This window comes from Eublepharis macularius, chromosome 5 (genome assembly GCF_028583425.1).
Source record: "Eublepharis macularius isolate TG4126 chromosome 5, MPM_Emac_v1.0, whole genome shotgun sequence".
Lineage (NCBI taxonomy): Eukaryota > Metazoa > Chordata > Lepidosauria > Squamata > Eublepharidae > Eublepharis > Eublepharis macularius.
The window spans coordinates 130,420,542-130,492,630 of NC_072794.1; the positions used below are offsets into that span (position 1 = coordinate 130,420,542).

A 72,089-nucleotide genomic window follows, 5' to 3' on the forward strand; every position below is an offset into this window, starting at 1 on the left:
TCCAGATCTGTTGGGGTGAGCAGTCCCGAAGGCCCACTCACCCTGTTGGGATCCAGCCCAACACCTCAAAACCATCAACCCATAAAGTTGTGACAGTACCTCCCAATAGTCCTTAATGGGCAGAGGGTGGGAGGGTGATAAGCTGCTCCTGCGGATGCTTGGGTGTAATGGCACCAGGGCCGGATCTACGGTTGCCAGCGCCCAGGGCAACTGAAGTCCGGCCCCTTGCATGCGCACTGTGCAAGCACACTCCTGGCACTGCGTGATGACGTCATTCCATGACGTCATCACACAGGTGGTGTGTGCTGCCCCTCAGCAAGCCAGCTGTCCTGGCGCACCATGGAGCTGGCACGCCCCTTGTCCTGCGGGGCAGGCGAATGGTGCGAGCAGCCTCCCAGCCACCCGCGCTGCCTTTTGCCTGCCCCGCAGGACAAGGGGTGTGCGGCAAGCCAGCCGCCCCTTGTCCTGCGGGGCAAGCGAATGGCATGGGCAGCCTCCCAGCCACCCGTGCTGCTGCCGCCAGCCCCGCAGGGCAGGGGGCACACGACAAGTGCATCCCTGCCCCCCCCATCAATCCGGGCCTGAATGGCACTGACCATGCTGCTGGACCAGCGCAGGATGGACACTCCTCCTCCTTCAGGTAACCCCACCTCCACTGCGTCCTGCACCCAGTGCCAACCCCAGCTAGCTGGTAAGTCGTCAGCTTCCTTTTAAAAACAAAACACTACAAAAGTCAAGGAACTTTGACTCTCAAAAGCTTATACCCTGGACTCTTGTTGGTCTTTAAGGTGCTATTGGACTCTAATCTTGTAAGAACTTTGTTACTAGATATTATTGTGATATAAATCCCTCCTATCTAACAGGGGGAGCTACAACAAAAACCTTACCTGGCTTGTATGAGGCATGTTTAAAAAGAAGTCCTTGGTCTTGCTTCTTCAGATCGTTTTGGTTGATACATTTCTATTTGGGGGTAGCAGGATTTGAATTCAGAAGCACAAGAGACCAAGAAGATTTCCAGGGTATAAGCTTTCAAGAGTTAAAGGTCCCTTTTTCAGATACCTTTAGCTCCCTTCTTCAGGTAGCTGAAAAGTATTTGTTGCTAGGAAAGGCCCCATGGTTCATCTTTTGCAAAATTCTTACCACCTTATTAGTAACTACCATGAGTGGAATACAGGGTTTTTTTAATATATTGAATACATAGGAGAGTTCTTTAAACAACAGGGTATGGCTCACCCATGACCCTGAGTCATTCACAGTCACAATTGGGTAGTGATTTGTGAATCTAGAGATCAGTTCTGTACATGCACCACAATGATATATGCTGCCCACAGCACATGCACAAAACCAGCATATACTCTGTAAGTCATTTAAACAGTGAATGAAAAACACAAAGATGCAATCTCTTTCTTAGTTTATGTAAAGACAGGTGAAGTAACCTTATGTGAATCAAGCTGTTTATGTTCATTCTTGAGCTCTTTATGGGAGTTGTAGTTCTTTTCTAAGGGAAGTCTTATTTTCTAGGCAACCTTGCAGCTCTTTTTAAAGCCCCAATGTTCAAATATTACAATGTGAACACCTGTGAGTTTGACTTTTAGGAAGCACCGGAAGTCTTACTCAGAAGCTTCCAAAAAGGAATTATTATTGCTGAAGTTTTAGGAAATGAATTAATTAGTGAAATTAACAAACTCCAAAAATAATGTTTAAATTACAACATGGGTATCTTGTTTAGAAACCAACAATTCAATTGTCCCAAGAAAGGGCGGACTGAGTGGTAATTTTTTGCAATGTGATATTCCTCTGATGCTTATTATGTTCTACTCACCAACTGCTGTGTGTATTTTTAAAATAAAATGATAACCTTTTGCTGTCATCTTTATTGCTGAGAGTAAATAGGATCACAGCTACATCACTCTGACATTATGTTGATGTTTGCACAAGCCAGCATAGAAGGGCTATTGAATTCCACTACTCATTCATGGTTGGAATGATATTACTTGCTTTGAAACTTTAAATCAAGGTTGCATATAAAAAAATTGTTTAAATCCAAGAGTTCTTTAAATCATTCAGAATTAGATAGAGGGCTATGGTCACCTCAGTGGCTTGGTAAGATAACAAGAAGTCATTCTATAATCTATATATTCTCAAGTAGCCTCAACTTTCTGATAATATTGAGATAAAGGTACAGGTAAAGGTAGTCCCCTGTGCAAGCACCGAGTCATTACTGACCCATGGGGGGATGTCGCATCATGACGTTTTCTTGGCAGACTTTTTGTTATGGGGTGGTTTGCCATTGCCTTCCCAGTTATCTACACTTTACCCTCAGGAAACTAGGTACTCATTTTACCAACCTCAGAAGGATGGAAGGACAAGAGGTCTAAAGCTCAGCTGCCTAATGGCCCCTCAGGAACAGGCATTCGTCATAACTTGACATATTGGCTGCATATCAGAGACTCAGTGGCAAATGCTGCTTCGGTTACACTGCCCTGTGTAACATCATCCAGGCCTCGTGGAAGCCAGAAACAGCAGAGTAAACACCAGCCAGCTACAAAATTGGGTAAAATCAAACAAAGTACAGCATTTACTCTTGTCTTTGTTTGGAAGCAAACAGACAAAAGAAGAAACTTTACAGGTCCCCATCTCTTAAGTCCTTTCCCCAAAACTTTTCTTCTTCGCTCACTCATACTAAAGTCTAGCATCTATCAAGAAGAGGCAGAATGCAGATCCTCCTTGTAGAACATTCTGGAATGCAATGTGGGAAGAAACACATAAACCTAGCAGGTTGATTATGTTCCCCTCCCGCTCTTGCTACATTACAGAGGCATCACAATTAATAAAAGAGCAAGTGGGGCTGACCCTAACCAGATGCTTCTGGCCCCATTACCTCAGTTGCCTTGTAGCAGAAATGAACTGAAGAGCACTGCAGCATGCCTCCCATTATTAGAGACTCAAATAGATACTCCATGAACTATGCCAGGATATTTATTTACTGCGAAGTTTGCACTCGTTGAAGTCAGTAGGCTTAGAAGGGTGTAACTCTGTTTAGGACTACACTGTAAAGAGCACCAGAGCACGGCAAGAAGAACAAACCAGAGGACAAAATACAGAGGAAGATAATTTTGTTGTTTGGTGAGAACTTCATTCATTCATTCATTCATTCATTCATTCATTCATTCATTCATTCATTCATTCATTCATTCATTCATTCATTCATTCATATATATCATTTACAGTCCGCCTTTCTCACTGAGACTCAAGGCGGATTATATAGTGTGAGATTAGTCCAATCAGTATCAAGGACATTTCCATAGTGTCAAGGACATTTCCATAAACAATGACATAGCATAAACAAATACAAGTTTACAAAGACAAAGCATTAGCAAGGATCCAATACAGAGTTGAAGAAATGCTGAAACAGAACATAATCCATTCTAGGACTGACATTAGACAATATGAAGAACAAGTAGTACATAGGAGTACATATTTAAAGCAACAGAAAATATGTAAGGCAACATAGTGGTGAAGTCTAAGGGCCCTAACTTGTTAGCAAAGCATCTGAGACCCCCTTCCTACAATACAGCCCTCTTATCCAAGTAAAAAGCCTTTTAAAATAATTCGGTTTTGCATTGTTTGCAGAAAGCTAGGAGAGTGGGGGCTCTCCTGGCCTCCTCAAGCAGGCCATTCCACAGGCTAGGGGCCACCACAGAGAAAGCCCATGTACAGGCTGCTGTTGATTTCATCCATGTGCAGGCTGGCACCTGTAGGAGACCCTGTTCAGATGAGAGAAGCTGCCGTGGAGGAACAGCAGTCCCATAGGTATGCCGGACCAAGGCCGCGAAGAGATTTGTACCCAGCACCGGTGCCAGGGTTTTTGGCGCTCGCAGCCAGCTGGTGGGCCGGGTGCCACCCCCGCACACACGCGCGCACACACACGCATCAGCCTGTGTGATGATGTCACGTGTGATGTCATCACGGGAGTGCGCACACCACTGGCCCAATCGCTGCGGCAGGTGGCTGGGATGGTGCGTGGGTGGCCTCCGAGCTCTCCCGCTCGATTGCCTGCGCCGCTGCAGACGCCTGCCCATGGCTGCTGTGCCCGGCCGGGGGCGTGTACTGGTGGTGGCGGCTGCACGGGGCGGAGGGGATAGGAGGCTGCAGCTCTGTGGCACACGCTCCCTCCGGCACCCCGCGACCTGAGGCCACCGCCTACCTGGCCTCAATGGGCTTGCCAGCCCTGTTTGTACCAATACCTTGAACTGAGCATGGTAACTGATAGGTAGCCAATGGAGTGACTTTAGGATGGGAGTGATGTTCATGCTCCTGCTCGCTCCTGATAATAGTCAAGCTGCAGCATTTTGTACCAACGGGAGTCTCCTAGTTAACTTAGAAAGGACACCTATGTATAGTGCATAGTCAAGTTTTGATGTTACCATAGCATGGATCCAGGTGGCCTGGTCGGCTATGTCGAGGTAAGAAGCCATCTTCCAGGCTTGAGTGAGGTTGTAGAAAGCATTTTTTGCAGCTGCCTTGTTTTTCCAGTAGTAGCGCTGGATCCAGTATAACCTCTAGACTCTTAACCAAGTCTGCAAGGGTCAGACAAACTCCATCGAAAGTGGGGAGTACAATGTCCTTCAAGATCTTTGCCTTCTCAACAAGCATCACTTCCGTCTTGTCTAGGTTCAATTTCAATTTGTTATTTTTCAGCCATTTTACCATGGCTGTCAGGCAGTGATCTAAAATCTCTACTACATCCTGCGGGGACCTGAATAGTGAGATATAGAGTTGGGTGTCATCTGCATATTGATGACATCCAACTCCATAGCTACAAATGAGTTCTCCTAAAGGTTTTACATAGAGGTTGAGTAACATGAGAGATAAGATTGCACCTTGCGGAACCCCGCAAGATAGTTCCCATTCCGGAAACAGCTGATCTCCGATGGCAACCCTTTGAATCTGTTCCATGAGAAACTATTTAAATCAGTCCAGGGCACATACTTTGATGCCCATTTCTGTTTCTAAATGCCTCAACAGGATGGCATGGTCTACTGTGTCAAAGGCTGCAGATAGATCCAGGAGGAGCAATAAGGAGGCATGGCCATTGTCTATATTCAAACAGAGATCATCCACTAATGCTACTAGTGCTGTATCTGTTCCATGCCCTGGTAAGAATCCAGGCTGGAAAGGATCCAGAGTGCTAGAGTTATCCAAGAAGATCTGGAGTTGGTCAGCTACTGCTCTCTCAATCACTTTGCCCAGCAAGGGGAGATTAGAGACTGGGTGATAATTGGCCACATCAGTTTTGTCTAGGGATGATTTTTTAATTAGCGGACAGATAACCACCTGTTTGAGTGGCTGGGGGAAGGTGCCCTGAATTAGCGATTGATTTACAATACACCTCAGTGGTTCACTTATGTGATCTTTACTTGATTTTAATAACCAAGATGGGCAAGGATTGGGTACACAAGTAGTGGCTTTCATAGAAGCCAGGATCCTATCCTGTTAAGATCTGTCATTGTAATTGGTTCAAGGCAGTCCAAATGGTGTATTAAGCATTTGTTCCAGCATTAGGCTAGATGGTGTATTAAGCATTTGTTCCTTCTCATTTGCATTGCAGCTAGCATCTAGATCAGAGCATATTCATGCTATTTTATCAGTGAAAAACTTAGCAAAGGCCTCACAGCTAATTGTCTGTTCTTGGGACTGTAAAGGTTCAGATTTAGGGGTTTGAAGGTGTCTGGATATCCAGAACAATAGGGACAGTCATGAACTAGCCAATACAATGGGTGGGGTGTTGGGGCTATATTCACTTTTGCTGAGGATTGCCAGGTCCCCCCACTCCCCAGGCGGGAGGCCTGGCACTCACCTTTTCTTGCACTGTTTGCAAATGTGCGTGCTCCTGGCCTGCACAATGACATCACTTCTAGGAGGTGATGTCATCGCGTGGGCAGCAGGCCACCCTTGTAGCACTTCCGTGCTCCGCAGGGGCACAATCTGGGCCGTTTTAACCCAGATTGGGCTGCTGCAGAGTGCAGGAGTGCTGCACTCCACAGGGGCCTGATCCAGGCTGAAATGGGCCTGATTTGGACCAGATTGGGCCTCTGCAGAGTGCAGTAGTGCTGCTGTTCTCTGCAGCGGCCCAATTTGGGTTGATTCAGGCCTGATTTCGCCCGGATCAGGCCGCTGCAGAGCACAGGAGTGCTGCTGCTCTCCACAGAGGCCCGATCAGGGCCAATTCCGGCCCAAGTTGGGCCCAGACTGGGCTGATTCGGGCCCAATTTGGGCCCAGATTGGGGCTGCCAGCACAACCCAGGAGCGCACTCCAGGAGGTGCATCCCCTCCCCCTGGCCAGGTAAGCAGGGGCGGAGGGTAGAGGGTGGGAGCAGGAACTAACAACTCTTTTGCCTTCCACAGATAATGGTCTGACCATGGTTCAGGCCGAATCTCCAATGCTGAAACAAGGTTTTCTCTCAAAGGCTCAGTGTAAAATAGTAACTCTAAGGTGTAGCTTCTTTCATGTATAGGGCCTGTCATTATTTGAGAGAGGCCCAGGGTTGCCAGGGAAGTTATAAATTCCTGAGCCGGGCCTGACTTTGAACACTCAGCATGGATGTTGAAGTCTCCCAGAACAATCAGTCTAGGTGTCTCCAGCACCATGTCTGCTTTCCTTTGCACTTATTTTGGCAAGGTTCCATTCTGAGTTGTTATATTTTGCACAGTGTATTCTGCTGTCGCAAGTCCCTGCTTTTGTGTTTCAAGATCTTGGCTTAGTGAAATTCCAGTTTTCTTCTGCACTTATTGCTTCCTTTGCGTGTTCCTCTGCAGGTTGTTCTTGACCAAGGGGTGGGGGGTGGGGGGAAGCCTCAGACCATGGAGGAAAAGGCACACAAAAGAGAAACTGTGTCTGATCAAAGGTTTCTGATAAGACGAAAACATTTTTGCTATGTCATTTACAATGCCATTCTAAGCAGTGTTGCACCCTTCTAAGTCCATTGAATTTAATGGGCTTAGAAAAGTGTAGCTCTGCTTAAGACTGCATTGTACTGTGGAGGGGGAGCATTAAGGTTGCAGTGCAACGCTGTGTAAGTTTAAGACCGCAGCCTTAATTCGAGAGACGATCAGCGAATAAAAACATTGGAGTGCTGAGGCAGGGACCTGTCATCTTATCACTACCTGAAGAGTGGAGCGCAAGTGGAGTGCAAGTGAACAGCGAGGAATACATGCCAGTCTGTTCACTTGCCATTCAAGTGTAATTCGTCACTTCTAGGTTGGCCCTTGACAACTAGCGTTAAAAGAAAAAAGGAGGGGGAGGGGTAGCTTAGTCCTGAATCTGGACTGCTCTCTCTTCCAGAAACTCGACAGTCAAAAAGACTTCTGCCTGGAATCGGTGACTATAACAGCACTGCAAAAGGGAAGTATAATACGTCTGTCCTTTAACGTGCACTGTTTGGTACTCTCAGAACTTTTGGATACCCACAAGAAAAACGAGTCTCTTGGTTGCTAAGCAACCAACGTGAGCGGAATCTCTTCCTACCCGGAACCCCCATTTCAGCCCCACAACCCTTCTAGCTCGCCTTAAGACTTAAACGGGTTTTCAAGTGACGCAAGGGCCAGCGAGCTTTCAGCATTTAAAGGGGGGACGAGGGAAATGCCGCTTCGATCAGCCTTCAATGCATCCCAGCGGCCACGAGCGGCTTTCCATTGTTCCCGGAGGCCCTCCTTGCCTTGCCTTGCCGGGCGCCGCTCTAGCCTTTGCGCTTGGGATGAAAAGACATGGCTCCCGCAGTCTATGGTTTAGCGTCCATAGTGATGTCATCGGCGCGTGCCCGGCGCGGAGGAGGCCGGAGCCTTGAGGGCTGAGAAGCCGGGAATCTCTCCCCTCCCGGGGAGGGCGCGGCGGTGAGCTTCGGGCGGGGGCTGGCCGCAGTCAGGCGCACTGAGCTGTGGAGGGGGGGATGGAGTGGCCGTCCTGTCGCTTGTTCTCTACGTGCGCCTGAAGCGGCGCCGAGAACAGGAGCTGGGCGAGGGAGGCAAGATCAGTCCTCTTGCGGGTGCCCTGCCTCCCTCGCAGGGATCTGACTCCCCGTGTGATGAACTAAAGGTGTAGGCGCCCGTACTGGAGACTATCTTAGGCCACTGGATAATTCTGCTCCTCAGTACAGGTGGTTGTGCTAGCCTGGGGAGGCATCCGATGCCATCTGTGCTCTATAGGCAGCAGCTGAGGTGTGGGACATCTTGTCCCATGCCATGATACATCCATGGAATCTAGGTTCATAAGCAATACCGTTGCCCACTTGGGACTCAGGCAACAGCAGCATAAGCAATACCTTTGCCCACTTGGGACCCAGGCAGCAGCAACACAGTACTGCCCTGGACAGTGGTGGTGCATCCTGTGTCAACCTAGTGCCAGTTCCTAGCATAGCATAGGTGGGGGGGGCCTCCTGATCCCATAACCAAAATTTCTGCCATCTAATCACAGCTCACATATCTCTGTCCATAGATTTTATGCAAAATTCACAGATCCACTGCCTTGTGGCAATGATGTAGTATACAATTAGGAACTGCAGGCATAGATTCTCATGACGTGTGAAGGCATCTGAAAGTCATAATTTTATTACCAGACACATCTGTGCTAGATTGCATTGCAAAAATCTTACATCCAGTACATTAAGCAAGGGACTACTTTTGGAACCAGCCTACCATGCCTTCACATTTTATTTTATTTTATTTATTAACGCTGTTTATAGTCTGCCTTTCTCACTGAGATTCAAGACAGATTACACAGTGTAAGTCCATGTGATCATTTGCTGGGACATTCCATAAACAGTACATTTGAAAACAATACAATAGGAGTTTGAAATAAGCAGGAATCTGATACAGAGCTCAAACAGTGCTGAAACAAACCATAAGCAAATTAACATGACCTATTAAATTTTGTGGAGAAGCTATCCATTAAGAGCATAATTACATGCTTTGGGTTGAACTTCACAGATACCCATTTTATACCATTTCAGTTTTTAGAGCCACATGCTATTTTTGAGATGCTGCAGCCAAACATTAGAAGAAGCTGGTGTTTCTGTTGCAGTATTAAGAAACTAGAGAGGACTGGGCAATCCTGTTCAGAACAATAAATGAACTTCCTTTCCTACACCCCCTGGAAAATAGTTGGCTGGCAGGAACCCAGTTTCTTATACAAAGCTCCATGCACACAGCCCTGGTGCTTTGGAGGAAGCCCTGTCAAACTTAGGAAGACTTACTTCTGATTAAACATATTTAGGAGCTGGCTGTTAGCAATTGCTGTAGTAATGTTTTGGTGCATTAAAATCACATAGTTTATAAGAGTCTTCATTTTTACTGAGATTCATGGCTTTAGTTCTAGAAGCGCCCATTATTATGCCCATCCTGAAGAAAAGGTGAATCCATTTGTTTGGATGTCTACAGGTTTAGTTTTAATGTATCTCCTTGCTTTGTGTCATTCTTTTTTTAAAAAAAGATGTCTTGATATGAAATATTAGATGCGGTTACTTAGCTGTAAATATGAAGGGAGACTTGAAACTGAGAAATGTATTCTTTTCTACTGCTAAAATTTGATGGGCAGTAGTGTTGGGAAAATCACCATTGATGGCCTCAAGCACAAACTACTGTCTTTTAGTCTCAGCCCCCATCTGCAGAGCAGACTAATAATAATGGCTTATATTACAGAGTTGTTAGAACAGTTATTGAGATAATGTACAGGAAGCACTTTAATTCATTAAAAAATGTAGGTGATAATTTCATTCCATAGTTACCCAGTTATGGAGTCTAGACCTCTGCAGTGAGATGAGACCTACCTACCCCTCCTCCCCCCATCCCTGACAAACGGGCAGAACAAACGCTTCCATTTCCTGTGCTACCCAAAAAGCTGATCTGAAGGGTCAGGGGAGCCTTGGGAACAGTGTAGGCTACAGTGCAGGGGGCTGTTGCAACTCAAATGCTTGCAGAAGGCATTTTTCAATCCAGCCCACTATTGTAATTTTTAATTAAATTGAAATTATTGGAGATGGTAGTGCAGCTGTGTTTAACTGGCCAGGCTATCAGAGTATGAAGGTTCCCCACTGTGTTTCTCTGAAGCACTCTGTTAAAATATTAATATCCCACCTTTCCTCACAGAAGCAAGCCCAAAGTGGTTTTCACCCACACCCCGCATTTATCAAGCTTAGTCCTCCCACTTTGTTTCTATGTATTGTAAACTGCTCATGTTCTACATTTATTATGGTAGACATCCAGAAGGAGGTAAATGATTCAGTGGTGTGTTCTGATATTTTAGTCTGTTAAAGCATACAGTCTTATTGTATACTGAACAATCAGCCCTATTAGAACTTCATGCAACTAAATAGAATACCCTTTATAAGCCTGGCTAAGTCTGGAAGGAAAGGTGAGAGAACATCATCAGGAACCAAGCTCCTTGTTCTTTACTTTTGTCTTTGGCAGTCTCTGCCTCATGGCTCTTAGATACCTTCAGTGAAGCAGACTCTTCTCTTCACAGGCTACTGATAGTCTGACCCTGCCTTCTCAACACTCCTGCTGGCTGCAGTTAACTCACTATGGCTCCTAAAGATATAATGACTAATTCTCATGCCAAGTCCATTCTCAATGCAATGAATTCTCTACGAAAAAGTAACACCCTTTGTGATGTGACCTTACGTGTGGAACAGAAAGATTTTCCTGCCCATCGTATAGTATTAGCTGCTTGCAGTGACTACTTCTGTGCAATGTTCACCAGTGAGGTAGGAAAGATTCACCACACACAATAGTTTTTTTAATGCATGCTGTAAGAAAACTGTTTGTAACAGAGTTAACAATGCAAAAATAAAGTGGGACTTGTTTCTGAGTAAGCTTGCATAGGATTGCATTCTAAAAATGTAAATAACATATGCAAGAAGAGGCCAAATAATGAAGTCTGAAAATGGGAACCTGACACTCCTAAGCAGTCTGTAACCCCTTCAGTCAAATCCAGCGGGAATGCAAATAAGACAGGGTAGATAATGCTAACTTTTATAGCCTACTGTTTGATTTGTATCATTTTACTATCAGTTCAGCACAAAAGTCAGCTGTCATGGAACCATAGAACGTGTATTAAACCTTTGGTCAGCCACTGCATTTTGTACAGAGGCCAAGAGTTGAGGGCTAGCGCAACATTGGCTTTGCGCAGTGACTCATTCCTATGCCAGTTGATACAAAGGTCTCTAGCTTTCTTTCCTCCTATGCTGACTTTGATAGATGCTTTCCTGTCTCTCACTTCTTTTTCCATGTGTCCTGGCTTGCACATAAAACTTTGTTAGTTCTCTCCATTTATGCTTTTCTATTATGTTATGCAATACATTCTTTCGTGCATGTAGTACAGTCAGCCAGTCATAGATTTTGCATGTTTGTCCTTTAATTACGTAGTCACTTCTAACAATGTTTCATTACATTTGATTTCCTGATTATTTGGTGTTTAGTTCTTGCAGAATATTTATAAAGAATGATGTAATAATTATTGTTCTAATACAGAGGTCTGGTGCAGTTAGTAATGAAGTCATTTCTATCTGCTTATGAATGTTTTAACCATGGCTGATTTATTAAGGCCCACTGTTTAACCAACTTCTTCTAAATTTAGTTTTGTGTTTCCATTTATTACAAATGTGACAAATGTGGCCCAGGCAGCTTAATACATTGCACCTTGATCACCTAATTCTTACATCTAAGAGCTAGAAGGTGGGCAAAACACAGTACAACTGCTCTTCTGAGGCATGCTCTCTTGTTCTTCAGTTAGTGGTGGTAAGGTTCGAATGGGAGAAAAACCCCACAACCTCATATATAAGGTCTGTCTATGTAGGATTCTAAGTGAAACAAAAGCCAGGGAGATGACAGAGTGACTCCTTTAAAAAGATCACAACAGATAAGCAAACATAGAGCTGCCCACTTTGAGACTGACAGTCTTATTTGATTGGTATGACCTTCCATTCTGGCCTGAACAGTCAACATGCTGGTAAGTGTTAGGAAGAAGTCCTCTTGTTCTGTTCTTTTTTCTTGGTTGTACCAAGAAAGCTGCTTCTGTATATTCAATCCAGATTCTCAAGTCTAAGGTTTCTTGGTACACTCTAACAAAAGTGCTTATCGGTGTGTCAGAGCAGATACTAAAGAACCTTGGTTCTTAATCCAGTCCACAATAATAAAGACTCCAGCTCATCACTTAGGGTGCAATAACCAGGACTGAGCGCTAATAATAATAAGTACTGTCAACTTGCTGCTGACTTATGACCATACCTCATGGTGTTTTCAAGGTGAGAGGCTTGGCATTGTCTTCCTCTGCATAGCGACCTATATCTTTTTAGCAGTCCTCCATCCAAGTACTAACCATGGCTTATCTTGCTTAGCTTTCAAACAATTAGGAACTCAGGCTAGAGTGGGATATTCAGGTTGCTACAAGCGAACATGACTGAGTAAAGTAAGCTTGAATCATGCTGATCAGTAATTGTGTTAAGCAAGGGACTAATACCGACCCCCTCCCTCCCTCTCCTCAATAGGCAGTAATTGAGCTTAATATATTAAGCTCTGTTTAAGCTACCATGGTTACTAAATTGAACCCGGGGGAAGGGTCAGGCACACAACATCTATTTGTGCCTGGAATTCCCATCCAACAAGCAAGACAAACATGTAGGTCCCAGCTAGCTAGGAATGAATATATGTTGGTTGGTCCTTGTGATCTGAAGGTATAGAATGCCTGAGTCTACTGTTACTGGATTTTTCTGACCTTTTACCTATGTGAGCTCTTATTGAATCTGCCCTCTCACACAGGAGGCAGTTTCTGCCTCAGTGGGTAAAAACCTTTCTCTCAGATAAAGCTGTGGGTTGTGGTGAACCTACAGTAAGGATAGAATGTCAACATTTCTTTTGTTTTCATTTTCTTTTTTGCCTTGGATAAGCAGTCTCTTAGGTTTTATACTCCTAACAAAAGTATGGCTCCAGATATTTAAATATGTTTATACTACAAGAGCTGAATTGTCCTGTCTCTTAGACTTGCTGGGTGCCATGTTTCCTGAGGAACATACTGCTGAAGAATTATTTGTATTAACAGTTGATCTTTTATTCCATAAACAAATAGCAATTATTTAGAGCTGAAGGATATAAAAAGCCCCCCAACGGAACTGGTCTGTACACATTTTTACCAATGTGTCATGGGCTTTATCAATATAAAGAAATAAACCCATATTCCTTTGAAGATCACAACCTTTGGTGTCTTGATTTGTGTAAAGTCATTGGCTGTAAGGGAAATATGAATAAAACAGAGAGTACTACAAATAAAATCCTCTTACATTTACCCTTAATTTCCTGATAATATTTATCATAAGGGGAAATTTAAGTGAGCATGCTTATCAAAATGGTGATGCCTGGTAAAAAAATTCCAAACAAGCCAAGCAGCCTATATAGTAAAGAATAACAGACCGCCTCTTGCCTGCCCAAAGTTATACTAAAATTCACATCTGATGTGATATTTCTGTACATTATTTTATTTACTTAATTTGTACCCTGCTGTTCTCCCCAGTGGGGACCCAAAGTGGCTTACAACATTCTCCTGTCCTCTAATTTATGCTCACAACAACTCTATGACACAGGTTAGGCTGAGTTTGTGTGACTGGCCTAAGATCATCCAGTGAGATTTCATGACAGAGCTGAGATTCAAACCTGAATCTCCCAGAATTAGTCTGATGCTCTTAACTATTATACCACACTGATTCTGTTAGAAAGTTAGGACCTCCTTTATTCAGCTGATGGTATTTACCTCATACAGTGAGTGGTCTAGCTAAGCAATATCAGAGGATAACATACATGACTGAAAAACATGGAATTAAAAATATGAATGTTGAATATTGTGAAATCATTTCATGGGGAAAGTTACATATAGCATAGAATGTTATTTCTTTGAGGTTCCTGCAATTTTGTATCTCCTTCACCAGTGTAGCTCTCTGTGTTGCACAATATTGCCATTTACCCAAGAAGCAGCTAGTTATTCTTCTATGGTCCTTGCTTTGCACTTCAACTCAACCCATCCCAGTGTTCAAAAGACTGCTTTGAAAAGTGCATTAGAATGGGATTATGGTGGACCGAACTCCAGGCGGCAGCTGGAAGGACATATGTAGCACATATATGGCAGTCAGTGGGCTTACAGTATAAAGTGGGGCTCATGTATCTATTATTTGGTTGTACAGTAGTGTCCAGAAAATGGATCTGTTGGGTGGACTGGTCCAAACAGTGGTAGAGTAGCAGTTAATTTTAGAGCAGCAGTCATTAAAGTCCTGGTAGAATTTCTCAAAAGTCTTCTCAGTTGGGTCTAGATGATGAAAACGTCATTGATAAATCTCAAATACATCAGAAGTGTTTGTGGGTAGGAGCTGAGGAAATGTTGCTGTACAGCCATGAATATGTTCACGTCGTGTGGAGCCATGACTGTGCCGTTAACTTGAGAGTATAAGCTCTCACCAAATCTTTAGCAATTATGGGTGAAGACAAGCTGGCAAAACTAAGTAGCAAGGTGGGCTGTGGTTGTATTGGGAATAATGTTCCTGATGTCTTGCAGTCTGTCTTTGTGAGGGATCTTGGTATATAGATATTCACTATACATAGTTGCTGGGATGGTATTCCCTGAGAGACTATCAATGGATTATAGTTTCCTGAGGAAATCAGTAGCGTCTTGCAAATAACTAGAGATGCTGGCAGCATAGGGCCTGAGGATAGTGGTGCTGCCTGAGGATAGAGACAATGAAGCTAGAAATTCATACTGTGGTTGTGCCAAGCCTGAAGCAATAAGTTGCCCTGGGTTGCAGGTTTGCTGTGTCTAAGGTAGTAGATAGAAAATTCCCAGCTGAAGCTGTTGGGGCATGTCCACATACACTTGTTTCTGTATGTATTTTGGTAATTTCTTCCTTGTTTTATTTCATTTTTCTTGGTATTCCTCCTCAGAAGTTTCTCAGACTAACACACGGCTGCCCATCTTGATCTTGTAGAATGTAATGTTTGAGAGCCATCTTTTAATTCCTATACATAGTCAAACTTGTCCATGATGGCAACAACTCTTCTTTTATCACTTTGATGTCAGAATTTTTTTTTGAAGCTTTTAATTGTATCCTGATCTGCACAGCTGAGATTATGTTGTAAACGATGTTTTCTGGACATGCTCACAATGATGAGAGCATTCTGTGTAAAATTTCAGCTGTCAGGGAGGGACTATATAGGGTTCTTTGCTTAGCATTGGGCAGATAGCATTTGGCTGATGGTACATGGTTCACTGGAATGCTAAGAGTGTGGCATCTCTCATTGTGTTGTATACTGGTGTGGCAGAAGTGCTCTTTTTTTAAAAATAATTTTTTATTGGATAGGTTGACATACATTTTACCGATCATTTTACAACACATTTCCCCCATATATTAATATATGCAGCCCACCCCTCCCCCTCCCCCTTTTCTATGTTGACTCCCAACAGCACTATGACTCTTTTATTTCTTATCATTAACTCTATGTTACTTTCATTTGTCCCTATAATTAAAGGCAAAAGCCTAACTTATTCTTTATTATTACATTTCTATCATTATCAATAGACTACTCTTATTCTATCAGAACCCCCTTAATTCCACATAGATTTGATTTTAAATTTCCCCCATTCTATAAGCAGTTTCACCTAAGTTTATCTCATAACTTCCTTATCAATCTATTCATTTCCACCATATACAACAGTTTAAATCCAATCTTCAACCTATTACAATTTGTTTCTTTAACCAATTACATATAACTTTAAACTTTTGCTTTAACTTCAATCCCTTAAATAGCACTTTTAACTTGAAACTAAAAACTTATTTCTTCAAATAATTCCATCTGTAGTTTCCACCTCTTTTACAAATAAATTTTACTTTTACATTTTCCCAGTCCATAGAAAATAATAAATTTTCTTAAATTTTGTTCTTCTTATTTTCTTATCAGTTAGTTCATTTAACTTTACATTTAACACTTTCCAATTTGTTCATTTATCTTACATTGTCAATTTATTGCTTTAACTTTACATTTTAACCATGCATTCAATCCCCTAAGAAGCTCTTGTAGCTTAAGCTAAAAGCTTAGTCCTTTAAGTAATTCCCGCTTGTAACTTGAATCTTGTACTTGTGCCTCTTTTCCAGGTTTCCTCTTTCACTTGAATGATATTATCTCTTGGTGAATTCTTCTGTTGTACATAACTGGAGTTAATTCTATATTCCATGTTTGTTTTTAACTCTTCTGATTGCTTCTTTAAAAATTCTGCCAAAACTTCTGACATTTGTTTCTGCACACTCTGCTTTGTTTCCCTCAGCATATCGCGAATTCCCAGCTTAATGCCTGTAGCTTTGTACCCAATTTCTGCCACACAATCTTGAAATACTTGTTTTTCAACTTTTAAACTCGATATCAAATCGGTGTTTTTTTGCTCCATCTCTTGAGCTGTCTGCTTTGTTACTTGTAGCTCATTCTTCACCTCCTCATCTGCTTTTAGTAAATCCTTTATGTTTTTAATCAACCTTTCTTCCGTTTTCTGCATAGATTGGCTCAATTCTTCATAGCCCTCTGTAACTTTTTTCCCCAGCGATTCTATAGCCGTTCCTATGGCAACCTGCCTTTCCTTCTCTACTTTCTTCATGCTTCTACACTAGATTCTTCCCCGCTCCAGATATTTTTTTTTCTTTTATTATAAAAATCCAGACTACTTTAATCTCACCAGATATCGGGCAGAGAGTCTCTATGATAGCTTGCTTTGTCCTCTTCCCTTCCGGAATGGTGGGTATCCACTTCCTTTTGTCCTCTTGTTGCTATATCTTGCGTTTTTTCCTTTGTTTTCCTTCTGAGGTCTTCTTTGCTGTTTCCACTTCCTTTTTACTCTCCAGATTAAGCCTCTCTAGGCAGTGTCACTCGTTCTCCTTGCATGCTAGCCTCTCACGATATTTGCTCCGCAGCTTCTCAGCCTCCTCCCCTTTTCTCACTGCCAGTTATCTCTCCCAAAACCGCAGGTATGCATAAACAAAAATTATTTTCACTTCTTTTACGCTTTATAGTCTATCGAATTTCACTTTTTCTTCAAAATGCCTTGCTCCTTTCTTGTTCTATCAGCTCAGTTCACGATTTTAACTTTTACTTAAATTTCTCTTCTCATTTCAAGTCCGAAAGCAAGATAAAGATCTTTTACCTCAATTTGTTCCGTTTGGGTCTTTCATGCTGTTTCTTTCGTTTCAAATTGGCCAAATCTGGTTCTGAAGCTTAGTTTCTGGCGACCTTATGCCAAACAAATGACTCAAAGAGTACTGCAGAGATTTTAGCTCGCCCTTCTCTGAGGGGACCTCAAGGCAATGAGGAAAATCCTTTGTCCAGGACCTCCCCCGCCGCCGAGATCGCTCGCTCTCCGGGTCTCATAGCATTCTAGCTCCTCTTCTGCCTGTAGAGGAGTGGCAACAGGTGATCTAAGCACCTGGCCTGCCCAAAACAGTCACTCTTGATGGTCCAGCTCCCTAGACCACGTCAGGTCGCCATTAGCCAAACCGGAAGTCCACAGAAGTGCTCTTTCTGATGTATATGGCAGAAATGGATTTTCAGTTCAGCACAGGACTGTATAATCTGTGTTGATTTGGTAGGACTGAAGGACACATGCATTTTCCTGGCTCAGGGGGTAACATGAGAGATTGACAGTATTCCTGGGTGAGTTCAAAATGTTGTGGCTATACTAACCTGTTATTCCATCTCTTGACTTCAGTGTAATTAAGACTTTGTTTATAAACAGAAACTTGGGTTAATTATGATGAATAAATTTGTCTCCAGGTAGAAGATAGAAAAATGTTATTCCTCTGGCTTTTCAAGGTGTTCTCTTCACACAAAGAAACTGTGTAGGGTATTCTCATGCATTTCATTAGCTACCTCCATGGGGATTTTTAAAAACTTACTGTTTCTTCCACGCTGCTTATACCTCGGTTTCCTGGGTCAAGCTATAAAGACCATTGGGGGATGTTGATATAACTTGGTGAAAATAAAACATTGCCTTCCTTGTTCATATTTGGCAGCTTTCAGAAAAGGACAAACCCTATGTTGATATTCAAGGTCTAACAGCCTCTACAATGGAAATTTTGCTGGACTTTGTATATACAGAGACAGTTCATGTGACGGTAGAAAATGTTCAGGAGTTGCTCCCAGCAGCCTGTCTGCTTCAGCTGAAAGGTAATGACAATGACAATAACTGTGTAGATCAGGAATGAAGATATTTTCCAAGTTCTGGAGCCATTTTGCTCATGTCACAGATTTTTTAACTGTGCAATTAAGCTCAGAGTGATGAACTGAACATTGAACAACATGGTCTTGAAACCAGTATATTTAAGCTATGGTAAAATATCAGTCCAGGTGCTCTCTGTTATTCTGGTAGGCATTTATATAGTTAAGCTCACTGAGAGGTCTGAATTTTGAAGTTGGGCAGCTGGAATTTAACAGTTTTAGTGGTGAGTGAGCCATGACGTATGATGGTGTTTCCATTTAGTAAAATATTCATGAATATTAGCTGTCTCCATAAGTTACTCAGAGAGTTATAGCATGAGTGAACAAGAAGATTTAATAACATGCTGGTAAGCAAGAAGTGAAAAATGAGAGATGGAGAGTAGAGGTGGGCACGGACCGGAAAATGGACCAAAATTTGACACAGATTGGCCCGGTTCAGCATTCACGAATCAGAGGGTCATGGGATGCATGTTTTCCATGGACCCAATAACTTTTGGGCTGGTCCATGGGTCAGTTGGTCCGTGAATCCAGACATCTCAGTGCCTTCCCCGCCTGCCAGCTGAAACAAGGTGTGATGTTTAAAGAGCCCATTTCTGTGCCCCACCCTTGCAAGCAGCACAAAACCAGGTGTTGCCTGCGCGGCTGGCTTCAGCTGACAGGTGAGAACTCCCTCATGGGTCAGCTGGAGCAAGCCGAGGGGGGGTTGAAAAGTGCCCCTTTCCACGTGGCTTGCAAGCCACGTGGAAAGGGGAGCTTTAACATTTAAAGCCCCTTGGTTTGCTCCAGGTGCCCAGTGGGGACTTTCTGTGCCCCTTGCTTGCAAGCAGCATGGAAATAGTTGTTTCCCCATGGGGCTGGCTTCAGCTGACAGGCCCCGGAAGTGACGGACCATGGACAGACAAACTGGTCTGTGAACCAGGTTGGGTCTGTGAAAAGTTTGTGATCCATGGTTCAGTCCATGGCCTGACAGCTGTGTTTTTTCCCTGTCCGTGCTCACCTCAGAGAGAAAAATGGAGTTATTGGTCTGTATCCTATGACTCCACTGAGCAAAGTTTGAAGCCTTCTTCCATTTTAAGTGGCTTCCACTTAGGAGAAGAGCCACTTAAACTGAGGAAGGCTGCTTGAGGAAGAAAAGCTTCCTCCAGCCGAAAATAAGATACCACCCATTGACAGCACTTTAAATTCCATTTTAGAATGCAGCCAGTAACTGGAAAAGTTACATATAAGAATTTGATTTCTTTATAATAACAAGTGATTAAACATTATTTATTTATTTACTTCATTTATAATTTGTCTAAGAGGGACCCAAAGTGGCTTACATCATTCTTCTCTCTCCATTTATCTTCACAACAGTCCTGTGAGTTAGTTTAGGCTGAGAGTGGATGATTGGCTGAAGGTCACCCAGCAAGTTTCCATGGCAGAATGGGGATTCAAACCTGGGTCTCCTGAATCTTAGCCCGATGCTATACTCCCTACACCACACTTGCTCTGGCTCTTTTTTCTAAATATGGCAGGCAATGATGCTTTTTCTATATTTAACAGTTTGGTATGTCAGATACAGAATTATAGCCTAGTTCTTCGAAAATGTATGTTATAATGTTTTATCTGGCAAAATAAAACCCATAAGGAAACAAAAAATGATGAAAAGTACATGTTTCATGCAACACATCAAACAGAGGTTGACTTCTGCAGCTGTCTAATAGTGCCATCCTTAGCAGAGTTACACCCTTCTAACTTCAGTGGACTTAGATGACACTGTAAGTCCTGTGCTTAAGATGACACTTATTTTGTGAAACAAAAGAAACCATGATAATATGTGGTCATTAAGTATGAAGATGTTTGGCATATGGAAATTCTTGTTTCCTGTGTAACAAACAATATTTTTGCAGCTGTTTGTACATCAAATAGAACATAGAAATAAAAAGAAGCAACTTACAGAGTATATAAAAGATGTCTGTTAATCTGGTGTCATTGTAGTTAGAAAGGATGAAAGCAACAACTTTATAAGAATTTCAGGACTGGAATCATAAAACAAATAGAAACAGTAGTAGCTGATATATACCATTATTATTGGCAAAGATCCACCATGCAGCCTCAAAAACTTGGCTGCTTTTAATGGCTTGATTCCTGGGAGTGGCTGGAAGGAGATGACTATTTGGACTGTAAGATATGTATACCTTTATATAAAATTGTCATTAATACTGATATATTTTATTAACATTGCACAGTTTTTAGAATATATTATTGACAGAGCAGATATAAAACAATTATGATAACAACTCAAGTTAATTTACAGGCTGCAGAGATAAAAGGATGGCTTCACATTTACCAGTAGTACTCTGGAAATAGTTTACTTTGTAAGTGAGTGGTTAGTTTTTTCACTCCAAAATCAGAATTTATTTCTCTGAAATATTTATGGCTAGGACAACTGAAATGCAAATAATTATTCCATTTCCTTACAGGGGTGAAGCAGGCTTGTTGTGAATTCCTGGAAAGCCAGCTGGATCCATCCAACTGCTTGGGGATCCGAGATTTTGCTGAAACACACAATTGTGTCGATTTAATGCAGGCAGCTGAGGTCTTCAGCCAGAAACACTTCCCAGATGTAGTTCAACATGAAGAGTTTATCCTCTTAAGTCAAGAAGAAGTGGAGAAGCTCATTAAATGTGATGAAATTCAGGTAAAAGTTAGTTTTCTGTGTAAGCTAAGAGATGCTGCTCAGCTTTGGCATGCAACAAGCAAAACCCCAGAATTAACAAGTGATATGCTATCAGTGGCTGGTCTCTGTCCTCCTTTTTGCTTGTCTTTTATCTGGTTTTTAACTGTGTTTGGCTGTATATTGTTGATTTTGCTTGTTTTATTGTTATTTTATTTGTTTTCAGTTCAGCTTGGATTTGTGTAATTTGTAAGCGGTGATGATTTTTTTAAAATTAAAAGATATTAACTGGTGAAAAACCCAGAACTAACCAGTAAAATACATTGTACATTGGCAATTTACAGCTATGGCCACCAGGGTATTTTTCATGCCTAATGAGGTGTTTTCCTGTTGCTGCTGCTGCAGCTGTTGATAGTATACAGCACAGCAGAAACTGGGGTTTCATATGGCAGGTTCCCCTGACCCATTCCCCTGGCAGCAGCTATCCCCCTGTGCTACCAGGGCTTTTTCAGCTGGAAGCTGAATATCTTTATGACAATATAATAATCTATGCATCAGGTTCTCTAAATTCTCAGATTTCCCTTTATCCCCATAACCAAAGGGCTAATGACTCATTTTAAAAAATGAAAGCTGATAATTCAGAGAACCTGATTATCAGATTGTTTTAATGATTTATTGAGAAACAACAAAATGCACTTCTGTCAGAGAACCAGTGTGGTGTAGTATTTAGCATTGCACTAGGATGTATGAAGCACAGGTTCAAGTCCCCACCCTGCCATGGAAGCTTTCTGTGTGAAGTTGGGCCAATCAGTATCATTCAACTTAACCTGCCTCACAGAATTGTTGTGGGGATAAAACTGAGGAGGGGAAAACAATGTAGTAAGCCATGTTGGGTCCCCATTGGAGAGAAAAGCAGGGTATAAATATCCAAATAGACAATGAGAAGGTAAGATGTGGTATTCTTGCTATAAAACGAGGAAATGTCTAGCTCAGTGTGCTTACCAGTTGAATTTGTCCTTTAAAAATATTTTTGAATGTAATAAGAGAACAAAAAGACTTCAGTAGTGCTACTAGAATCTAGGACATATTTTAACCTCCTGATTTATAAAGCCACCTCCTGATTTTTGTACTAAACCCTGTATGCTGTAGCCCAAGTGTATCTTGTTCTGCTTTATTAATTAAGCTCATGTAGCCCATTTTAAATGAAAACACTGGATATATGTTAAAGTAACATACTGATTTTTGTTTTGTTTTGCCACCATTACCCTTAAATCAAGCCTGACTCTTCAAATATGGACACCAATTATTCCAAAGTACTGCAAGATCCTTTCTAACACCTTTCCACTGCGATCTAGTGTCTGATTTTCAGCTTTGCACCTATCAAAGACTTCCCATGTAAATGCCTCCTTATTTTGGTCCTAGAAAGGAAAGAATCCTTGAAAGGAAACTGACTTTTTTTCAACAACTTTGAGATCTCGAGCGACGAGATTACCCAAAGCATTCTGGAATATGGGGAATTCCTGAGTGTTTTTAAACCTTAAAATGAGCCAAGGCTTTGTTGGTTCACTTTTGCAAAATGTGGTCAAGTAACTGTTTTCCCCTTGTTGCATAGTAAATGAACAAGATGAGTCACCTTACTCAGAAACCTCTTTGGCTACAGTTATAGATTTCAATCCTCCTGCTCCCCCCGCCTTTTTAAAAAAAACCTTCTACTAAGGGCCTCATGAGTCTCCTGAACAGACAATCATGCAGATCAGAAGTTGTAGGAAGAAGAGGGAATCTGGTGAAATCACTTCCCCCCAGCCGTTCCACCAGCAGACAAGAGGGTGATTTTGCCCTATTTCCCTCTTCTTGTAGCCAACCATGCTGCATGGTGTTTTGCTCAAGTGGGTGCATCTCCTGACCCTACACAGAAAATCAATTGGAGGAACACAACAAGCAGTAAAGGCAAGGTGGGAAATACCTGCACTTTCCCAAAATAGAATAACAACAACAACAACATTTGGTTTATATACCACCCTTCAGGACAACTTAACGGCCACTCAGAGCAGTTTACAAAGTATGTTGTTATCCCCACAACAATCACCCTATAAGGTGGGTGAGGCTGAGAGAGCTCTGGAAGAGCTGTGACTGACCCAAGGTCACCCAGCTGGCTTCAAGCAGAGGTGTGGGGAATCAAGCCCAGCTCTCCAGATTAGAGTCCCACTGCTCTTAACCAGTTAATATAGTTGAAATATAAGGGCTAAATTTTGACTATTTAAGTACAATTGTTTATTTTCTTCAGTGAAGATACACCGAGGTACCCAGGAACACATCCGACAGACCTTTTCATGTACAGCTAATTAACTGTGGTGTACAAAATCTAAAGAACTGGTAATTGTTTCATTTTTCATTGTTTGGCAGAATTGCAGCAGTTAATGTGCTCCTGCTTCCTATGTTTAATTTTTTATTGCAGTTGATCCTGATAACTATGTCCTGATGGACAGTCCATAACTATGTTAATTAGAATATGACTGTGTTCAGTTCACAATTGTTGTGTACATCGTCAGTTAAGCATTGTTTCCTTGAGAATTCCTCCCTGATTCAAGCTGCAAAACAATACTTTGCGCTGACTAGACTGCTCTATAGGCATGTGTCCATAAGTTCTTTAATGTTAGACTCTCACTTCCTGTGAACTTTTTGTTGAAACCCCCATTGGTCCTGGTGAAATGGTGAGAATTAACAATCCATCAACATATGCAAAAGTTCTTTCTTCTATATCAGACCCTTCCAGCAAGGTTCATTTTTATTATTTGAAAAAACTTTTATTCCACACTGAAGCACTAGTGCGGAAAGACCCCCCCCACACACACACACGCACGCACACATACAAAAAACAAGAAGAAAACTTGTTCTCTCTTTCACTTCTTCAGTTTTTTACAAATCTATTTTTACTCAATAGAATAAAAATCAAGAGGAACGTAACATGTTTTTAAATTTAAAACATTCTCAAACCTGGAAGAAACATAAGTTTACTTTTGTGTATTTTTCTGTGTGAGCGCTCCTGAACAGAGTTCAATTTTTAACAAAGATTTCTTTTGTTGCTTTTTTAAAGAAACCATTTTCCCTGGGGAAATTTTTGTTTTGTTTTATTTTCCTTTCTGCAACAGCACAAAGGCATTTCAATACATAGTAAAAAAATTAAAAAATGGTTTCAGAACTGAGCAAAGATGTCTTCTCCAACAAAAAACAAACACAGATAGCTGTGTTGCTCCAATAGAGGAAAGTAATAGAAGCATAATATCTTCGGCAGGACTAATTGAAACTTTCTGAAGTAGCAAGAATCTTTGCATTTGCCAGGCTCATTACCCAGTTGCATGTTAACCATTCAATCTGCATAGGATTGCACTGGATTATGCAGATTTAATTAGGCCAGACTGTTAAATGCAAAGAGATCCTGGTGGTGCAGTCCGTAATATATGTGTCACCTGTATTCAGCCTCTGCAGTGTCTTTCCTCCTGAGTCAAGGCCATCTGTTCTGCAAAATATTAAACAACACTGTTTCTTTTGTTTAGGTGGATTCTGAAGAACCTGTTTTTGAGGCAGTCATTAACTGGGTGAAGCACTCAAAAAAGGAACGGGAAGCATCCTTGCCAGAGCTTCTGCAGTATGTGCGCATGCCGCTTCTCACTCCTCGCTACATCACTGATGTCATAGACACTGAGGTAGGGACAGTAGTCTTATTTAAGCAGTTCATGGACTCCCTCTAGTGTTCTTACTGTATATAAAAGAAGTGACTTGCAAAAGTAATGCTGTGGGTTAGATCCTAGCACTGTTGCAAGAGGAAGGAGGGGTGGTCTGCTTCCCCTCTCCACTGCATTCTGGGTCAGAGATTTGGAAGAAAAATAAAAGCAGATCTATGTGTTCTGCAGGAAGTAGTGATACAGTGAGGTAGTAGGATTCAAGTCTGTACCACATCAGTCATTTTTTGAATAAATCAGTACTAATAAAGATGAGATACTGAAAGATTTGAAACACATGTTTTCTTGGCAAATAACAGCTACAGGGATAGCTGGTTTTCATGAGGGCTGTAGCAACGGGATGGGGGAGACACTCGCTCTTTCCTCCTACAGCATTTTTTAAATTTGAACCACCATCCCTGATTTATGATTTTTTCCTACAGTAAACATACATCTTGCCTGAACTGTTCCTGCATATTTCCACCAGCAGGGCAAGTAGCAGCTATTGAGGATGGGGTTTGTTGTGAAGTTATTAAAATGGCATGGAGGGTTATCCATCATCAGCACTGAAGTGCTGAACCAAATTGAGGCTTCCACCAACTACTTTTGACCAGGAAAAAATGTGTTGGAGATCCAGTCATGGAACTTGCAGTGTCTCATTGGGCTGAATTTTCTGTGTACTGTTTGTAGGATTGATTTGAGGAACTGTAAGTAATTGAATGTATAATGCTTGTATGTCTTCTCCTAGCCTTTTATTCGATGTAGCTTGCAGTGCAGGGACCTTGTTGATGAAGCTAAGAAATTTCATCTAAGGCCTGAGCTTCGCAGTCAAATGCAGGGTCCCAGAACCAGAGCACGTTTGGGTAAGCATCAGAGGAACAGCTAGAGAATTGTACAATGTTAGAAAACTATAACTTTCCATGTTTAAGATTGTCTGACATGCTTAGAATGATTATTTCAGCTACTTGTATGATATACTTGGAGGCTTAGAAGATTAAAGAGTACTTTAATACTTTTCCTAAATATATCTTCCTTTTTGCTCATTCAGAACTGTGCATATGATGTGGATTAAAATTGCTGGGGAAGTTGTTTATCCTGTGATCTATCTAGTTAAAAAAACCCTGAAAGGATTGGTTCTAATTGACACATTTTCTGCTGTCAAAGTTCAAGACTCCTGAGCCAGGCAGAGTTTAATAGAGACAGACAGTCCAGGAATAAGCTATTAAACAATAGCTTTATAGGATTCGGTGGTTTCATTTTGCTCTCCCTAAATAGTGAATATATGCACCTGAGAGCGGCTTTTCATTAGCAAACTTATCAGAACTCCATGTTGACATGCAAAAGCTCAAGTCTGTGCCCAATTATCATACATATTAGTATTTGTAGAGGCTGAAAATTCTCAATGCTATTTGGATTTACAAAAAGATTATACTGGTGGCAAACTGCTCATGATGTTCAGAAAGCTTCAATTTTTTTAAATAGACAGTATTCCAAGGTTCTTCTGGAAAGAAACAACCAAATTATTGCCTGCAGTCCTTGTTGATTCAAAATGTCTTGTTAGTTGAAGCAGTCAATTAGGTAGGAACAACAGAGAGAGCTCCTTAAGGGCAAGTATACAACATAGCGGCTAGGGGGGAACGCCCAGATGCAGGCAGTGACATTGTCAGGAAAGATTCAACAATTATATAGATGCACAACTTAACCATGAGTCATCAGTGTGGTGGTTTTGAGAAGAAAAAAAAACAAGAACTCTTTGGTTTAATCAACAGACATAGATATTAGTAACACCCCTCAGTTTAGCATAAACCCACAGTTAGATTTCTGTTTTCAGGGGTTACTGCAACATAGTTTTAGCCTTGAGAAGAAATCAGTGGGAACATAGCCTGTTTTAATAGTAGCCTTTTAAACATTTGGAATTTATTAACATGTGGCCCTAATTCTGAAAGAACAAGAAGCAGTGGGTACAATCCAGCACTCAGAGTGCAATCCTGAACAGAATCGTACCCTTCTAAGCCCATTGACTTTAATTGACTTAGAAGGGTATAACACTGTTTAGGATGGCATTGTCAATCTGTTGTTTATGTGTTAGATTCCTCCTTTGAGACAAAGCACATGTGACTTTTTTGATAACCTACTAGAGAATTAATATTAGTGAGATCCATTTTCATACAGGTGCCAATGAGGTTCTCTTAGTAATCGGAGGCTTTGGAAGTCAGCAATCACCTATTGATGTGGTAGAGAAATATGACCCAAAGACGCAAGAGTGGAGTTTCCTTCCAGTAAGTTCTTTATGATCTTTGTCATGTTTTTGACTATAAGAAATGTTAGGCACCTAGTTTAATAAGGTGTTTGACCAAAATTAACATCCTAATTAGATTTTGCATACTAGTGCATGCAAACACCTGTTTTTAAAAGCACAAACTTCTTTAGGAGGAGAAAATTTAGAACAGAGAAGCTGCATGCTGATTTGCCTTTCTGTACCGTTTCTTCTTTCAGCCCCAACCTGTCCCAGCATCTTTTCCCCTGTAGATTTTTATCTCTCACAAAAAGGCTATGATGATGAGCTTGGTCTTCCCTTATAATAGAGAACATGTACGTGGAATGATTTGAACATATGACAACCACTACATCTGTGTAGGAAAGTCATCTTGTATAAAGCATCCTCAGATGAAGAATAAGGAGTATTCCATTTGAAATTTAAATTTGGATATACTCCAAAAGCAAACCTAAAACTAAAGTGGGGCTTTATAAACCTTCATGTGAGTCATTTCCTTGCTGCATGACAAAAGGCTTCAATATGCATTGCCGGCCATTGAGGCAACCTTTCTCCCACTTTGTGATGATAAAGCCCCTTTTAGATGTAATTTTGATATCTTGGCCATATCAACATCCAACCTGATCTTGAGCTGCCTTGCACATTGGCTGACCTCATATCCTCCAAGACATAGAAGAGGTATCAGAAGGAAGTGCCATGCACCTGTTGTTTCCTAGCACTTCTATTCCCCTTTCTCCAGAACTTAACAGAAGGACCCACTAATCTGGAAACTGGTGCCTCATTGTATCTAGGCAGATGTAATTTCCTGTTTTGTAAGCTACTGTTCCTTCAGCCATTAATATCTGTTTGAAATGCCAGTTTGAAAAGACAGATTTTTTTTACTGGCTGATCTCAATCTGACAGCCGGATTAACATTTTGGCCAAGGGGTCCACAAAGGAAGTCTGCCCACAGAAAAGACTTGAAATGAGCTACTGTGGTACAGGAAAATAGAATTCATACGTCCTGTCCAGTGTCAAATATCTATGATTCATCCCATCTGAGGGAACCTTTGTCTACTTGTTATTTGAAATCTAAATATTTTGGAATCTTGACAGAATTGTCAGCTTACAGTATCTTTCTTCTGTCTTAATTTACATCAATACTAATTCCTTTCTCCATTTGAAATTCTCTGACCAGTGATTATGCAAGTTCAACCCTCTCATGAACGTTGTCATTCAAAAGTGTTACTAGCCTGGAGAGGAATGGTGATCAGGAGAACCCCTGTCCCCAGATAGAGGATAGGTTGAAAAATGCCAAGCAATACACCCTCCTGGGATAGAGGGTTCCTGCTTTTGCAAAGCAATATGTTTGGTAGGAACCTGATGGAAGCTGTATTTTTAAGTTAAAGCATGGGTGCCCCTAGGCCAATGATCACTGTTCCCCCACTCATTAACATAGGGTAATTCAAAAGTATGCTGCATACTGAAGAAGTCAGGTTGTGAACTCTTACTGCATACACATTGTAACCCCTGCCATATGAGACCATCACTGCATAATGTATCTTAATTGTAATGGATCTTAATTGTATACATTATTCTTTGTCTGACAACATGAGAAGATCACAGATATCAGTGAGCTACTATTTTCTCTCTTTTCTAACACACGTAGAGCATCAGTCGTAAAAGACGCTATGTTGCCACAGTATCCTTGCATGATCGAATATATGTGATAGGTGGTTATGATGGCCGTTCCCGTCTCAGCTCTGTGGAGTGTTTGGATTATACATCTGATGAAGACAGCATTTGGTACTCTGTGGCTCCAATGAACGTTAGACGGGGCCTAGCAGGAGCCACCACTCTGGGAGGTATGTGTTAAGTAACACATTGGTACACTATGCAGTCTGAATTGTGATTGGCGTGACATATAGAATCTTTCGGGAATCAGATCAGTGGTGGAAGGGAGAATGGATCTCTTCATAGAGTTAGTAATGGTTGAATACTGTGGGTGGAAATAAGAAAGTGTTTAAAGACAGACAATTAAAAGGATGATAATTCATTTTTAGTTTTATCCTTGCATACTATACAATTCTTGGGACCACAGGTCTTTCCTAGTCACAATAGTGAATTTGTAAAGATCAAAATTTATTCTACTGCCTAAAGCTCCTGTGTTTTTAGAATGCTGAATGTAACTCAGATTTCTACATTATCTTTGTTACTTGCTTACCTGGATATGTGGCCACATTCAGTAAGTTGGACCCTAATGAGAAACTCATGAAGGAAATTAGCCACAAGCTGCTTTTAGGAAGCCATCCCTTTATGAGGAAAGATGTAGGAAGCCAGGCCATAGCTATTCAATGCTTGTACCAATGTTAGTTGGTTCCAAGTATTAATTTACTTTCATTCATTTCAGATTTAAGAAGTAGACTGCTCATTTTTTAAAATCAGTAAATTTTAATCAGACATTCTACTGAATTTTATCCAGGTGGTTGTTTTTATATATAAAATTAAAAGAAAAGCACTTAATTAAATCAGTTCAATTATGAACTCATCCAATTCTTGCATCATCTCTTCTGTCCAGAAAGACTTGTAAGAAGAGATGGGACTGGGAACCCAGTGCACAGATATCTTTCCTCTTGTGAAACTTGCATTCTTAAAATAAGTACTGAAGAACATCAACTGTCAGTGGGCCCACCACAGTTTTTCTTTGGATGGAAGACTTTCCGTAAACAGAGGGAGTTCCTTGTTCATTTCCTTTTATCGCAACCCCACATGTTCCCTAAATGCTATTCCCAGAGGTCCCCAAGGAGCAGCATTTGGGGAGACATTTTGGGCTCCAGAGGGAGTCAACAAGGTCACTGTCCTTGATTGAACATCTTTCCATCCACAGGAACACTGATGGGTCCAAGCCTATGGGCATGTTAGAGATTGATGTATGTATTATATATCAGAGGTCCTATAGAAAATTATGGCAAAATAAGTCTTCTTGATGAAATGGCTCTCTACGTTCTTGGTATTGTTACAGACATGATCTATGTTTCTGGAGGTTTTGATGGAAGCCGGCGTCATACAAGTATGGAGAGATATGATCCTAACATCGATCAATGGAGTATGTTGGGCGATATGCAGACAGCTCGAGAAGGAGCGGGATTGGTTGTTGCTAACAACGTTATCTACTGTCTTGGTAGGTAGCCTTAGTGTCATGCCAGTGCCTTGACCATATCCCAGCAAATAGATTCTACAAGGAATTATATATTTGCACATTCCATTCTACCCGAGGGTGCCTAGCAAGCAGGAAAATACCCTTCCTTGGAATAGCAGAGGTGGTGTCTGTGGCTTCAGCATTCCAGCACAGGTATAATAACCTGCCTTTGTAAAAGTGGAATGGGAGTAAAGGCAGTGAACGTTTTACAGTCTTGAGATGCAGGAGTTCTCAGAATACACTAGTCCTCAAGAGTTACATAGCGTGTAGGATGCAGGCAGCTACATTTCCTCTTACTCTTTTAGATTTGTCTATCAGCAGGGCTTTTTTTGAGGGGGAACACTCTGGAACACCGTTCTGGAAGCTCTAGAATCTGCCCACGTGATTCCTTCCTCCTTTGGTCCTGCAGGCTCTGCAGAGAACGTTTAGCTACTTTGAGTTCATTCTGCTTTTTTTCCATTCCTGTGTGTAAGAGAGAGAGCGAGAGAGCGAGCTGGGGCCTGGCAGGGCTCTTCAGAGGAGGGTAAGCTGCTTTTTAGTTCATTCTGCTTTTTTCATTTGTGAGTGAGAGAGAGGGGGAGAGAGAGAGAGTGTAAGCAGAGCTGCTGGGGTCGGCTTTGCAGAGGAGGCTTTAGCTGCTTTGAGTTCATTTTGCTTTTTTCATTCGTGAGTGAGTAAGAGAGAGAGCGAGTGTAATCAGAGCTGCTGGGGTCAACTTTGCAGAGGAGGCTTTAGCTGCTTTGAGTTCGTTCTGTTTTTTTCGTGAGTGAGAGAGAGAGAGAGAGAGAGTGTAAGCAGAGCTGCTGGGGTCGGCTTTGCAGAGGAGGCTTTAGCTGCTTTGAGTTCATTTTGTTTTTTTCGTGAGTGAGTGAGAGAGAGAGAGAGAGAGAGAGAGCACAAGCATAGCTGCTGGGGTTGGCTTTGCAGAGGAGGCTTAGCTGCTTTGAGTTCATTCTGCTTTCCATTTCATTCAGGGATTTCTGTGTGTGTGCTGCTTTGAGTTCATTCTGTTTTATTTTCATTGGAGGAGTGGGTGGGTGGGACTGTGTATGTATGTGTGCTGCTTTGAGTTCATTCTGCTTTCTCTTCATGGGGTGGGTGAGGGTGTATGTGTGTGTGTGTGTGTTGCTTTCATTCTTTTGTTGACTGAAGTTGACATTGTTATGGTTCCCACCGCTTTTGAAAGCAGATTGATTCTGTGTTAGTTATTTGTATTAGTTAAAATATCAGTTATGGTTATTCCAGTTTTATGCTAGGAATGGATAGCTGTGTCCAAGTCACAGAAGGCTTTCATCAATATATTCATCAGCATATAGGTGTTCGTATGTCTTAATAGCTGTAACTTAAATGGTTCTCCCCACCCTCAGCTGATTAACATTACTGAAATTGCGGTGGATATATGGGTGTTAAGGAAGTTTTTATGAATATTGTTTGTGTGGGACACTGGAATATTTATGAGCATTTCACAATGTCACAACAGCTTAGCCATTGGTAAGGTATAGTTGGCAGGAAACAAAAAAAAGCCATTTTAAACTAAGTATAACTCTTATGTAGCTAAAATTGAGTATCTAATTTTGAATTGCTCCAGTAAAGCAAAACTCTCCCTGAAAATTTGAAAATTCAATATTCATTAGATTAGGAATTTCAGACTCTGTGGAATTTTGAGAAAGAGTTTTAGAATTTTTTTTCTATGCTGGCAGAGGAAATCTGTTAGAATTTAGATTTGTGAGGTGATGGTTGTTGTGGGTTTTCCGGGCTGTATTGCCGTGGTCTTAGCATTGTAGTTTCTGACGTTTCGCCAGCAGCTGTGGCTGGCATCTTCAGAGGTGTAGCACCAAAAGACAGAGATCTCTCAGTGTCACAGTGTGGAAAAGATGTAGGTCATTTGTATCTACTCAGGAGGGGTGGGGTTGAGCTGAGTCATCCTGTGAGAGTTTCCCAGGGTGTGGAATGCTAATGGCGGGAGGCTTCACTGTATCCTGAGGAGATTCTTTTGCATATGGATTGGTACTTGATGTGCTAATCTTCTCTGCAGGGCTATTGTCGGGGATAGAATGTTTTGTTGGCCTGGTGTTTTTCAGAACTGGAAACCATGCTCTGTTCATTCTTAAGGTTTCTTCTTTCCTGTTGAAGTTTTGCTTATGCTTGTGAATTTCAATGGCTTCCCTGTGCAGTCTGACAAAGTAGTTGGAAGTGTTGTCCAGTATTTTGGTATCCTGGAATAAGATACTGTGCCCTGTTTGAGTTACGCTATGTTCAGCCACTGCTGATTTTTCAGGTTGTCCATGTCTGCAGTGTCTTTCATGTTCTTTTATTCTTGTCTGGATGCTACGCTTTGTGGTCCCGATGTAAACTTGTCCACAGCTGCAGGGTATACGGTATACTCCTGCAGAGGTGAGGGGGTCTCTACTGTCTTTTGCTGATCGTAGCATCTGTTGTATTTTTCGGGTGGGTCTGAATACTGCTTGAAGGTTATGCTTTTTCATAAGCTTTCCCATCTGATCAGTAATTCCTTTGATATATGGCAAAAACACTTTTCCTGTAGGAGACTGTTTTTCCTAACAACAGGAAAAACAGTCTCCTACAGGAAAAGTGTTTTTGCCATATATCAAAGGAATTACTGATCAGATGGGAAAGCTTATGAAAAAGCATAACCTTCAAGCAGTATTCAGACCCACCCGAAAAATACAACAGATGCTACGATCAGCAAAAGACAGTAGAGACCCCCTCACCTCTGCAGGAGTATACCGTATACCCTGCAGCTGTGGACAAGTTTACATCGGGACCACAAAGCGTAGCATCCAGACAAGAATAAAAGAACATGAAAGACACTGCAGACTTGGACAACCTGAAAAATCAGCAGTGGCTGAACATAGCCTAACTCAAACAGGGCACAGTATCTTATTCCAGGACACCAAAATACTGGACAACACTTCCAACTACTTTGTCAGACTGCACAGGGAAGCCATTGAAATTCACAAGCATAAGCAAAACTTCAACAGGAAAGAAGAAACCTTAAGAATGAACAGAGCATGGTTTCCAGTTCTGAAAAACACCAGGCCAACAAAACATTCTATCCCCGACAATAGCCCTGCAGAGAAGATTAGCACATCAAGTACCAATCCATATGCAAAAGAACCTCCTCAGGATACAGTGAAGCCTCCCGCCATTAGCATTCCACACCCTGGGAAACTCTCACAGGATGACTCAGCTCAACCCCACCCCTCCTGAGTAGATACAAATGACCTACATCTTTTCCACACTGTGACACTGAGAGATCTCGGTCTTTTGGTGCTACACCTCTGAAGATGCCAGCCACAGCTGCTGGCGAAACGTCAGGAACTACAATGCTAAGACCACGGCAATACAGCCCGGAAAACCCACAACAACCATCGTTCTCCGGCCGTGAAAGCCTTCGACAATACATTTGTGAGATGAGTTTTGGATTTTTAGAGGCCCCCTCTTTCTTGCATATTTTAAAAATATGATTCCAAAGAAATGAAATGTTTGGGAAAGGGAATGGAAGATTTCACTTTTTGTAGAGGATACAGAAAGGGGAAAAAAACCTTTCTCAAAATAGTGTAATTTTCCAAGCTTACTAACATTTATCTTGTCGTAATGCATTGTGCAGTGTTCCAGGAAGTGGCGTCACTTCTGGGAGTGATGTCATCACACATTTCCGGGAGCGCGCACACATGTGATAATAGAGGGTTCCACCACCTCTTTTCCCAGAAAAAAAGCCCTGTCTATCAGATCAGCATTGTTATCACATCTATTTTTGAAAAGGGCATTTTGACATGTAACCAAGTTCTTATTAAACATTTAGAGAGCACAGACCTCGTGTTCATTGTTGCACCAGAAACTACAGAGGAAGAGAATTAGGGCTCAGAGAGCAAGGAAAAGCTGTGTGGCACCTCAGTTGTGAGCATAAAATGACAGACTATATGATATCTGTACAGCATTCTCATTGTGGCCCTTAACAATTTCCATTTTTGTTGATGCATGAGTGAAATTATAAGTACCTTAATTCTAGTCATGAATAATAATAACAACAACAGTAGCAACATTCGATTTATATACTGCCCTTCAGGACAACTTAACACCCACTCAGAGCAGTTTACAAAGTATGTTATTATCTATACAACAGTCACCTAATGAGGTGGATGAAACAAAGGATTTTTTATTTTAGAGTGTTCTTGTTTTTTGAAAAGGAAAATTGCTGAATTACGTGAGCCCTCTCAGTGGAAATGCCAATGAATTTTAGTTTGCTTTTCCCTTGCCATGCCATAGTAAAGAAAAGCAGAATCTATTACTGTGAAACAAAGCAAGATGAAAATATTCCCCTTCAAAATCAAACAGCTAAACTTTTTTCCCCAAGGAGTTAATTTTTAAAGGGTTTTTTAAAGTGTATCTCTGTGAGCAGTTGTACTACTACACAGTTACACCCTTGTGCACCAGTTTGGTGTAATGGTTAAGAGTGTCTGGACTCTAATCTGGAGAACCAGGTTTCATTCCCCACTCCTTCGCTTGAAGCCAGCTGGGTGACCTTGTGTCAGTCACAGCTTCTTGGACAATCAGCCCCACCTACCATACAGGCCGATTGTAGTGAGAATAATAATAACACACTTTGTAAACTGCTCTGAGTGGGCGTTAAGTCGTCCTGAAGGGTGGTATATAAACTGAATGTTATATTCTCATACAGGATTCCTCTCCACAGCTCACCAGCTCTTCTACTACATAAGAGTAGCTATGCTGGATCAAACCAGTGGTCCACCTCGTCCAGTATCCTGTTTCCAGTTGTAGCCAGTCAGATGTCACAGGAAAGCCCACAAGCAGGGACTGCAGCTGGGGCTGTGCCCCCTATTTTTGTGTGGGTGGATGGTACCCATTATTCTTTATGGTAGATATTCAAGTGAGGCTTACTTTAAAGACCACAGATGTGATCATGACTTCCTTTTTACTTCAATGATTTTTTAAATGGGACTTGGGAAGCCTTATATTAAGACACAACAATTTTTCACCAAGCCATTGAGTGCACGACCCATGGAATATTTGAGTTTTGGGAGACGTAAATCTAATAAAGAAAAATTAAAAGTATGTTTGGGGTGTACAAAAAAATCAGTTGTAAACTTGTTCACTTTCAAGATTAAGATGGTTTTCTGAACTTCTGTAACTCAATTATTTTGCATCATAGTTTTCTAAAATTTGGCCAGATTATTCCACTAGCCAAGTAAATTCTCTGTACCATATTTTAGACAAGTGAGACAAATTGTCTTAGATGACTAAAAATGTCCATCTATTACAGTGGTATATCATTGAAAAACTAAGTTTCCTTGATTATATAACCACCCTTATTGTTGTATATTGTCTATATATCACAGTGTAAAACTCTGACTCTCCCTTTATGCCACTTCATGTGTGCTCAAAGTCATTTTTTGGTTTTGGCCTGATGTCCATTTTGATTCCATTGGAGAAGAGATCCTGTTCTTATCCCTTACAACAGCTACCTCTGAGCTATAAAAATTAAAACATTTGTCCAGATTCTCTGTGTTTTTTCAGGTGGTTACGATGGTCTGAACATCTTAAATTCTGTGGAACGGTATGATCCCCATACTGGGCACTGGACAAATGTCACTCCAATGGCCACCAAGCGCTCAGGTGAGAGTTTGATCACCTATTTATAGAGGGGTGGAATAAAATGTATAAACCTAGTATCTTACCTAATCTTTGACCAGCTTCAATAAACTGAAGTGTAGTTGCAGAGTGACCCTAATTGGAATCTGTATCTTTGATAGCTGTTTAGTAGACAAAGTCTGATGTTTAATACAAGAACTTTTTCTTGCGTCCCCATGCTGCCCCTCTGCTTAAAAGATAATGAAGTTTCTGAATGAATTTATTTCTAAGCATGCAGCTGACAGCAGTGCTGGGCTCCTTTCAAGCTGGACTTGTTGATATGTTTGATAATAATTCCAATATCTGCAAGTCCGCAAATCCCACATAGTCGGCTTCTTAGGGCAACAGATTCAAGATAAAATCCACTGTCCTCAGTCACTTCCTGGATGAAAATATGTATCCACAGTATCTCCACAGTGTTTGTTAGATGTGTTTTGCGATGGAGCTCAGTGTATGAGAGTCCACCATCTTTGCCAAAGCTTTGCCCGTCCCCCTTTCTGAATGACAGATCCAGGTTTTGATGAGGCTGCAAGCAGCCCTCTATTTCTGTCACTTTTCCTACCACCAGAGTCTCTGAATTATCTTTGTAATTTTAAATGGTCTCATTCCTGACACTGCACATTTCCAGGGCAGTTTGGGCATTTAAAATCATACTTTGCTTGAACTAATTTAAGCAACTTTTAATGCTTCATTCATCCATAACAGTTCAGGAAGAAGTTTGCATTAACTTTCCCCTGTTGCCTCAGCAGTAATGACACATGCACAGTAATGGAAGGCAGGGACTCTTAAGTTTTATATATTTGCAGAAAAAAGAGGTGAAATTTCTCATTGTTTCTGAATATTTTTTATCATTGGTTTACAATGGATTGCATTCCATTCCATTGCATTCCATTTAATTGCTAATGGCGCTTCCTGGGGATAGAAGGAGCTCTTTGCATCAGTAGAAGGGGGGGCAGAAATTGCATACAACTCGGTATTTCAATCAAATGTGCAAGCCCACAAAGAAACTCACAACCACAAAGAAACTCACAATCAAAAATGCACATAGTATCATAAAATTAAGAACTAAATAAGCAAAGCAGTAAAAAGCAGAAGTCTTACCCAAAATAAATAATAACTGTGCTTATATACAACTCTTCTAGACAATTAGTGCCTCACCCAGAACGGTGAACAAGTTAAGTGTTATTATTATCCCTACAATACAGCTGAGCAGCTGGGGCTGAGAGGAGTGGCTTACCCAAGGCCACTTACTGAGCTCATGGCAGTAGTGGGATTCGAACCAGTAGAATGCTGATTCACAGGGTGAGAGTCAGCCTACAGGAAACACAATTAGTTAAGGAAAAGAATCAATTAAGCTCAAATGCCCTCTGAATAAGGAGGTCTGAACACTTGAAAGCCAGCATAGTAAGGGTAAGATGGTCTTTACTAGAGAGGTGCTTGGATCCAGTGATGCCCAACCAAAAACATAAATGGACTTAGTTCCCCATGCACAAGATCTTGTGTATAGGGGGCTTTCCTCCCCCTATATTATATGGCCCAGAAACATGCACAAGATCTTGCACAAAAGGCAGCACAGTTAGACTTAGCACAAACTGCTACTGTAATCTTTTTCTTGTGCTTCTGCTTGTGCAAGAGCTCTAGCACAAAGGGAAATTTTGTGCAGAATCCAGCCTAGTGAATATGTAGTGCCACTACCAAGAATGCCTTCTATGCTCAATTGTGGGTGGCTCATTTACCCTTGGTATTACATTCCTTTGTTTCTAGGAGCTGGAGTAGCTTTGCTGAATGATCATATTTATGTTGTTGGAGGGTTTGATGGAACGGCACATCTTTCTTCTGTGGAAGCGTATAACATTCGTGCAGACTCCTGGACAACAGTGACAAGCATGACAACCCCTCGCTGTTATGTGGGTGCAACAGTGCTGAGAGGAAGGCTTTATGCCATAGCAGGGTAAGTGGGTACTGGCAAAAAATGTCTAGTCAGAACCTTAAGTTTTTCCAACTACGAGTTATAGCTCTCCAGGTATAGTAATATAGTCTTGGTACTTTTTGTGTATACTCCCATATTTAGTTTGTTGGAGATAGGAATCCTGAGGAAATTGGGAATGGCTGGCCTGTACTCCTATCCATCCTTCTTGATTCATATTCCCATTTCTGTTTTTTCAGACTGGCCCGTGTCCTGGAGGCATTTGGCCAATTGGTGCCATATATTCTTTGCTCATCCATTGCCTCCCCCCAACCCCAATTCCTTAGGCACAGGATTGTACTCCCACATGCCTGTGGAGGAAAGGTCAGGAGGATTGTTTTCTTTTTCAGCTTCTGTCCAGTCCTGCCCCATAGGCTTAGCTTTGATTAATTTTTGTTACATTTGTTTACATTTTAACATACATAGAAGCAGATTCAAGGACAAAGATATTTCATAATGTAAGAATGACTACTTCAGTGACTGCACAAGTTGTGTGCCAGATTTTTTAAAATTTATTTGCTATTTATAGTCCTCCTTTCTCACTGAGACTTAAAGCAGATTATATAGTGTAAGTCAATAGGATCAACAGCCAGGACATCCAATAAACAATGCAAATACCATTTGCATTGCAGAAATCTGATACAGAGCTGAAAGAAAGCATAAACAATTCAAACATGACATGTTAAACTATGCAGAAATTACCTCGTAGGAGCATACTTACAGCAACAGAAGGTACACAGTAGAATAGTCTACAATGCCTTTACCAAAGTAACTTTCTGAACTAATTCCTTACAGTACAGCCCTCCGGCCTTTGTAAAAAAGCCCTTCTGACTAATTCAGTTTTGAATAGTTGGTGGAAAGCCAGGAGAGTGGGAGCCCTCCTAATCTCATCAGGCAGGCTATTCCTTAAAGTGGAGGCCACAACAGAGAATGCACATGTACAAACAGTTGTTGATTTTTCCCCTTTGCAGGGTGGCACCTGCAGAAGACTCTGTTCAGATAAGCAAAGCTACCAAGGTGGAGCATAGGGAGACAGGCAGTCTTGCAAATATGAGGGACCAAGGCCATCAGGGTCTTTGTATGTGATGGTCAAAACCTTCAGTAGAGCCCAGTAACTGATGGGCAGCCAATGGAGTGACTGCAGAACGGGAGTAATAAGTGTGCACCATCTAGCTCCTGATAAACAAGCTACAGTATTCTGCAGTAACTGGAATCTCCAAATTGACTTTGAGGGGAGACCTATGTAGAATGCATTACAGTAGTCTAGTCTTAGTGTTACTGTGACATGGATCCACGTGGCCAGATTTGCTGTGTCAAGGAAGGGGGCCATCTTTCAAGTTAGACTGAGTCAGAAGAAGGTCTTTTTTGCAGCTGCATTAACTTGATTCTCTAGCAGCAATGCTAGTTCCACTATGAACCCTAGGCTCTTAACCAAGTCTGCAAGGGTCAGCTGATCCCCAGCAGAACTGGGGAGCACAGTGTCCTTCAAGATCTCCACCTTCCCAACCAGCATCACTGCGATCATGTTTGAGCCCAGTTTTAGTTTTCACTTTCAGCCATTTGACCACAGCAGTCTACGACAGACCCTCCCCCCTTCACTCCCCCACTGTGAGATAGATTTCCCCACCAAAATTAAAGTTTGCTTGCTGTGGCTGAGCAGTCTCAAGAAGCATGTCTGTGCTCTTTTTGTCCCATCCAGATAAATGGTTATATTTTAGGCTTTTTAGCCCAGCCCAGGACTTGATAGGGGGAAGAACAGGAGCTCTCTTCTTTCTATATATGAAATGGCAATAGAGGCCGAGTAAATCTCAAAAGAAACAGAATCTTTATTGAAAAGGCAGGGATGGGATATAGGCAGTCAGAGAATGAAAGGGTGGAGGTAAAACTTGCTGGTAGGACAGAATTCTTTAAAAGTAAAAAGCAAAACAATTTGCTTGCAGCTTAGTTTCAGTGTTCTTAGTTCTTATTAGTGAGAGGTGTTTTGTTTACTCCTTGGGTTACAGTAACAGTTTCTCCACAGAGTTCCCCTTTTAAACTTAGGTTGCCAGACAGTAATTAAACACAGTTTTCCTTTTACACCAGTCCTGGGGTCCTCAATAGAGCCAAACCACTTTTTCTAGACACTGAGCAAGAGTTACTCTTCCTTTCCTAAGAAGAAATTTTCCTTTGGCTGTAATGGGAGTCTCCACTACTACCCAATTCCCTCTGAGCCAAAAACACACTCCCAGTTCTATTGTGGCTGTGTAAATAGGTTTTATACTGGGAATTCTTCTCCCTCAAACAAGGCTGTTACAGTAGGGCAACGGATACCCTTTCCTTCACTTCAGAGAGGTAACTCCTTCATCAGACCTCCATCATCAGACACACACACTCTCTTCAAATCCCAATTCTCAACTAATTTGTAAAATCCTATCAGCAACCCTCACATTCTCAAGGTAGAAACCTCTCTGTAAATTACGTTCCGTCACAGCATCACCGGGGGATTTGGATAGCAATATATAAAGCTGGGTGTCATCTGCATATTGATGACGTCCATTTCCATAGCCAAGAAATATTTCTCCTAAAGGCTTTACATACAGGTTCAATAACATGGGAGATAAGATTGCACCCTGTGGGACTCCACAAGATAATTCCCACACAAAAGATACCTGGTCCCCAACAGCAACCCTTTGTTCCATGAGGAACAATATGAACCAATCCTAGTCACATCCCCTGATACATACTTCTGCCTCCAAATGCCTCAACAGGATGGCATGACCTACTGTGTCAGTGTCTTTGCATACATTCAGATAGAGGTCATCAACTAAAGCCACCAGAACCATCATGGACCTGTAGCCTGGCCTGAAAGGAGGCTGAAAAGTGTCCAGAGCACAGGAGATATCCAAGAAACCCTGGAGTTGGTTGCTACAGCTCTCTCGATCACTTTGCCTAGAAAGGACAGATTAGAAAATGGGCAATAATTGGCCACATCATTTTTGTCTAGGGATATTTTTTTTAAAGTACTGAGCAGGTAACTGCCTCTTTGGCCAAGGAAAGATACCTTGAGTTACTGACTCCAATAGGTGGACTTCAGTACACACTGGTATGATCATTCCCATGTTACAGAATACATGCCCTTGTCTGGAAGCAAGGACCTTGTACAAAAATTGAACAGGAGGATTGATCCTTAGTGTGGGTTAGTGGTACCATGAGCACCAAAAATTTTATCTTACACTCTTAAAAAGTTCACGAGCTCCATCCTCATATTACTAACAAGGATGAATGCCACACACACAAAAACCCAGAACTACGGCCATATTTAATATAATTAATCAGTCCTGACTATAAGAGTTCCATACTACATGTACCCTTACCTTTAACCCTTTGTCACTTGCAGGTATGATGGAAACTCACTGCTGAGCAGTATTGAGTGCTATGACCCCATCATTGATAGCTGGGAAGTGGTGACATCACTGGGGACCCAGCGATGCGATGCTGGTGTTTGTGTGCTGCGGGAGAAATGATATAAGGAAAGGCCTTGTGAGAGCACTTATATGGAACATACTATCAGAGAAAGCACCAGCTGGCTTACATCTTGTAGATGTGGATGCAGTGACCATTGGCCCTGTGCCACACACCCACAGGCTTACCTTCAGAGCTACTGATTCTAGTGGGGGAACACCCCCCCACACACACACACAATGCACTTTGAGCTAATCATGGGGAAATTACATATTCATATAGTTTACCCTAGGGAAAGTGAGATGCTGGAGTAGCAAGGATGCCTTTGCCTTCTGACCTGCTGAATGCCTGAGATTAAACAAGTCCTCTCCAAAGCATCAGCCCATGCAGGGAGATGAGGATGTGGGTCCACGGGTGGGTTTGTGCCTGAATGTTTCATGTACCAAATACGCTGCAAAGCAGACATATTGTTAGTGAACATTTAGTGGGCAGACGGTGCTTTCTGGATGCTAGTTCAGGTTGTGCACAAATGTGCAAAATGGTGGGATAAGTGCTGGAGACAATGGCTGGCACATGAAACTCCAAAGACTCAGTATCTTGGTGTAAGGGGTCTTATTTATAAACCCAGAGGAGGAAATGGAGACCAGGCTGTGCTGGAATACTCAGTTGTCTAATGGGAAGAATGGCAGCCATACAAGAAGAGAATGTGGTATTTTACATCTTCTTCCAGTGGCCGGACCACCATCATTTCCTGGAGTGGGAGTATTTTCTAGAACTTGTGAATAAAAACCTGAATCTAATTTGCATCTGCTTCCAAATACATGTTTTAGTTTTAGCAGAACAGTGAAATAATGTCTTGATCAGTATGTCCTTGGGGTTCTAGGAGTCGAGCTATAATGGATGGGTACCTATGTTGGAGGGAAACTGCAATGTATGCTGTGAATTCCATCACCTATGCTTTCTAAGGGTATGTCTGTTCAATCCACTTTTGAAGGACTGGATGTATTTTTGCAGTGCATCCTGTCCCCATAAATCACAGAGCACCTCTTCTCAAGCCCACATTAGTCACATGTCAGTCTGCACTGCAGGTAAGCAGTACAATCCTATGCACAGTTAGTCCAGTCTAAGTCCACTGATTTCAGTCTGTTTAGACTGGAGTAACTGTACATGGGATTGCACTAAAGGTGAAACCTGATGCCCTGTACATGCATGCCTACTGTGAACATTGTCAGCACAGTGTTCTCCTTTTTTCTTCATCTGTTTTTTAACAACTCCATTTCTTGTACTCCTGCTTTAGTGCTAAGGTAGGAACATGGGAAGTTTGTATGCACTTAGCATACAGATGCTTCATAGTTTCTTCTGTAAACCATCTCTCCAGATCCAGTTGCAGCAAGAATGTGGAATCCTTTTTAGTATGAACTGGAATTTTTTTTTGTTTGCTAAGCATCACTCTCTGTACTGTCACTTAGGATTCCATATCTTCTTGCTTCCCTTCTGGCGTGTAATGCAGTGTGCATTAGGTGTGTGAACACCCAGAGACCTGTGTTGCTGCAGTGGACTCCTGAGCCTGTGGATTATGCAGCTCCATCCTTTATTTTACATGCCATAAACTATCAGCATGACTCTGGAGCTCTCTCCCCTGACCTACTGAGCCTCTTTCTGTGTTGCCTATCAGGTTTCAAGGGATGAATGTATTTATTTTCTTGGGTGTTGTTGACTCTTTGCTTTGGGGGTATGGTAGCATGAGATTATTATGCACTTTCAAAACAACACTGAGTTTATGTCCTATCATGCCAGTGTTTGTGATTAATTTCTTATGTATTTTTTAATAAAATTATCTCTGGTACATGTGAATATTTGGTCTCTGCTGCTACCGTTCTCATAGATGGATTGGTTTTATACATGCAGTGCTGATGTCACACAGAAGCATGTTTATTGAAAGAAAGATGTTTAATGATGCTCACAGTGCAGTAAGGAGGCTGACACAAAAAACCTCTCTTTGAGTCATGTACCACCTTATGTACAGAGTTCCGGGAAAAAAGTGGAATATCTGCCCAAAGTATGAATTGTTTTCTTTTATAAACTACTGTATTTGCTCTGTATCTGCTACAATATTCTTACCTTTCGCATTTAACTAAAACTTAAAATGCGAAGGAATGGAGAAAGTGGCTTCTTTGGAGTGAATTATATGGTATAACACCCCACTGATCTCCCTCCCCACTTCAAACGCCAGGCTCCGCCCCCAAATCTCCAAGAATTTCCCAACCTCCTTCTACTCACTCCGGGGCACATTTATGGACCCAAGAACAGTACACAAGTCACGGTCAATGCCATGATCACCAGCGCCCACCCCATGGTCCTCCGAGTGCTGCACTCAAGCGCTCGATTTGAACGCTGGGAAGCGACTGCGGTGCCACGGAGAGGGATGGACGGCGCAAGTCATACACCGCAGGCATCATTCATCCAAGCAGTTCTGGGATCTGAGGCGCCTTCTTTTCCAGGGGACTGGGCGGAAAAGTATTTCCGTGGCTCTGGCTGTACCGACCGCACAAAGACGGTACAGCTACCAATGGGGGAGCCGAAGAATTGAGGGCCGCGAAGCGTGGAGCGGCTCGACCGCAGGCAACGAAGGCGCGCGTTGCGCGCACCTCGAGAGAAGGCGGGGGGGGGTGTCGCTTTACATGACCCCGCGCGCTCCCGTGTGTCGCCACGCCCTTATCCTGTTGCGCCTGCGTGGGTATGGCGGCGCCCGGTTCGGAGATGGAGACGGCGGCAGCGGCGGGACTGGAGGAGCTGGTGTGCGCCCGGGGGCGCAACCGCAAGGCAGTGCTGTGCCAGCGTTGCGGCTCCCGCGTCCTTCTGCCTGGGGCAGCTGTCTTCGCCCGCAGAGAGGTAGGAAGCGAAGGAGGCAGGAGTGAATCTGCTTCGCAACACCCCCCCCCCCCCGGACGAGGAAGGGGCTTCTTTGCCCGCGAAGATATTTCCCTTAATGTCGAGGCGCTGACTTGTTGGGGCGCCTTATGTTTACTCGGCGGTCATGAGCTTGGCATTGGTCGTTTGGGGATCACTGAGTGGCTAGACTGAGAGCGGCGTGCACATGCTCAGAGAGGCACCCTCCCCTTTGTTCCGTGCTCTCTGTTGTAGGCCCTGTCCTGCATAGCCCGGGCAAGCGTGATCTCTTCCGATCTCAGAAGCTAAACAGGGTCGGCCTTGGTTAATAATTGAATGGGGAGCTTCTCAAGAACAGGCAGGCAATGGCAAACCGCCTCTGTTAGTCTCTTACCTTGAAAACCGCAGCAGGGGTCGCCACAAGTCAGCTGTGACTTAGGGCACTCTCCTCCATCACTGTGTTGTAAGCCTGCCATTGAACACAGGTTGTGGTACTGAGCTATGCTGTGGGTGTGGGAGATGCACATTAGATTCAGAATCTAGAAGAAGGGCTTGCTTCATTTGTACAAACTCTCCCTAGTATTTAGGAAATGGATTACTATAAACATTCATTGCCATGAAGAAGGAAGATTTGCATGCATGTGCATACGTTTTGAACAGCTACAGGTAGGATAGAGGGCTCAACAAAGCCCTCCTTAATTCTTCTGTCTGAGCTGCTTCCCCTGGCTTGTGAAATTCCTGGAGATTTGGGGATAGTGCCTGGGGAAGCGGGTTTTGGGGAGAAAGTGGTAATGTCAGAGTCTGCCCTCTGAAGCTATTGTTTCATCCAGGGAAACTGATCTCTGTAATCTGAAAATCAGAGATAGTTCGGAGAGAAATCCAGGCCACATCTGTAGGCTGGTAACCATACTAGCTGTCCATAATGTTGCTGGTTGCAAGATAACAGATTAACTTCTTTGTTACTTGACAGCTTTTCCTTCCCTCCATGAAGAAGAAGACAGCACTGGTGGCAAACAGTGACCCAGATGGAGATGTGCTGCAAGACCACTGGCTGGTCAATGACATGTTCTCTTTTGAAAATGTTGGCTTCACTAAGGATGTTGGAAACATCAAGTTTCTGATCTGTGCAGACTGTGAAATTGGCCCCATTGGCTGGCACTGTTTGGATGACAAAAAGAGTTTCTATGTGGCCTTGGATCGGGTGTCCCATGAATGAGGTGCTGAAGCATGACTAAAGACAAATGACTGGGTGTCCTAGCAGCTGGCTCATTCCACATTATAAATATCCTGTTAGTTTGTAATGTCACTGTGCAGCCCTGAAAATGGCAAAAAAAAAAAAAGAGGTGCCCTACCATGGTGCTTCAAAAGAAGGATCTGTATACATATTGCAAATGAGTTGCAGCTTCCTTGAACCTCTCCCTTCCCTTTTCAGTGTCATCCTTATTTCTGTTCCAGGGTAATATAGATTCCTCAGGTATATTCTGAGATGAAGACTTTGGCAGTTCACCATCTTTAATAATTGAAACACAAAATTAAATACGGTTGAAGCATTTGTCCTTTGAAGAGTAAATGTAGAAAACAGTTCCTTTCAGCAGCGCATAACCAGATTTAAGGCTTTCTGGTATATTTTGGACCAAAGGGTGTACCTCATTTGACTATGTTTACAAGCATTGCTGCTATATTTCTGTCAGTTTCCATTTTGTAACATGATCTGGATAAGCTTGTGCTTTTATTGAAAGCTGTGTCCTGATTGATGGACACTGCAGATTTGAAAAAAGTTGAATGAAAGTCACAGACTACAAGAAATTGATGTCACTGACGTCTCAAAGCATTGTGAATATTTTTATTTCATTAAATTTAAATCTGTAGTCAATTAGCATATGTGAATCTTTCTATAAAATGTTGCTGAGAGAATGAATCAGGTCATCAAAATAGTAGAGCATGCTTGAAAGAAAGGTGTATGCTTCAGTAAAATGTATTCTTAGTTTCCCCAAACTTTTACCAAAAACTTTTCAGTCTTGAGCCATTTTTATTACCAAAAATAAACACTTGTTTCTATGGAAATAAGTTTTGTTTTTAACAGAAGATAGTTTATATATTGAGTTAGTATGTTTTGTGGAACTGAATAGTGTGTGTACAACAATGACAAACAGTTCAGCAAAAAAGCCAGCTGTGGAAAATGCCCATTACAAAGCACAGGAACCATTTGTGAACTAAAATTATAAAATATTACTGAGAGTCTGTAAGAAAAGTGTTACTTTGCTTGGGTCAATAAGATTTAGGTAGTGGTAGACATCCCTGTGTAGGAGGCCTTAAGAAGTAACATTTTTTAAAAATGTAACTAGCTCTGTGGCTTTTTAGCAGAGGCTATTCATGAATTTTACAGGTGCTAGCCATTACTACTGATGAGCATTATACCTTGGATGACCATGAACAGCTTGTGCCATAATTCAGGGCTGTTTCTGATGTACCTATGGGAGCAGTGGCCCAGACCTAGATGGTCCAGGTAGCTCAATCTAGTCAGATTTCAGCAGCTAAGCAGGGTCAGCCTTGGTTAGTATTTGGATGGGAGACCACTAAAGAAGGCTAGGGTTGATAGATAGAGGCAGGCAAACCACCTCTGAGTAGCTCTTGCCTTGTCGTCATAGGTCAGCTGTGACTTGATGGCACAAAAAAGGGGGGAGCAATAGGCCTTAGCTAGGACATGCAGTCAAGTTTGGCTCCCACCTCTTTTCCATTTTCCTGCCTTTAATAAGTTAGTGGCAAAACTGTGTGACACAATTCATGCTCCTCCCAGCCTTGAAATCTGTGGGTAATGGGTGAAATTTGGCTAGACACCATTGGTCTCAACTGCTAATAATGTGAAGCTTGGTTAACACATATCCTGGGAAACTTGGGATGAAAATGAATACAGCAGCGCAAACCAAATTCCATGATTGTTATATAAAGTGGGGTATCAGGTTTTTACTGTAAAACGGAGGTGAATCCTCTGCTGCCTTTCCTCTTCTTGCTATACCCCTTCAGACGTGTTTTTCCTAGACTGATTTATTGGTGATGAAAGCTGGGCTGGGGGAGGGGGGAGTGCCTCAAGTGATGGAAGGCAAAAAGGTTAAGAAAGAAGAAGGCTCTGTTCTCTTACACCACATATACATCTTACTTTCCACATGAATGGAATAGGTACTTAAATATGTAAACATAGCTGGCCTTATACTGTTGGATTTTCCTGTGCTACCTCAGCTATCTTTGAAATGGATCTGAAATTGTTTTATATACGTTGTCTTTATCCTCAAAATGGCTTCTATCATTCTGTCCTCTGTTTTATCCCTAAAACAACCCTATGAGGTAGGTTAGGCTGAGAGAGTATGATTGGTTCAGGGTCACCCAGCAAGCTTCCCTGGCAGAGTAAGGATTCGAACCTGGGTCTCCCAGATCCTAGTCCAATCACTACACCATTGCTTGGAAATATAAAACAGTGGGAATGGACTTTGTATTCCCCTTATGCAAGGCCTCATGTTTTCATGATGATGACAGTTCAATTTCAAAACTTTCCTCATGGTGGCATCGTTGTTCCAGAATTGCAGAGGTTTTGTGTTACAGGTTCCAATACTAGCCCTGCAAAACAGAAAATGTGGTTGTAATGAACAGGCTCCAGCTCCCCCTCTCCTGAGAAACAACCAATGAGAGTGGGTGGAATGTTGGGCCAGTGACAACTGCAGTAGATAGTGAGAGGAAGGGGGCGAATGGTTTGAGACACTGCCAAGGGAGGCAGCAGAAACATAGTTAGCTGTTAATCTGTTCTGTTACATAGTAATCATTCCCTGTTTAGCCACAATATATATGAGTTTTAAAAACATGTTTTAGCTTGTAAATAAAAGTACCTTTTTTTGCTTCTGTTTTAACCCTGGCTAGTGTGAAGTTGTTGGTTGAGGGGAATTTAAGAGCACACACAAACCTCAGACATTCTGGTCACAACAAATGGGCCAATATAATTAAATAGTGGCAGCATATAAAAGGGAAAGTAAACACTGAGTTCCCTGTCCCCAATAGCTCAGGGCAGTAGTTGGGTGAGCCTGGAAGATGGTTTCTGACCTCGATGAGGCTGACCTGGCCACCTGGATCTATACTATGATAACATCAAAACTTGACTGCTATAATGCACTATATATGGGTCTCCTGTCTAAGTTAACTAGAAGGTTCCAATTGGTGCACAACACTGCAGCCTGACTTATCAAGAGCAAGCAGGAGCATGAACATCACCCCCTATTCTGCAGTCACTCTGTTGGCTACCTATCAGTTACCATGCTCAGTTCAAGGTATTGGTTATCACATACAAAGCTCTTCACAGCCTTGGTCCTCCATACCTACAGGACCACCTCCTTCCCTATGTCCCTTCACAGCAACTTCACTTATCTGAACAGGGTCTCCTGCAGATGCCACTCTGCACATAGGCAAAATCAACATACACAGGCTTTCTTTGTGGTGGCCCCTTTCCTATGGAACAGCCTGCCTGAGGTCAGGAGAGCCCCCACACTCCTAGCTTTCTACAAACAATGCAAAACAAAATTATTTTAAAAGGCTTTTGTATTGTAGGGAGGGGTCTCAGTTGCTCTGCTAATGAGTTAGGGACCATAGACTTCACCCACAGATTTCACTACTATGTTGCCTTAGTACCACTATGTTGCCTTAAGTACTATCTGTTGCTTTAAATACGTGCTCCTATATCAGTGCTCCTAGAATTGCTTATGTTCTTTTTCAGCATTTCTTCAACTCTATAATGGATTCTTGCTAATATTTTGTCTTTGTAAACTTGTATTTACCCTATGGCATTGTTTATGGAAATGTCCTTGAAACTGACTGTACTAATCTCACACTGTGTAATCCGCCTTGAGTCTTAGTGAGAAAGGTGGACTATAAATGACATAAAGAAATAAATAGAGAGAGAGAGAGAGAGAGAAAGAAAGAAAAAAGAAAACTGGCTGCCTGTCTGGTGGAGCCTCCAGAAGAAGAGAGAGAAGACTGTGTGTATTTGGGTCAGGGCTCTCTGTCTGGAGAGAGGACGTGGATTCCAAAAATTAGAAGCAATGCAAAAAAGTTTGACATATGTCAAACAATACAAAAATATAATTACAAAAGTAGAAGATAACATAGTAAGAGCAAGATAATACATATAATAAACAGTCTTGTCCCCTTTATAAAAGCACCTTCCTGAATAATTTTATTATTTAGCCCTATTGCCTTTATTAAAAATGTCCTTCTGAACAATTCTGTTTTACACAATTTGGGGATTGACGAAGTATGGGAGCCTTCCTGACCTCTGCAAGTAGGCCATTCCACAAGGTAGGGGCCACAACAGAGAATGCACATGTACAGAAAGCTTTCAATCGTATGTATTTGCAGGGTAATGCCTTTAGAAGGCTTTGCTCAGATGAACAAAGCCTAGATGGATGACTGATGAAACTTAAAATTGTTAAAGATTGGAGAGAAGCAAGAGTAAAAGGTGACAGAAATAGAATGTAAAATTCTGACTATTTCTGTCACCTTTTTACTCTTACTCTTGTAGCTTTTCAATGATGTACACGCAGAGACAAACAGATCTATTATAATAGCCAGTGCAAAGAAGTAGAAGAGAACAACAAAAGATCTGTTCCACCAGATCCAGGAAATTAAAGAAAAAATCAAACCATGTCTAGAGATTCTGAAAGATCAGCAAGGAAATACAGTATCCGATCAGGACAAAATAAAGCTGACATGAGTAAAGTTTATTCGTTTGAAATGTGGTGCTGGAGGAGAATTTTATGGATACCATGGATGGCCAAAATGACAGTGGGTTCTAGATCAAATCAAGCTTGAATTCTCTCTAGAAGCTGAAATGACCAAACTGAGGCTATCCTACTTTGGCCACATCCTGAGAAGACAGGGTTCACTGGAAAAGACAATAATGCTGGGAAAGATGGAAGGCAGTAGGAAAACAAGAAGACCCAAAAGCAGATGGCTGGACTCAATAAAGCCTCCAGGTTGCAAGATCTGAGCAAGGCTGTTAATAATAGAATATTACGGAAGTTGTTCATAGGGTCACCATAAGTCAGAAGTGACTCTATGGCACATACACACATGCTAGTGGCTATCTCTATATCCACTGGCAGTGAATCTCACAATTTAATTATGCTTTAAATAAAGTAGTACTTCCCTTTGGCCAACAGATTCAGGACAAACAAACATAATTGAGTTTCATCAAGTTCTAGTATTATGAGAAAGGGAGAAAAACCTCTTTTTATCCACTTTTTCCACCCTGTGCATATTTTTATCAACCTGTATGTCCACATTTAGCTTTCTTTTTTCTAAACTTAACAAGTCCTAAACTCTTTAGCCTTTCCTCATAGGAAAGATGCTCCAAACTGTTAATCATCCTGGCTACCCTCTTCTGCACTTTTTCCAGCTGTAATACATACTTTTTGATATGACAAACAGAAGTGTACACAGTATTCCAAATGAGGCCACACCACAGATCTATACAGGGGCATTACAATGCAGACCATTTTATTTTCACTCCTTTTCCTAATATGTCCCCTCTTGGAGCCTAGTGCAGAGTAGCACAAGTGCTACGTAAGTGCCTGTTGCAGTTCAAAAGCTAGCAGAGAGTGGGCTCCTAGTGTGATAGCAAAATGGATGCCACATCAGTTTCAGTCCAGGCATCTTTCTCCTGTCAGAGGTAGCTGCATGAAGCAGGACCTTCCTTTGATGGAACAAAACACCTGTTGGGTGGCTGCAGTCCAGGGCACTGTTCCATACTGGCTGGGAAATTATACATTAAGTGCCAGGAAACGTTTGCCTTTCCTTCCCTATAGAATGACAACTTTTTCTGTTGATCATGACTTGGCTTGGGTTTACTGGCACTGACTGCAGAGGTTGAACTGCTGGGTCTGAGGTGGTGAATGGAAAAACTGTGAGAACTCTGATAGAGAAAACAGAATAAGGGAGCATTACAATATCTCCACATAGTACATTGACTAATGAGATATTGATTCTAATTCATGACACATTGTAATTGTTTCTTAAATGGGGCCCTGATCTAGCAAAAGTTTGTCATCTCTGCCTCAAGACAATTACAAACAACTTAATTTCCAAAACAAGGGAGGTTGCACTGGCCCTGATAAGAGCACTGGGTGCTCTCTGTACTTTTCTTGATTACATTTGAATTTTACATCATTCTATCATATCTGTGGATCTGTATTTCATGGTTTTTTGGTACTGTGTACATAATAACATGGGCCAAATGAGGGCCCACTTCACTCATCTAACAAAGTAGACTAGTTCACAAAAGTCTGCTACAACAGAAAAAGGCTAAGGTGCCTTTTTCTGTTGTAGCAGACTCCTCCTGTTTAGTTTCCATTGTTTTCAACAGGACTTATTCACAGTAACTTCAGCAGGGTTACAGAAAATTTATTTTTAGAAGAAATGTCAGATGTACAGCACTGAATCTCATTTAAATACAACTTTAAAATATCTCTTTGTAGACTTCTTAGTAAAGCTTTTTATGTTCTGATGAAGTAGGACTGACAACTTTTAAACTGGGCCCTGTAGCTGTCCCAGAGCAACCGCTACCTGTGCTTTGTGCAGGAATGATGGGAGAAAGGAGGAAGACAGAGTAGCTGTGAGTGGTGCAGGAACAGGTTGTGCAGACACTGTTCCCACACATTTTTGGTCCATGTGCTGCTGCTCCTGACACAGTGGAAGCACATTTTCAAAACTCTGTGTTGGATATAGCCTGTGTCCCTGACCACCAGTGATCTTACAGACACTAACCAATTAATGTCTGTCACATGTCATTCGCAGCAAAGAAAATAATACCCGACACCAAAGCCATATTTTCCCAATGGGAAAATACTGCAATTTGCATGCTTAAGAAAATGTCAACTGAGTAGCACTGTGCTTTCCTTGTGCAATAAAAACATTATTATCTGACAAAGTCCTAGGTGTTGCAATTCATTTCCAGTAACAAATCGTCAATTAGGTTAAGATATGTTAGCAGAGCATAGCATTTGAAATGCAGTTGATGGAGTCAGAAGGATTTATTTGATTACTTGAAGGATTTTAAAAGGCTCTATTGCATGAATGAATTAAAAAATATATGATGGTGGATTATGTCCCAAATTGTATCTAAACAGTTAGAACAATAAACTAGAGGCTAGTCTTTACTATGCAAGTCTCCTATTCAAATGCTGCAGAAATTTAAATTAAGAGAATCATATCCAGCAAACCTTTAGCAGAGCTATGCTTACAGAATGGAAATTTCCTGCCTCCCCACTACTGTTGCAGCTCACTGCAAACATTACCACCATGGTTTAAGGGACCAGTGGAACAGCACAGGGCACAATGTAGGGGTGGGAGGAGAATCAGCAAAAATGGCATTCCTCTACAATCAGAAAACAAACACTGAACACAAGCCTGTGGAAATTTATTAAAGCACAATTTATTATTTTAAATAAGTAAGAAATTTGCCTATTCCACATTATGTTGAAATAAAACCAGGTGTTCTGTATGCCGATGGATATTATATTTTAAGAAGAAGTGTTCACATAGAATTAACACCACAGATCCATATTCTTTTAGCTTGGAGGATGGCTGAGCTACCTTGATGTGGCCAATTTGGCCACCTGGATCCATGCCACAGTAACCTCCAGGCTATAGTACGGTAACACACTCTACACAGGTCTGCCCCTGAAGATAACTCAGAAACTTCAGCAGGTACAATATACCACAGTTTGATTGCTATCAGAAGCTAGGAAGAGTACACTCATTTTGCAGTTTCTCCATTGTTTACCAATTAGTTTCTGGGTTCAATTTATTACGTTTTGCTTTACTTCATTTATCCCCTACCTTTCCAGTGGGGACTCAAAGTGACTTACATTGTTCTTCGCACATGCATGTGTGTTGTTCTGCAGAATGTATGAAATGGAATTGTTCAGGAAGGCATTTTATAAAAGGAACAGGTTGCAGTTTTAATATCTGTTCATTTTAGAGCCTTTCTCCCAAGAGATTTTCAATTAAAGAATCTAATTTGTTTTCAGATAAGATTAGAATTTAGTAATTAAATTTTTAACATTCAAAATGGTATAAAGTTATATCTTCTTTAAGCACTTGTCTTTCCACATTAAAGTATGTACGGCAATCACAGAAAATTCAGAATTTAGATGAATGTATGGTTTGGAAGAAGAATAATTGGAGTGTTATGGGAAATTAGGCAAAGGATCGTCACAACTTGAGTTATGAAGAAGTACTTTTAAAATCGGGAGATAGGCCACTGTTATTTCAGGTTTTTTCAATTTTTTAAATTTTTATTAACGTGAAAAAATTAGAAATGTTATCTCAGTACTTTAAAAATATATAATCATTAAAGACACTGCCCCCACCCACCCAACATACACAAACACCAAACTTATGAAATCCAGGTAGTACTCTTGTACATCACATGGAGAGCGGCAGTAGAACTACATAAGCCAACTCGCTCATTCCAGACTCTCCAGTCAGCCTGGAACTTGAATGAGGACAGTAAATGTGTGACGTTACTTGTATCCCTAGTAGAAGTAAACACGCAAACAAGGGACACAAGATCAAAGTGAGAACTAGCTTAGGATTCCCCAAGTGGAAGTGGAAGCAGTCAGCCCGGCCTTCATCAGTTGTACAGCAGTTTTCATATAGCTGCGTGTAATATTAAAACTGTACAAGCCTCTGGAGTTTAAAATGGCTACTGTATAGCCACCAGAGAGCCTCTGCCGTTGCTACATCCCGCCCGGGAGAACCAGGCATACAAGGAATGCTGCCCTGGAATGCGGAATGATTGCGGCTTGATTGGATTTAATGCCATCCCGGCCCCACTGGTGCCCAGTGCAATAAAGGCCTCGCAGAGTCATCTCCACTTAGCACATTCCTTTCCCTCCTTCCATGATGAGATCTCTTGTCCATGATTGAGGAGCTAATCAAATGACATTCATAAGTATATACAGTCGTTCCTGGCACAATGCGTTCCCTCTCTAAAAAGTACTTAACCTAGCTCCAGTGGACTTCATCAGAAAACTGTCCTTTTTGTGCAGTGCTACAACCAGTTTTGCATCTGCATTCACACACCCCGGCAGCTATCCATCAAGGCAATCAAGCCTTTTGTCTAACCCAGGAACTGACCATTGGAGTCTTTGTCCTAACTGCTAGGAGGGCTCTCCTCCACCTCGGGGCACATTTTACCTATAAAAGCAGAGCCTGAGCCCCACTCAAATCAAACACATTTCTGGATCCACAAGCGCTGTTCCCTTGAGGTTTGCTCTAAGCCTCTTGCTCCCTTGGCCGAGGATGCTGCACATTTGAAGCTTCTCTCTCTCTTTCTCTCCTCACCGCGGACTGGACTCCTTCTCTAGGATAGGTAGATATATTTACTCCCTCTCTCTAGTCCCAATTTCTGGTTACATTTCCTAGGACTGTATGTGTGTGTAATTATTTTGCCCAGTAATTTGTGTGTATGTGCATGAAGTTTGTGTGTTCAGTAAAAGTTATTGGTTGATATTAAGCACCAGACTTGCTGTTCTATTGTTGGAAGGGACCTGGTATACAAAGGTGACAGATCCCAGTTACAGCCTCTCGTATAGCAATCCCCATAAATCATATTTTTGCAAGGAGACCACATCCGGTAACAGAAGCTAATAAAGAAATGTTATTTATATTTATATGAAAAACATGGCTGCATTCCTCAAGGACTCTGCACATCTCCTGCCCATCACTGTTTCTCACGAGTAGTTTCTTTTTTAAAAAAAATTAATATATGTTAATCCATGTCTGAAAAAGAAAGATATGCCTACATGAATGCTAGCAAAATTGTTATCAGCAGTTCAGTATTTTCAACCCTGAGTGTCTGGAAAGTGACCAATCTAACGTTGCCTGAGGGTCTTTACCAAGCAATGGCTGGAAGTGAACCCTGGAAATAAGGGCTTTTTTTTTGAGAAAGAACTCACTGGTACTGAGTACTGGCACCTTTTGGAGGGCTAGCCCAAGTATTGATCCTTGTGCATCAGCCCACTCCAATCAGCCAGAGATGGTATTGAAGGTGAAACCAGCTATGAGGTGCAAGGGACGAGGTTCAAGGTTGGGAAGTTAGTGATTTTAGCAAGAGTGAGGAAGTAGACTCACCATGAGATTGAGGTAACCTCAGAAACCAGCAACAATGGCAGGAGGCCTAGAGGATGATTTTTATACACCTATAAGTGAGGCATTGGCTTTCTTGGGGCAAGATGAACTGAAATTTGCTGGGACAGGATTGGATTTAGGGTTGAAACTTCAAATCTATTTGAGGGTTCAAAAATAAAGCTTTCTTACAAGAGAAGCTTGAATGATTGAGTAACTGAGTGAGTGATAAAAAGAAGCTGGGATGCCAGTGAGATGTACTCACACTTACAATGGATGAAGTAGGGCTGGAAGTTCTACGGAGGAGTTTGATTGAATCAAGTTGGGCAGACAACAGTCTGAAGGTGATTTATCAGGACATCCTGCTCTGCTAGAGGGAGAGCACCAGAAGAGGATAAAGGACAAGCCTCTACTTCGTCTTCTATTCTGATAGTTTCCAGATTTACTAGAGCCTCCATAGGTTCAGGCTAATAGAGGGCAGATTTTCAGGAACTAGAAGGGGTATAGGATCTTCATATTTTTAACCTTCCTAGGAGAGAGTGAATGCCAGGAAGGAGAAAGATCAATTAGCCTGGGAGACTCAGATAGCCTAAGAGCCCTCCCTCTTCCCTGTTTAATATTGATGTTAGACTTATCTAAGTTTGGTTTTGGTAAACAGGGATTTAGATACACTAATTATTGAACTGATGCATTCCTGAAATACCGTTGAAACTTAATCCCAAACTCAGCATAATCAGAATTATGTGCAAACATATGAGTTGGAATTTCATTAGAATGAAACAATAGAAGAATTCATTCAAATCATAATGGTCCAGGGATTTTTTCAACCTTACTAAGATCGATAGAAGATAGTCTCTTTTTAAGAAGACCAGATGTTTACTGGCCCAGTGGACCAATTTATATGTCTCCCTTGGTATGGAAAAACATTTACTACCACACAGTTTGGCTCATAAATTAGCAGTCTTTTTTGGGCCAATACATGACGTGTATTCAGGTTTCCTTTTAGGTTCCAAACATATATCCAAAGTCCTCTCATAGGCATTGTTCCTTTGATTCCACAAATCCTCTTGACAGTTAACTGGGCTTTTTATATTCCTTGAAAGATAAGCTGTTATTATATCAAGCTTCTCATAAATCTTCTGCGAGGTCTCTGCTATCAGAGCCATCTGGGTTGCTAAAAGGCTCGGTTCCTCAGCATTACTAGGTTGATGTACAGGAGATATTGAATGAAGGTCATGAACCATCATATTATTCTTTGAACTCATGGACTGTTCCAAGGGCTGTTCTAAGGATTGTTCTAATGGGCAGATATCTTGAGGTAGGCAGTCAAATCTGTTTGAGAGTATAAATGAAGCAAAGAAGTCCTCTAGCCTGGTTTGTTTACTCGCAGGTGTCATACACTCCTCCTTAAAAGGATAGTCTTTTCATCCCCATAATACCTCCAAACACTTGTCATTTCCTTTCTTATCTTGTTCTTTTTAAGGTCTTCTCCAGAATAGAATAAATCCACACAGGAACCGCCCAGAAGTTATTTCTTACATTTGCTCAGCTGCTACAGGTAATTGCATACTCAGTTCTGTCTCTTTAAGCACTGGAAGTATCAAGGTGAGCCAAGCCAAGGGAAAGTGCTTTTAAATGACAAGCCAAGGAAAAAATAAGTACTTCTAAATGACAATTCAGTTACTTCACTCACCAAGATGAGTTTCCTCTCTCCTAGTTGGGTAAAGAGAAAGTGTTGAACAGGATTTTCTTATCTTAAAAACCACCAGTGCAATGTTAATTGAGCTTGCTTTAAGTACATAGCATTCTCCATGATCCCACCTTTTCAGGGTTTTTTTAGATGAGAAATTTGGCAAGCATGTTATTGAGTAATCATAGCAGTTTAAGAGAAAAAACAGCCTTCGAGCTTATAGTTAGTTACCTGGTATGTTAATTACTAAATCTGGTGCATTAATTACTAAAATCCATTCCTTATTATTAATGTAGAAAGTGCCTCTTTAAGTTATATCAAAAACTGAACAGAGATTTACAGGCCAATATTAACTGAGATGAATAGAGGAGGATTTGAAATTGTGTGGTACCTAAACTTATTTCTTAGTTTAAAAGAAAATTTATTTAGAAGCTTGTTTCAATGGTATCTCACTCTGCTTACCACTATATAGAGAAGTATATGGGATCAGTGTTAGTGATATGGATAATTTATAGTGGATTGTATTACATATAATTTTGACCATAGTAAAAATTTCAGCTGTGTGTTGGAAATCAGTAATTCAGTTTAATTAAATGCTGGGTTGTAATAAACTCCCTCAACCAAAAGGACATTTCCAACAAAATGGAAAGCGTTAGAACCTCCCACCAAATGTGAATGGTGATATTGTGTGCGGAACACTGCCTTATTAATTAAATTAACATATTATCAAAGATCCCAGAGGAAGAATTTTCAATGCTCTGATAAATTTACTGAACATTAGGCTTTGTTTGTAATGTTTTAGAATAATAAGATGAGAAAGTGTTTCCTTGTGCAATTTTCGAAATGTTTTAATTGTCATTTTCCTTTTAATTTTATTTATATGCATTTTATGTATTTTTGGTTTGGATTTTAGAAGACAAACATGTATGTATTCATTAGGTAAGTTCATCAAGTATTGCAGAATATGGCAGAAACCTGATCATGTATTGCAGGTTTAAAAACAAGTTCACATGAATTTTTGGGCAGACCCACTGGACCGGACCAAAGATTTTGGTCCTGCTATTATACAGTTCTTTGAAATAGCATGAAGGGTGTCCATAAACAGAGCAGTGTAGTGACCAGGGCAGGGAACAGAACGCCTCAGCTACTGTATGCTGATAAAACAGTTCCTTGGGGAAAGCTGGGGCTCTAGCTCCAGCTACATGTATCACACAAAATACAGCTCTTTACATCTCTCATCATAAATCAAGACCTTTTCATCTTCCGGGACATCTCCCTAATCACTGGCTAGCATGTAAATTCACAGCATGAATCTGAATCTGGGACTCCTTCCAAAGACAGATGTTTCCCTTGAAGGTGGTGGGTCCTGTCCGGACAAGAGCTGAAACTTATCTTCAATTACTGTTATCTTGGAAAAAACCTTACTTACAGCAAATATATTAAACTTTAATGTATAATGGGAAAGTTAAGATGCTTATACACTATTTATACATAGCACTTAAAAATACATTGAATACATTTCTGATTCACAATGGGCCAAGATCTGGTCCTCCAAAATCTGCACAACCAAAGCAATTAATATTCAAACCTCATTCCGTAAAATTCTATACAGATGGTATTTCACTCCCCTTAAACTGCATCATATTAACTCATCATATGATCCCCATTGTTGGCAAGGCTGTAATCAGACAGGTTCCTACTTCCACTGTTGGTGGACATGCCCTATAATATCCCAATTTTGGTCTAAAATACAAATGATGATATTCAAAATCACGAACTATAATGTTCCTCAATGCCCCAAAACTGACCTCCTCAACTTATGGAAAGATCCCAGTATCCCAAAGATTCATAAAGAACTCATCGCAGTCATGCTCATTGCAACTAAAGCAATCCTTTCGAAATTTGGAAGTCAAAAACCTTACCATCTATCCAATCCTGGTTTAATAAACTATGGGACTATCTAACTACGGATAAGGTAACAAAACACATTTCTCTGACAGAAAATCCTGATTTCAGTTCAGATGTTTTTCAAAAATGGCAGCCCTTCTTAGAATTTATGCAACAAAATGATAAAAAACTACAGTCACTGCCTCATAACCTTAAAGTCATAGCAATTTATTAGTATCCATTTATTACAGTACAATTGTTGTAGAAATTGTTTTAGCTTTTGTACAATTCACACCGTAAATGTCTCAAACTCCAGGTTTTCACTTAAACTTCCTACAATTGTTATAGTTGTTGTAAGTGTTATATTTGTTATGTTTAACTGTTGCAAAAACTCAAAAATATTTTTTGTAAAAATACATTGATTACAAATTGTACATTTCATTCAACTTCTGTAAAGACTGAAGATTTTCATTAAAATCTTTTATTAGACATAGTTCTGTAGCTAAGTTTGTGGATGACTCCATCAGAAAGTGTTTTCAAAATGTAATTTTACTGATGTAGTTTTCTTAATTTCTGACAGTTGCATAACAACAGCATTTTAAACGACTGTATCATTCCTTGACATTTTCTCCAGATTATTTGCAAAATGACACCCTGGGAGACCTATTTAAAGCCTTATACAGTTCACTGAAATGTCTGGAATTCAGAATCACAGTAAAAGGACACAAGCTATTTCCTTAGAGGTGTGTCATAATACCAGAGCAGGTCTTCTCTTTTCTGTTATCCAGATAATGCGCATACATGATCATCATCCAGGGATCCAAACATGAAGCCAGTAATACTGTTGGATCATACAGCATTGATTTGGGCAGAACCCAGATTCAACCAAAAGTATCCTGGCCCTGCGTCTTCTCAGGAAATGTCTCAGGTCTGAACTGAATACTCAACAACAGAAATGTAAAATTCATAAAATGACATTACACGGTACCATAGACTTGCCTCTTTAATATGATTAACCAAGCTATTTCACCAGCAATTGTCTCTTCTCAGTTGCACAAAGCCACATGTTGGAAATCCACACAATCCAAGAACATCAGTGATATGCATGTGCATGCATGTGATATATGTGTAAAGCAAAGTAACTCACCATTGTCATGGAATTTAATGTCAATCAGATATGTTGTACAGATATATGCTTTTCATAGGTAAGATTTTACTAAATTAGCATAAGTAGGCCAGTATTTGCAATGGCTCACACAAATCTGTTTGCGAGATTTCATAAAAAATTATGATCAGGCATTTTCCTCTCACTGTTCCAGCACAGAGGGATACTGTCCTTGAAAGAGGGCTAGTCAGATTGGAGGGATCCGCTTTTGTTGTTAAAGTTTGTTGTAAATAGCTGGTCACCTCCCAGCATGAATCCCAGGACAAAGAACGATAGCACTGTGAATAATTACTTCTGCTGAGCTTAAAGGTATCAATGTATGCTCTGAGGAACAGCATGGTGAGACAGCATGGTATGCTCAGAGGAACAGATGATAAGAATCAGGTGATCCAACAGAAGAATTTTTTCACCCTCAAGCACACCCTATTAAGCTAACAGCACAGTGTGTAAAATGCCATCAAGTCACAGCTGACTTATGGTGATCCCATAAAGTTTTCAAGGCAAGAGGTGGCCTGCCATTGCCTGTCTCTGTATAACAACCCTAGACTTCTTTGGCTAGCTCCCATCCAATTACTAACCAGGATCAATCCTGCTTACCTTCCAAAATCTGGCAAGCCTAAACCATCCAGAACAGGATATCAGCACAAAATGATGTAAGAATTTCTCACATCTGGATTTCAGTGAATCGGTTTCCTTTTTTGCAAAGGCTCTTAGAAAGTTCAATTGATTTTTAATTCCAATTTAGGTAGAATGAGAATGTTACATGCGCTCATATGTTCTTAATTGTTATCTATGTTAGTGTCATCTGTGTATCCTCTAGTTGTTTTGTGAATTATTAGATTACTTTTAAATAAAGTTTTTAACTAAAACATTGAGTGATTGTTGGCTGGAGAATACAAGGTTTTCACAATGAATCTAGAACAAGTCAATAAACTTCTGAGCTTCCCTGAAAGTCAGAAGGCTGAGTCTCATAATCGGTGAATGTTGAGAGAAAGCCCACTGACCACACAATTCTGTAAATTTAGTGGTTAGTGTATAGCATTAATTCAGCCAAAGAGACTTTGAATTCCCATGTTGTTTTACGGTAATACTCCCCTCACAAGTGGGTCTATTAGACAGCCTCAACATGACCATTTACCAGGTGCAAAGTCATGCATAGTCATAGAGGCCAAAACCATCCAAAATAAAATAAAATGTACATAGTCTTTAAGATATTAGTAAGCTGCTTACCACATTTCATGACTGACTTTATTTATGTCATTTATAGTCTGCCTTTCTCACTGACACTCAAGATGGGTTATACAACGCAAGTCAGTACAGTCAATATCAAAGACATTTCAATAAACAATGTAATAGGGTATTATAAATACAAATTTGCAAAGCTGTAAAACCAGCAGAAATCCAATATAGAGTTGAAGAAATACTGAAACAGAGCATAAGCATTCTAAGACTGACATATTAAACAACATAGAAAACTAGCCAGTAGGATCATATGTACAACATATGTCCTCCCTATCTCTTTACTGATGCATCTCTCTGAGACCACTTCCTTACAGTACAACCCTATCTAAGTAAAAAAAACCCCCTCTTGATTAATTCAGTTTTGCTTAGTTTGCAGCAAACCAGGACGAGTAGTGCCATAAAACAACAAATTTGTCATTACAGTTTGTCAACATTTAAATTAGCCCTTCTAGCTGCTCCTTCATAATTGATTTGCAAGCAATTATCAGAGGCAAGCAATAATTGATCTGCAAGCAATTATCAGGTGCAAGCAATTATTGGCTGCAAGCAATTATCAAGTGATGTTGTTTCACTTAATGCCATGAAAACTTCAACTGCCTATTTCTACCCATTAAACCTCTATTTAAAAGGATAGGACATTTTTTCTGGTTCAGTTTGCAACTTTAGTTGTCATTCACCTGAAACCACCAATTATGGAACAGATTCTTTCATGAAGGTACTATGTGGATCACAATAGCAATAGCAAAAGTGACTTAACACCCACACCATATGCTTGGTGACATTTTTGCTGTCACTCCCCTACCTTACTTTATGCACTCAAGACTGTGAAGTAATCCCTAGTCTATCTTGCCAGGCCTGTTTGACCTGCAATTACTGCAGATAGGCAACTCCCAAAGCAGTAAATACTCCTGTATTTTTCTTGCCAATGTTCCTGCATCATCTCTTTCTAGCCAAATTCACTTTCCACAAACCATTCACAATGAAGAAATTATTTATAATAACAGTGTCCTGTTGGCAATAGGTGGGCACACTTGATTATGGTTTCTGAGTGTCTTTAAAGGCGAATGAGATGCTGAGGGATTAAATGCCTCACACTGCTGCTGATTTTTGAGCTTCTTTTGAGCTTGCTTACAGAACAAAACAAAGCAGAACAGAAACAGCCAAAGCGCTGAACTTGAATCTAGAAGTCTTACATTCAGGATCTACCATGACCTCATTAAAGAGTCAGTGTGGTGTAGTGGTTAGATGATCAGACTGAACTCTGGGAGACCCTGCGTCCGATCCCCACACAACTATGAAAGCTGATGAATGACCTTCAGCCAGTCACTCTGTCTCAGCCTAACCCACCTTACAGGGTTGTTGTGAGGACAGAAAGGGAGACCCATGTACACTGCAATGTCCCATGAAGGAAAGGACAGATAAAAATGTTTTGTATAGATAGATGCATTAATTGACTTAAAGCAATGCTCTGACCACCATCTTCTACAATATGAGAATAATATTTATGTGGTTATTTTAGGGATTGCTGAAATTATGTATATGATTCAGCTTGGATATTACAAAACTGTTATATAAATGCTGCTTTATTATTATTAAATAACTATAAGGAGCCATATATGACTGTCTCTGTTACCCCCAAAGACAGAACAACTCTCACTTGTCTATCATAAACCATTGCACTTTTTTAATGTTGTTCCAGTGTTGGCAGGCACGTGAACTACCTATGCATGCCTCCTTTTCTGAATGGTGAGAAGTTCCAGGGCTAATTCTTACTAAGGCTGGCTGGAGATGTACACTATTTTACGGGACAGGGTAAAAGCCGGAACGAGACGGAACAGGCCGGAACGGGCACTAAAGAAATGCCAGTGCCACAAAAAAGAGGGGGATGTGTTAGAGACACTCCAGAACAATATTGTAGAAATGAAAACTCTGGACTGGCACCCTTTAATTAACCCATTCCATGCCAAAAAGCTCCCGGAACAGCACAAAACAGCCCGGAACGGGCACTAAAGAAATGCCAGTGCCACAAAAAACAGTGGGATGTGTTGGAGACACTCCAGAACAATATTTTAGAAATGAAAACTCTGGACTGCCCCGCTTTTATTAACCCGTTCCATGCCAAAAAGCTCCTGGAACAGCACAAAACAGCCCGGAACGGGCACTAAAGAAATGCCAGTGCCACAAAAAACAGTGGGATGTGTTAGAGACACTCGAGAACAATATTGTAGAAATGAAAACTCTGGACTGGCACCCTTCAATTAACCCTTTCCATGCCAAAAAGCTCCCAGAACAGCACAAAACAGCCCGGAACGAGCAGTAAAGAAACACCAGTGCTACAAAAAACAGTGGGATGTGTTAAAGACACTCCAGAACAATATTGTAGAAATGAAAACTCTGGACTGCCCCGCTTTTATTAACCCATTCCATGCCAAAAAGCTCCCAGAACAGCACAAAACAGCCCGGAACGGGCACTAAAGAAACGTCAGTGCCACAAAAAGCAGTGGGATGTGTTAGAGACACTCCAGAACAATATTTTAGAAATGAAAACTCTGGACTGCCCCGCTTTTGTTAACCCGTTCCATGCCAAAAAGCTCCCGGAACAGCACAAAACAGCCCGGAACGGGCACTAAAGAAACGTCAGTGCCACAAAAAATAGTGGGATGTGTTAGAGACACTCCAGAACAGTATTTTAGAAATGAAAACTCTGGACTGGCACCCTTCAATTAACCCGTTCCATGCCAAAAAGCTCCCGGAACAGCACAAAACAGCCCGGAACGGGCACTAAAGAAATGCCAGTGCTACAAAAAACAGTGGGATGTGTTAGAGACACTCCAGAACAATATTTTAGAAATGAAAACTCTGGACTGGCACCCTTCAATTAACCCTTTCTATGCCAATATGCTCACGGAACAGCACAAAACAGACTGCCGTTTTCTGCAGACTCGGGACTGAAAGCACACCCAGACCATGTTTTTGCTTCCCTCCACCCCAACAATTATCTGTTGGTAGCCTGGGACTTAGCCTGAGGTGAAGAGGAGTTACCTGGCTGGATGCTCCAAGTAACAATCAAAAAATATGTCCTATTTTTTCAGTTATTTATTTGTTTATTTATTTGAAAAAAAATTAAGAGATGTCTGATTAATATATATAATAAACCAAAAAAAGGAATCCACTTTAAGGATTGCTTCCCATAGACCAATTCAGTTAGAGGGTCAAAATGAAGGTGAGTGCAAAAATGATGCGAAGGGTGTGTGTGTTTGTACAGTGAACAGTGGATTAATGTGAACAAAATCAGTGATGCAAAAATTCGTGACAGCTTGGTTGGAAAGCTGCATGAAGTATTGGTATCTGAAGAGGGTTTTGACTAAAGTGTCAGCAGGTGCTTGGAGAGACGGTTCAAGCATACAGGAGGGAACAGCAGAGCTGATTTGAAGAGAAGGAGACTGGGTAAGGTTGCAACCTCCAGATAGAGCCTGGAGTTCTCCTGGAATTACAGCTGATCTCCAGATAAGAGAGATCAATTCCCCTGGAATAGCTGCTTTGGAGGGAGGACTCTACGACATTATATGCCACCGAGGTTCCTTTCCTTCCTAAACCACACCATCCTCTGATATTACCCCTAAATCTGCTGGCACAAGCAGGAGTCAGCAACTGTAAGACTGGGGAGGCTGAGGATGATGAAGCAGGAAATATCATACTCTAGAATGTAACAGATAAAGGGCTTCTAAGCAAGATCAGGTTTGCCATTATGGCCTCTAGGAGAAAATTTCCTATGGGATGGTGACCTGGGGTACCACTTGTCTGCACACAACACACACACACGTCAGTGCCCAGGCCCACTGGATGAAAATTGTATTAAAATTATTAAAAGCGTCTTATTAAAATTGTATTGGATGAAGCACGTGAGATGGGGGATATAGATGAGAGCGTCTATAAGGCCCTCCTTGTCACCGCCTTGGAACCATTAGCCATCCTTCTTGATTCTGTTCTTCAACCAGCTGTTCTTCAAATTAGATCACTTCTGAAGGATACTAGAGATTTTATTACACAGGTTGAGGGTAAGGTGCTGGACAATGATACCGTTTTTTTGACTATGGATGTACGGTCATTGTACACTATTATACCGCATGAAATGGCGAGAATAGTTGTTGAAGATACACTGAGATCACAGCATGATCTTCCCTATCAAGTTGAATTTTTGTTACAGCTGTTAGATTTAATTTTGGAAAAGAATTATTTTCAGTTTGAGAATTCCTTTTTTTTTGCAGATCAAAGGGGTTGCTATGGGCTGCTCAGCGGTGCCTAGTATTGCTAATTTATTTATGGGTCAATGGGAGGAGCAATACATATTGAATGAGTTCAATCCCTTTTTTTCATCCATACTTTGGTATGGGAGATTTATTGATGATCTATATTTTTTGTTCCGGGGTAGCAATCACGTGGAATCCTTTTGTGAATGGCTGAACAATAGGGATCAAAATGTCAAATTTGAATGGCATTACCACCCACACGAAATTCACTTTCTGGATGTTACCACCTATCGGGGAGAGCGTAACATAGTGCAAGTTCGAACTTTTGTTAAGCAAACGGACCGCAATTCCTATTTGGAGTTTGGGTCGTTCCATCCGTATCTCCTTAAGGCAAACATTCCCTATGGTCAGCTTTTACGCATTAAGCGGAATTCTACTACCACACAGGATTTTGAGAGGGATGGTATGGCACTTTGTCAACAATTTGTTAATAGACATTACCCACAGAAGGTTGTTATGTCAGCATTTTCACGGGCACGAGCAAGGAATAGAGACTCTCTATTTCAAACACAGGATCGAGCCATTGCGACTAGAATCAAATGGGCATTGGAATTTTCTCCCTTAGCCAATGAAATTAAAAAAATTGTACATCGTCATTGGCCGTTAGTGATGGATATTGAGGGTTGTGCATTACATCCCTTATGTGGTTTCCGACGCACTAGGAGTATACGGGATCGGTTGGTCCGGGCAAAGTTAGCTGATACCCCGACTGAGAGAAATCTACCGTTGGGGAACTTTAAGTGTGGACATTGTGGTATTTGCAGGAACATGTGGGAGGGCCATGAATTGGTTGTCAGGGACAGGACTATTTTTATTAATCATTATGCAACGTGTCAAACATCTAATATTGTATATATGATTGAGTGCACCTGCCCTTTGCAATATGTGGGGTGCACCACACGACCACTTAGGACACGTGTGTTGGAACATATTTCCCGAATTAAGAATAAGGTTATGGAAGCTCCACTCACCCAACATTTCCTGTCTCACCATCATCCTGAATCAGATTTTCGAGTAGCAGTACTTTGTGTACTGAGAAGAGGTGATCAAAAGGCATTGCTTCAAAAGGAAGCGTTTTGGATACATACGCTACATACTAAGCAGCCGTTGGGTCTGAATTTGGATTTGTCCCTACATTGTTTTTTATAAGGTATGATCGTGATCCCTTTAAGAGCCTTGGGTCAATTATCGATGGAGATATACTTATACAGGTTGGTTTGGTTTGGGAAGGGCGCGCTAAAGAAGAGACTGCCGCCTTGTCCTTGGATTGTCCGTGTGAAGCAAATTTAGGAGCTAACCGTACAGGTCTGTTATGGAAGCTATTAAGTTTATTTTTGATGTTGTAAATGTGGGAGTTTTTGACTGTTATGTGTGAATTATTACTGTTATTAGGCCACGCCCCTGAAGAAGAAGATTCACGAAATCTGAGCTTGTAGCCGGCCCCGGATTGGGCGCACGGCCCGGATTTTGCTTTTTAGCAATTTAATAGTCAACAGACCTCAAGCTGCGGATCAAAAGGACGGAGGACAACTTTGTTGGACTTTTACGGACTTTAGCACACATTGAATTAGTATGAAGCAAGCCAGTGCGTTGTAAGGTGTTATATGCTGAAGTCTTCCTGGAGCGTATATACTATTTGTAAATTACATGAACAAATGTAATTATATGAACAAATGCTGACAAATGAAATTGAACAAATGTTGTTAAATATAGTTTAATTAATTTTTTCTGATTCTCCCGTGAGGTTTCCTCTTTATATTGTGCAGGAGGGCCAATAAGGCTGCCAAGGCGGGGCGGGGGGCGTCGGGGGGAGCGGCGCAGCCGTGACCCCCGGGGGCCTGGCTGTCTTTGTCTTTGTCTTTGTCTTTGTCTTTGTCCATATGTCCTATTTTACCTAAATTGGAGACAATGGTGGTATTGGCACCAGCACATGTGCTTGGTGTCAGGCCACAATCTTTGGTTGCGAATGTGGCCTGTCTCCAAGCACCCAGTATTAGACATGGCTTTGAATAAGGAAGTGGTGAAAATATAAGCCCTCTGAAACCCAAAACAATCTTTGGATCACCCCAAATCACACACCCCTGAACTCCAGAGACTGTCCCCTACAAGAGGACATGTGCTGGTGCTGATCCAGTCTCTGGTTCTGGACCTAAGGCCTCGAATGTGGCCTGTTTCCAAACACCCTGTATTAGACATGGCTTTGAATAAGCAAGTGGTGAAAATATAAGCTCCCTGAAACCCAAATAATCTTAGGATCACCCCAAATCACACACCCCTAAAAGAGGACATGTGCTGGTGCTGATCCAGTCTCTGGTTCTGGACCTAAGGCCTCGAATGTGGCCTCCCTCCAAGCACCCTATATTAGACTTGGCTTTGAATAAGGAAGTGGTGAAAATATAAGCCCCCTGAAACCCCAAGTTGGCAACTACTGTAAGGAGGTGCTTCAGACACCCAGTTGCCAATACCCAATACCACCATTGTCTCCAATTTAGGTAAAATAGGACATATGGAGTTCAGCTGAAATGGAAGGAGATCTCCAGGTACGGCAATCATAATATGGAGGGTCCTCAGTGGGGTATAATTTGTAACTCTCGGAGTTCTCTAGGTGGGTTGGCATCAATTGTCAGGTAGTACCTATGTGGGGTATAATTCCACATAGGCCAGCCTAAGAAGCCTCCATGTTTCGGAGAATGTTAAAACCTGTCATTTGGAGATCAGTTGTAATTTGTGGGGATCTCCAGGAGGGTTGACAACCACAGTGTCATCAAGCCAGGCGGCCTTAGCATGGACCTGCCTGCTGCCAGAACTGCCACTGTCTCCCAAAGAACCCCACGAGCAGCGAAGGCTGAAGGTAAGGGCAGAGGCATGGACCAAGCACAGGAGCGCATGCCTGGCAGCCCACAGCCTTCCCCCTGCTGAGGAAATGTCAGGAGAGTCAGTACAGGATCTGATCTACTCCTCCTGAGTAGCAGAGATGAGCCAGCTTGGAGAAAGAAGCTTAATGAACCCAGCCTCACCTGTAGGAGAAACTCCCCTTATAAGGCCGCAGCTAGCATGGGATTAGCTAGTCACAATTGTGGTATTCTGGACCTGGCTGTTGGTGAGCTCTTCGGTTCTGGCTGCCTGAGCCTTGGTGGGTCACAGTCTTTGATTTTGGAATCTGTTACTTGACCATGGAGTTTGCCCTGAGAATCTTTGTTGTTGGCCCTGTTGTCGTCAGAACTTGCCTCCAACCTAGTGAGCAGGATACTTTTAATCCTTCTGTTTCTATTTGTTGCTCTCCATTATACTCTTAGATGATGTTGCTGCTGTTTCTGTGGGTTTGTCATGAAAATATGGTTTAGAGCAAATTATACTATGAACTTTGTTTTAGAATTTCATTAGGCTGTCTTGGTTTGGGGCATAAATATGGTATGGTATTTCCACTTAATCAAAGGCCTTCTCTATATCAAAGGCCAGAAGTAATGCAGGGGTTTTGTATGCTTCGCAGAAATTAATTATAGTTAAAGTGTTACGTGTATTGTCTGGTCAAGGTGAATGTAGTTGGTTATTTAAATTTAGACAATGTTTTGGCAAATATGCTTGTAAAGATCTTTTGGTCTTGATTCAGTAAGGGTATTGGTTGAGAAGATTTAGTATTTGTAATATGGTTGTCCTTTTTTGGAGTAACTACTATTTCAGCCTCTGACCAAGATAGAGGGATGCTACCTCCTAACATAACAGAGTTGCATGTGGCAGTTAGTGGAGTTGAAAGTAGGTGAATGTATTTTTTTGTAAAAATTTGGCAGGGAATCCATCCCTGTCTGAAGCTTTGTTATTTTTTTCAAGGATTTGATAGTGACTGTAACATCTTCTGTTGTGACTGTTTGGTCCAGGTATTGTTTATGTTCTTGTGAGGTTTTTTTCCAAATTTCCTGTGATGATAAATAATTTAAAATATGATTAGTGTCAGGATTGTCTGATGTACAAATGGTTTGGTAGTATTCAGAAAATACATCGGCTAATTTTACAGAATTAGTTTGAGTTTTTCCTGGGTGCCTTTAATAGCTTGTATAGAATGTGAGGAGGTTTTTTCCTCTAATTTTCATGCAAGCAAGTTTATAGATAGCAGAGATGAGCCAGCTTGGAGAAAGAAGCTTAATGAACCCAGCCTCACCTGTAGGAGAAACTCCCTTTATAAGGCCGCAGCTAGCATGGGATTAGCTAGTCACAATTGTGGTATTCTGGACCTGGCTGTTGGTGAGCTCTTCGGTTCTGGCTGCCTGAGCCTTGGTGGGTCACAGTCTTTGATTTTGGAATCTGTTACTTGACCTTGGAGTTTGCCCTGAGAATCTTTGTTGTTGGCCCTGTTGTCGTCAGAACTTGCCTCCAACCTAGTGAGCAGGATACTTTTAATCCTTCTGTTTCTATTTGTTGCTCTCCATTATACTCTTAGATGATGTTGCTGCTGTTTCTGTGGGTTTGTCATGAAAATATGGTTTAGAGCAAATTATACTATGAACTTTGTTTTAGAATTTCATTAGGCTGTCTTGGTTTGGGGCATAAATTGAGCCAAATGTGTAAGTTTGGTTTTCTATAGTGCCTTTAATAAATATGAATCTGCCTTTCGGATCTCTTAGCGTATCTTTACGTTGGAAGGGTAAATATTTTTACTTTACCTTTTCAACATAAATTTTAAATTTCAGGCATGGGAGAGACGGAGCTCTTTCAAAGTGCTATCATTCTCTTCAACACCGACACCACACCCTCCGCTTTTCTCCATTTCTCAGCTTCTTCTGGTGGTAGCTAGGATATTTCACCCCATGAAGTAGGTTCAGGTATTTCTGCTGTTCTTAGTGCAGAGGTAGTCAAGTCAAGTTTATTATTACAGTCTGCGACCAGTACATATAAAACCATTTGCAAATCAGTTTAAAAGCAGTTGAGACTGGATACCGGGGAAGAACGATGAATAAATATAAGAGTAAAAAAATAAGATCATCATAAATTAGTTGTTTAAGCTGCCTTATGTGATTTACGTTGCTTGTAGACCTGGGCACAGAATCTTGCTACTTGACATGGTGTCTGGTGATTCCGATCAGACAAAAGATAATCAAGTTTGATTTTATTTGAACTTCCAGGGAATCTTTCTACTAATGGACTGATGGTTTCCGCTCTAATTTTACTATGACTTGGGCAGTTGAAGAAGATGTGCTCCATTGAGTCAATTTCTCTTAGGAGATAGGAGCAAAGCCTAAGAGAGTAATGGACAGCTTTAAACTTTCCTTCCAGAACGGCAGAGGGTAGAGTTGAACTTCTAGCTAAAGCAAATGCCCTTCTGGAGTTACTGGATTCAAGAAAGTAAAAATAGGCTGCAGGAGCGGCAATATATTTAGTAGTATCTGAAGAAATAAAACCTGGTGCTCTAAGAAAATGTTTGTCTTTCAATGTCTGTCACTCTCTGCTTAATGAGTGATTTTGCTCGGTCTAACCCCATGACTAGCAAACTTTGAGGGGAAAGACCCAATTTTCCCAGGGATTTCAGAGTCGCCTTTTGCCAATTAGATTGTCTTGGAATAACAGAGGGAGCAGACCTTGCGGGTTTAGACGTCCTGACAGCCATTTGAAAATTGAAAGGATGGTGATTCTGGCCTCTACCCTTAACATTCCTGTTTCCAGTCTAACCCATGAGTTAGGCATGCATTTGGGCACTTGTAATAGAGCTCTAAGGAATTTGGAGTGCACTTTCTCAAGTTGAGAGAAAGAGGAGGATGGTAGCCCCAAGAATGATCCGTATACTAATTGGGCCAATGGTTTGGCTTTAAACAAACTGAGTGCAGCCGGTACATACTGCCCCCCTTGTGATCGATAGAATTTCAGTATACCGTGTGCTGTTTTTTCTCCCACATCAGCAATGAAGCTGCTATGTGTTGTTTTGGTACCTGAGGCTTGCAAAACTACACCCAAATATTTGAAGCTGGTAAGTTGTTCTTGTCCGGGGTCAGCAGCCCAGCCCCCGGACTTGCTGACAGACAGCGGCAGGGGGCAGCCGGGAGACAGCAGTTCAACCGCTCTGTCTGGCAAACAGAGCCAGAACCTGCCTACTCCAGGGGGAAGGGGCAAAAGGCCAAAGCCTCAGAAGGCTGGAGGGAGCAGGGAGAAGCCAGCTAGTCCCACCTCCCATGGGGAAGAGAGGGGGCTAAGCAGGCTGGAGGAAAAGGGCCAAGGCAAGGGGAATAGGGACACAGCAACAGCCCAAGCAGAGCCCTTACCTTCCAAGGAGGAGAAGCAGCCACTACAGCCCAGAGCCACACCCTGGCTAGAGGACAGCAGCCTGGCTCAGGAGGTGCTAGGAGCCAAGCCCCTCCAGGTGGAGCTGCCACAGGCATTCTGGGGGAGGAGATGGGTAGCCCCGCCTGGCATCAATGAACAGGCAGCACAGAAGCTGGCCAGGGCAGCTCCTCGCGAGCAAGGCCAGGCAGGCTCAGCAGCACAGAAGCCGGCTGGGGCAGCTGCTCGTGAGCAAGGCCAGGCAGGCTCAGCAGCACAGAAGCCGGCTGGG

The 72,089-nt window shown here is 41.6% G+C and overlaps 2 protein-coding genes across 3 annotated transcripts; both read left to right on the plus strand.

Annotated features, from left to right (window-relative positions):
• Positions 1 to 7,820: 7,820 nt before the first annotated feature.
• Positions 7,821 to 43,045, plus strand: KLHL12 (kelch like family member 12). 2 transcript variants are annotated; one of them, XM_054980235.1, is made up of 12 exons: positions 7,821 to 7,893; positions 10,520 to 10,760; positions 18,087 to 18,240; positions 20,754 to 20,971; positions 24,502 to 24,651; positions 25,415 to 25,529; positions 26,839 to 26,945; positions 28,590 to 28,785; positions 29,943 to 30,101; positions 35,679 to 35,777; positions 37,557 to 37,743; positions 41,135 to 43,045. In XM_054980235.1, the coding sequence occupies exons 2-12, from the start codon at positions 10,578 to 10,580 to the stop codon at positions 41,259 to 41,261; spliced, it is 1,695 nt and encodes a 564-aa protein (XP_054836210.1). In that variant the 5' UTR covers positions 7,821 to 7,893; positions 10,520 to 10,577; the 3' UTR covers positions 41,262 to 43,045. The 2 variants fall into 2 exon arrangements, with proteins under 2 accessions (XP_054836210.1, XP_054836209.1); XM_054980234.1 differs by lacking the exon at positions 7,821 to 7,893 and having other exon boundaries at positions 10,483 to 10,760.
• An 893-nt stretch (positions 43,046 to 43,938) lies between these two features.
• RABIF (RAB interacting factor) lies at positions 43,939 to 45,956 on the plus strand. The gene is made up of 2 exons (XM_054980236.1): positions 43,939 to 44,091; positions 45,059 to 45,956. Exons 1-2 carry the CDS (start codon positions 43,939 to 43,941, stop codon positions 45,302 to 45,304), a joined length of 399 nt encoding a protein of 132 aa, XP_054836211.1. The 3' UTR covers positions 45,305 to 45,956.
• The last annotated feature ends 26,133 nt before the right edge of the window (positions 45,957 to 72,089 follow it).

Coding starts and splice junctions, on each gene's coding strand:
- KLHL12 (XM_054980235.1), top strand. CDS start 10,578: ATGGCTCCTAAAGATATAATGACTAATTCTCATGCCAAGTCCATTCTC. Junction 10,761..18,086: donor GTGCAATGTTCACCAGTGAG/GTAGGAAAGATT, acceptor CATATTTGGCAG/CTTTCAGAAAAGGACAAACC. Junction 37,744..41,134: donor AGGCTTTATGCCATAGCAGG/GTAAGTGGGTAC, acceptor TGTCACTTGCAG/GTATGATGGAAACTCACTGC.
- RABIF (XM_054980236.1), top strand. CDS start 43,939: ATGGCGGCGCCCGGTTCGGAGATGGAGACGGCGGCAGCGGCGGGACTG. Junction 44,092..45,058: donor CTGTCTTCGCCCGCAGAGAG/GTAGGAAGCGAA, acceptor GTTACTTGACAG/CTTTTCCTTCCCTCCATGAA.